The 72089-nt window shown below is 32.5% G+C and overlaps 4 protein-coding genes, 1 long non-coding RNA gene and 1 other non-coding gene across 7 annotated transcripts; 3 read left to right on the top strand and 3 right to left on the bottom strand.

Moving 5' to 3' along the window:
• Window positions 1-5484: 5484 nt before the first annotated feature.
• On the bottom strand, window positions 5485-6326 carry LOC133032543 (uncharacterized). Its single transcript, XR_009685166.1, has 2 exons — window positions 5789-6326; window positions 5485-5667 (listed from the first exon to the last, which is right to left on the bottom strand). It is a non-coding gene; the product is annotated as an uncharacterized LOC133032543 (long non-coding RNA).
• Window positions 6327-6418: 92 nt separating this feature from the next.
• On the top strand, window positions 6419-9113 carry LOC133032194 (uncharacterized). The gene is made up of 5 exons (XM_061106065.1): window positions 6419-6437; window positions 6809-7630; window positions 7749-7990; window positions 8038-8886; window positions 8973-9113. Exons 1-5 carry the CDS (start codon window positions 6419-6421, stop codon window positions 9111-9113), a joined length of 2073 nt encoding a protein of 690 aa, XP_060962048.1.
• A 17292-nt stretch (window positions 9114-26405) lies between these two features.
• Window positions 26406-31933, top strand: LOC115702304 (uncharacterized). The gene is made up of 4 exons (XM_061106064.1): window positions 26406-26702; window positions 26784-27378; window positions 27426-27835; window positions 27966-31933. The coding sequence occupies exons 1-4, from the start codon at window positions 26406-26408 to the stop codon at window positions 31830-31832; spliced, it is 5169 nt and encodes a 1722-aa protein (XP_060962047.1). The 3' UTR covers window positions 31833-31933.
• Window positions 26949-27055, bottom strand: LOC115702308 (small nucleolar RNA R71). The gene has a single exon (XR_004008844.2). It is a non-coding gene; the product is annotated as a small nucleolar RNA R71 (small nucleolar RNA).
• A 10142-nt stretch (window positions 31934-42075) lies between the features above and the next one.
• LOC115719393 (uncharacterized) lies at window positions 42076-52295 on the top strand. 2 transcript variants are annotated; one of them, XM_061106187.1, is made up of 15 exons: window positions 42076-42481; window positions 42565-44956; window positions 45034-45144; window positions 45248-46372; window positions 46467-46544; window positions 46633-47046; window positions 47161-48339; window positions 48479-48586; window positions 48695-49027; window positions 49112-49303; window positions 49418-49666; window positions 49751-50035; window positions 50126-50557; window positions 50653-50967; window positions 51052-52295. In XM_061106187.1, the coding sequence occupies exons 1-15, from the start codon at window positions 42368-42370 to the stop codon at window positions 51294-51296; spliced, it is 7572 nt and encodes a 2523-aa protein (XP_060962170.1). In that variant the 5' UTR covers window positions 42076-42367; the 3' UTR covers window positions 51297-52295. The 2 variants fall into 2 exon arrangements, with proteins under 2 accessions (XP_060962170.1, XP_060962169.1); XM_061106186.1 differs by having other exon boundaries at window positions 42080-42481; window positions 49382-49666.
• LOC115708936 (cellulose synthase A catalytic subunit 2 [UDP-forming]) lies at window positions 51570-58193 on the bottom strand. Its single transcript, XM_030636965.2, has 14 exons — window positions 57601-58193; window positions 56876-57071; window positions 56495-56730; window positions 56306-56402; window positions 56033-56213; window positions 55152-55418; window positions 54698-55043; window positions 54481-54618; window positions 54267-54392; window positions 53970-54182; window positions 53600-53864; window positions 53283-53479; window positions 52845-53195; window positions 51570-52732 (listed from the first exon to the last, which is right to left on the bottom strand). Exons 1-14 carry the CDS (start codon window positions 57679-57681, stop codon window positions 52151-52153), a joined length of 3276 nt encoding a protein of 1091 aa, XP_030492825.1. The 5' UTR covers window positions 57682-58193; the 3' UTR covers window positions 51570-52150.
• Between the last annotated feature and the right edge of the window lie 13896 nt (window positions 58194-72089).

Raw genomic sequence — 72089 nt, 5'->3', positions numbered from 1 at the left:
TTTCTATGGAGGAGCTTTAATTGCAGCAGGAAGTACAACAAAGAAGAAAGAAGAGGGGACCAAGCCTAGTGTTTGAATTTTCTTTTACCCTTTCTTGATAGTCTTCTTTATTTTTCTCTTTGTTATTGTTGTTTGTACTTAGTATTCAAAACTTCTTGAGATTGTAAATTTGGGCAGCAGCCATGGATGAAGTATTTTTAGCTTGGATTTTATCTTTTTATTTGAATATGAGCTAAGCTTTTGAGGCTTGAATGACTATGAACTTCTAAGTTGGGTATGATTAAATTTTAAGCTTACTTTAGTATTTGTTTGCCTTTGTTCATTCAAGTGAGTTTCATTTTAATTGATTGCTGTTTTTTGGCCATGAATAACAATTTGCTAAGCTAGATCTTGTACTGGAAGGGCTAGATCTAGTAGTTCAACTTGAATGAAGCAAGTGAAAACCTAGATTTAGGTTTTTCTTTGTAAGTGGAATAGGAATATTTCATTTACCTTGCATAACTTACCAAATGAATGTTTGAATGGTGTTCTGCTTACTGGTTTGATATAGGAATATATTGAGCTCAATGGTAGAATTAAAGTTGTGAGTGTTGGAAAATTCTCACAAGCCTAGAGGAATTTGTTGTTATCTCTGTGCAGAATGCTAGAGTAATGCTGAACCAATGCTGTACTGACTGTAAAAAACCTGACTAGAAGGAATTAGTTATTCAAGCCATTTTTACCATATTACAACTTTTATCTTGCAACCATTTTTTTTTCTTAGCAGCAGTAGTTTAATTCTAACAAGATTAATTCATGTCATTTCTAATTTTGAACCATTACTCAACCATTTGCATATTATTTCTTTTTATTTTAAGTTGTAATTAGTTGGTTTTACAAGATATTTTTGTTTGCAATCCCTGTGGAGACGATCTTACTTATCACTTTATTACTTGTTTGACTGCGTATACTTGCGTATATAATTTTCACAACAGTCTTCTCCGCGACCGGCGCCCTCACATTGGGACAGATAACCCGGGAAAGGTTAGAGTCCTCCACGGATTGGTGCGGAAGGATGAGTTTTGCCTTCCTGCAGTTCTCCGTAGTGACCAGGCCCCCAACGTCAAGATCAGCCCGGTCATAAGAGGCAAAGGCCTGGGCTCTCCGAAGAAAGACCTGAGTAGGTGCAGTCCGTTCGTAAGGGGGGATCCTGACCCACTCAGTGAGGAGCTCCGGATGGTCCACTGCCCGGAACCCGGAGGAGAAGAAAAAACGATGGCGATACTCCTTAACGTGAGTTTGCCTGTTATACGGGACCACCCCTTCATTGGCAGGGTGGGCCCGGAACCCGTAAAAACCATTCTTAAGTTTGTCCCCCTTCTTGGGGACAGAAACAAGTTCGTAAAAATACAATATTTCTGCCGGGCGGGGAGAGCCCCATCCCCGGGCAGAATAAAAAATAAATAAGCCTGAAAGCAGGCGGTATGCTTGGGGAATAAGTTGGTATGGCGTAAGGCCGACAAAAACTAAGAAATTAACAAAATAATCTTGAAGAGGAAGCATGGCCCCGGCCATCAAATGCGCCTGGCTCCAGGCTCAAAAGCCGCCGTAGGTATGATTGGGCGTCTCCGCGTCGCGAGGTGGCCGGTGGTAGGTCCCTGATGTGGATGGCTTGATTCCAGCTACCTCCACTATGTTCTCCAACTGATGGGGACAGGTTAAAGTGGAGTGAAGCTCAGCTGCCTCCCATCCAGTCGCCCGAGACTTGTACCCCTCCTGGGCAACAGGACCCAGGGAGACCTCCTCGAGGGTAGCCAGGCGCTTACCACTCTTCTTAGACGATTTTGAGCCAGAAGCAGACATTTTTCGATTCTGTAAAAAGAGTAAAGATTCCAGCAGTTAGGCCCCATACCAAACCCTAAACCAAGAAAAAGAGAATGGGGGTCCCCTAACCGCTGGAAAGAGGCCCCCTCCAGACACCTGTCATACAGGAAACCCTAGGAGGATTCCCTGAACAAGAGTTGGGTGCAATAAATTCACAGAAGACGGCATCGCGCACTAAAGAAAAAGAAAAGGCCGAAAATTAAAAGAAAACAGTCTATCCTATGCCCTAAGTGACCACTATACGACGAACGTATGGTCTTCTACAAAAAATAACAGCGAATGCGTGACAACAGTAATCCTATCACTAGAGCAGTAAACTCAAACCGATTGTATGAAGGATCTAAACACTTGCATTCCCAGAAACTTCGAATACGAACCCAGAAAAGAACAAACAGATAAAGCATGCCATGCATATTAATAATGAAGCAAAGGGTGCAAAGAACTTACAATGAAGTGTTGAGACTGGGGGTCCTGCTGTGAATCGAATGAAAACACGAAGGACTGACAGTAGCAAAACGAAGAAGAACTAGAGAAAACTGCAAAGTACTTAAAGGTGTTCTTCTGGGTCTGAGAATTTTTCTCTCTGGGAAATTTGAGCAAAGTTGGCAAGAAATGGGAAGTAACCAAAATGAAGGAAAGATGGTGGCTTTTATAGGTAAAGCTGCATGCGGAACAGGCGTCATCACCTACCAATCGAACGGTGGGGGAAGTGCACGATTCGAATTCTCAGAAATCAACGAACAAGATTGATTTGCAATTAAGGCGGTGGAAACGTTTGAGTATCGTCTGACACCATTAATGCGCCGTATCAATCAATGAGCGTGAAACGAATCGACCTCTGCAAAAAGTGAATCGCTGCATTAAAGGCCATCATTAAATACACCCTCACGCGCTCAAAGCTCGTGTCAGGAAACCGAGGAGTCAACCGGAAGCACTTGAGCAAGCCTTGTCTTATTTTTTCAAATAAGCAAGGCTTGGGGGTAAATGTTGCCCCTGATTTTTCCCAATATACGTGGACCAACCGAATAAGGACGAGTGGATCAAGCAATGTACAATCCAAAATATTTGCTAAGTCTTTATGCTATAAGGTAGCTTCCAGGACGTAGCTCCCGGAGAAAGCATATGGAACCCCATATGCTCCCGAAAGCTCGAAATAACGTTAAGGCATCTCCAGGCCGTGTCAGGTTTCTCCTGAGCAATCAAGTCGCATTTAATGCCGCATGGGAGGAAGCCTGTTGGGACTGCTACACGCAATAAAGTCTGACAGCACAACCTCCAACCAGCAGCTACAAAGTAATGATCATTTAAGTCTAGCGACGGCTACACTGTGAAGAGTCACATCAGTCAAAAGACAATAAGGACATTCCACATAAAAACCCTACAACACCTAGGGATTTGAGCATGCATCACCCATGGTATATTCATTGGGAAAGCCCAACTTTATGGATACTTACAGATACACTTGTAAGGATAATTCTGGGGATCCCCCACCAAAAACACTATAAATACCCCCTCAAAGCTCATTAAATGGGATCGAGAATTTTGGGCTGCATATGAGCAAGTAGAGTAAGTACTCACCAAGAACATTCTCTGTATTTATAAGAGTAAAACACTCCCCAAATACATTCTCTGTATTAAAGACATCCATAAATAACAGAGACTCGTGGACTAAGGCTCATTAACGCCCCAACCACGTAAAAAATCCTTCTCTAAATTTCTTACAGCTCTATAACTTTATAATATTTTATTAGTTGCCGAAAACCTCGGTCAACACTAAGAAGATCGACATTTTGACAGAGTTACAAAGTTGGAGAGGAAGGTAAATATGATTAGTTTTTCTTCTTGTTTTATTTAATAATGGTGGATTGAATTATTCTAAACCACTCACATTGTTTCTCTCTTGCTTGTAGATTTGTAAACAGAAGACGAAGATGATTCGAAGAACGACTTTTGCAAAGTTCATGATGGAATAAGAAAATTTTAAAAGAGCAATGAAGAAGTCAACTTTAGTTTAAAATTTTGAATTTATTGTTCCAAATTTTAGTTGCACATTTAAAGTTTGTTTTATTTAAATAATTTTATTTTGAACACTTTATGATTTTCAATAAAATTTATTTAATATTAATCTTAAGTGTGAAAAATTAACTAAAGACTTTAATGCTTGTAGTATAATTCTAAAATAAAATTTAAATGTATTAATTATTTATTTCAACTAAATAATAAATAAGTAACTATTTTCTATAGTCACTTATCAATGTTTCTAGAGTTAGGTTTAGAAACAAAAAAACTCTAATTTCATTTTTGAATGGATACAAATTCATGTTTTTTTAAAGATAATCGAATAAGGTTTTACATTCCTTAAATAGTAAAAATAATATAATAAGTCTCTTGTGTGATTATCTAAAGTAAAGATTTGAAACACGATCGTTTCAAGCTTTAAGGGGGTTTAAGACAAAATTTTGGAGCCTTAAAAAATATATTTTATACAATTAATTATATATACAATAGGCAACTATGAATATTTATCAAAATAAAAAAAAAATACTAAATTAGACTATTTTTTTAAAGATACATTTGGGTTGAGCCTTTTGAAACTCTAAATTTCAATACAATTCATTAAAAATTTGGCCTAAAAATGTGTGAGCTTTCATAGTTTTTTTTATATAAAAATAAATAAATAAATAATTGGGCCTCTTTGGGCTGGGGCCCGAGGCAGTGACTCTTGTTGTCCTACCATTCAATCGACAGTAATAAAGATTTATTTTTTTATAATTCTAAAAATATTTTTTTTAAAAAAAATAAAATTATAAATTAACCAAATATTTGATGTGAGGCTCATATCTTAAAGTTTTCAAAATAATTAAATTATTTTTAAATTGTATAGATTCAAGTTCTAATATTTAAGTCACCTCCCAAAATATCTATACTTCCAAAGATTGTTTGAGTAATACTAACAAGGGGTGGACAACATCCAATCCAATTGAACCGAATCGATCTAATCGAATTCAATTACGAAAAATTAGATATCCAATTATAACTGGATTGGATTAGATGCTAAAAGTTGGATTCTAATTGGATTGGATCAGTTATTGGATGTCAATCTCGAAATTCAATTAAAAACCGATCCAATTCAATTATATTTAGGGTGCGTTTGGAAAGCCACAGTATAATTGAATTTGTGTGTAATTAGAGGTAATTACACAATTTGGCATGTTTGTCTGACCATGTAATTACACTGTAACAGTGTAATTAGAAGTAATTGAGGGGTTCCAATTACACTCTCCAATTCTCATGGTCCCCCATGAGAATTGAATGTAATTACATTGTGTAATTACTAAACTTTCCATATTAAACATTAGCTATTAAAAAATATTATTTTCCCATGTAATTACTAACTATTTTGCCAAACAAGATATTAAGAATTCATATATAATTACCACCTCATATCCAAACACACCTTGCATTTTAAAATATAGTGTAATTACTAAACTATGTAATTACTACCCTAATAATTACCCTACCTAGTAATTACACAGTTACTTCCAAAAACACTCTTATATATATTAAAAAATTATTTATATTGATTTATATAATAAAAACTAATAAAAATAAAAATATATATTAGGGAAATTTGCGGCATAAATACTCATTTGTTGATTTTGTTGCTAATAAGTATCCAATTTTTAAAAATTGCGGCATTAATACTCAAAATCTCACTTCTTAAACTCTGCTGTTGGTACCACTTAACAGACTTACTACTAAGGACACGTGTAGTGTCCTGATAATTCTTCCTTTTCTTTTTACCTAATTAATCAAGTAAATACATAAAACTAATTAAAATAAAAATAAACAAATTAGTAATCGTTTAAAACATATATTATCAAAAAAAAAAAAAACCTAAATTAGTAAATCTAAAAGCACTGACCTAGCCACCCATCCACGCACTCCTTCACCACCACGACATGAGAGATCAGGATTGCATTTCACACCTTCTTTCTTCTTAAACCCAGTTTCCAAGCGAACACCTTCCAATCGCCCATCACTATCACACCACACGAAAGACCTTGGGAGAGCCATCAATGGAGGAGGACGATTACTGCGGTATGGGTTCTTACTTTTTCCTTAACATGGTTTCTTTTTCTATTTTGTTTTTGTTTTTGTTTTCTTGTGGGTTGTCTTGGAGAAATGAGCTGATTAAATTTGGAGGATTTTTATTGTGTAAATGTAGTGCTTTTCTTCTCAAAATCTGTGTTAAATATATATATATTTTGTGTTGAGTGATGGTATCGCTAGACATTTATTTTGTTTTATTATGATGGGGTAATTTTTGTGGTAAACAAAATTGGGTATTTTTGTTTTGTTTGACTATACAATTAGAATCTTTGCATTTTTTATTTGGCAGGTCTTTATTGGACTATTTGACTTTTTACAAAAGTTCTTTTTACTTACACTAGAATATGACTTTTCTCTTATAGGTTCACACATAATTGTAGATAGAATTCATGTGCTTATGTAATAACATATTACTATTTTATCATAATCAATAAATGTACTTATGGTCCTATCGCAGAGAAGTATTATAAAGAAATAAAGTTTACCAATATCACTTTATTTTTCTACTTTCTATCAAAAACTTTTGGAAGATAAAAATAGCTCTTAAAAATTTATGATCATTATTGTGTAATGTTCAATTATAATATGATACAGTGATAAAATTTATTGAGCTATACAACAACAACCAAAATATATGGCACTAGTAATAACTAACACGATGAACTAACATGCTTTATTATAGCTTCCTTGCCTTTCTTTCTCGTATTTATTGAGCTAAAAACCACATCTTATTATCAGAGTGTTTCTTGCTACCCTTCACTGTATATGCTATATATATTTATACATTATTGACATGTTTTTAATTGTTTCAATTAATTTTTTTTTTTTTCAGATTGTGAGGCCCAAGAAAAGACTATTTTTGAAGGTTCAATTGGATCTAAAACTCAAACAAGTGAGCATGCTGCTCAAGACCAAACCGAAGCCCAGCTAGATGATGTATTTAAGGAAGCAGAATATGCTCCTGAGGCTAAAGACTTAGAGGAAGAGGGCATTGCAGATCCAAGTAAATGGTGGGGTTCTGTCAATAATTTTTGCAGCCAAATTAACCAAGAAGACTCTGAGGGGGGCTATGAAGAGGAAGATGAATTAAGAAGCTTGCCTAGTGATGATGAAGATGTGCATCGGTCAAAAAAGTCTAACATGGAGTTTGATCCAAGGACTAAGCCTGAGGAGATCAAGTTTGAAGAGGGTATGTTGTTCCCTACTAATGAGCATTTAAGAAAAGCTTTGAAAGAGTATTTTGTTACTAGTGATAGAGAATTCAAGTATGTATCCAACGATAGTTTAAGGATTCGAGCTAAATGCAAGGGCAATCGGTGTACATGGCTTCTTTATGCTAGAAGAATGAGAGATGATGGCACAACATTCAGGATCAATAAAATGAAAGGCAAGCATAATTGTGGGATTGTATTCGAGAACAGCTTAGTAGATGCAGACTGGATTGCAAAACATTACTTGGAGAAGTTCAGACAAAACCCAAACATGAACTTCAAGTCTTACAGACAGATGACATCTGATAGTAAGTACTCTAAAGTTTCCTTTTGGACTTTTTATCGGGCTAAAAATAAAGCTAGACACATTATTAATGGTACAGTGAAAGACCAATACGCAATTCTTCACGACTATTGTACACAAATATTAAAACTCAATCCAGGTAGCACAGCTTTGATCAAAACCAACTTGGTCAATGAGAAAAGAGTTTTTGAAAGGGTGTACATATGTCTTCGTTAAAAGATGTAAAGTTGGTTTCAAGTATTGTAGACTCATCATAGGATTAGATGGATGCTTCTTGAAAGGTTATTGCAAAGGTATGTTACTTGCTGCAATTGGGATAGATGCAAATAATAGTATGTTTCCTCTTGCATATGCTATTGTTGAGAAAGAAAATACTGACAGTTGGACATGGTTTGTCGGGCTGGTTAAAGAGGACATAAATGTAGTAGACACAAGAAGTTCACTTTCATATCTGATAGACAGAAAGGCCTCGAGAAAGCTTTGGGTACAACTTTTGAAGGTTCTGAAATTAGATTCTGTGTGAGACATCTTTATGAAAACTTCAAGAAGGAGTTTCCTGGATTATTGTTGAAACAAGCACTATGGGCATGTGCTAGATCGACTACCTCTGAAGAGTTCAAAAGAAAAATGAATGACTTGAAGGAGATTTCTGAACCAGCATATAATTGGTTGATGAAAAAGGCACCCACAGAATGGTCAAAATCACACTTTAGGACTTCAGTGAAGTGTGATATGCTCCTTAACAATCTGTGTGAGAGCTTCAATTCAGCAATCTTAGATAGCAGAGACAAAATGATAATCACTCTTTTAGAGTCAATACGTTTCTGGTTGATGGAAAGGATGTGCAAGCAAAGAGATAGTGTCTCTAAATGGAATTTTTCTGTTGGAAAGAGGATCTTTGATATCATTGAGAAGAACAAAAAGGTAGCACAACAATGCATTTGCACAAAGTCAATTGGTGGATCATTTCAAGTTACTTACATAACAGGCCAAGTATTATCTGTTGATTTGGAGACAAGAACATGTACATGTAGATCATTTGATCTAACAGGTATACCATGTGGTCATGGCATAGCTTGTATATGGTTTTCTAATCTTGATGAATACCAATTTGTGGATCCTTGCTACAAGAAGGAAGCCTTCAAAGCTATCTATGCAAAGGGTATTGCACCAATGCCTAGTCCTGATGAATGGGAGAACAAAGGGAAAAGTCCAATCCTTCCTCCACCTGAAATTATATTGCCTGGGAGGCCAAAAAAATCAAGGAATAGAGAAAGGGATGAACCTCCAGCAGGTGCAATTAAATTGAAGAAAACGCCACAAACCAACCAGTGTTCAAACTGCAAACAACGAGGGCATATTAAAACTAGTTGTAAGAACCAAAAAGTCAATCAGGTATATTTCTTCAAATTAAACTTCTATTTGAATTGTAATTTCTTGAATTGTAACTATAACCTGTCCCTTTAAATTACTTGTCTCAGGATCCTCCTACTGAGAAGAAAAGGAAGGGTCGTCCCCCCAAGAAGAATCCAGACCCTGAAACTGTGAAGAGGAACAAGCGGAGAATGAAGCAAAAGGCAAGAGATGCTAGTTCATCCCAACAACTACCTAATGCCCAGTAGTGGTCTTTTTAATACGTGTTTTATGGTAGTTATGATTGCTTAAGTTTTATTTTGGTGAAGTAGTGTTAAGTTAGGTATGGTTTTGTTGGCTAAAGGGCCTTTGCCTTTGCCTTGGACCTTTTCTATTTTGAAGTAAAAAAAATGACAGATGATATATCATGTGATTCTATTTGTTGTACATGATGTTATGGTGGATGTTTAGACATGATAAAGAATATATGAATTTTGTTTGTTAAAAAGTTTGTTTATTATTGATCTCAGAATTGAGCATTGAAATGTTGTTCTTTGAACAAGTTAAATAATTGTGAAATTGTCCCTTTTTACTTGCTTGGATCAGTAAATTTTTTGTTCTTTAACTGGTTTTTGAACAATTAAAATCCTTATAGCAACGTAGTTCAAATAGAATGTAAACCAGTAGTTAATTTGGTTTTTCAACAGTATCTTTACTAGTTTTTGAATTCTCAATAGCTACTCTTTTTAGTCACACATATTCAGTAGTATTTTTATTAGTTTTCAAATTCTTTTCTACTAGTTTTTGAGCTCTCAATTGCTACCCTTTTTAGTCACACTTTCAGCAGTGTTTTTACTGGGGTTTTTTTTAGCTATTTCTACTGGTTTTGAGCTCTCAATTCTACCCTTTTTAGTCACACTTTCAGCAGTGTTTTTAGTTATTATTCTTTTCTACTGGTTTTTTCAGCAGGTATATTCTTAGTGTTACAATACTAAAACTATTATTTTCTCAATTATGATGCCAACAGATTTTGAAATGCAAGAAAAGTTTTCACAACATGCATCTACTATATATAGCAAACGGCACAAGCATATTCTAGTTTGTAAAACCATATTCTGTGTACAACATGTATCTTTCACAACATTCAGTACTCAATATCAATATTGTGTATCTCTAGTTTCTAAAACCATATTCCAATAAATAGGAATTGAGTAACATTCTTTCAAACTTAATCATCAAGCTGTGGAATTCAGAATCAGATAATGTATTTACAAAGATTTAAATAACATAATGTACAATTAAGCAACCTTAAAAAAAATGCAGAGCTAAAGCGATTCAATTGAACTAAAAAAAGATATATATTGTTCACCTCTATCAAACACTAATTTATCATAAATATGACAACAACAAAAATAACAGTTTATCATATTGATTGAACAGGATAGTAGTTACAAGATTTTGATTTCATTATTCATTAACATAAGTCAAATTGGCATTGCAGTTACATAATATAAGAGCATGAAATTAAAATTTCACCTCAGTCAACACTAATTTATCATAAATATGAGAACAACAAACATAACCACAATCAACACATGTTTTTCAAAGTTCTTAACACCCATGAATGAAAACAACACTCATGAACATGACCAATTAACCCTCTTTTATTTTCCAATCCTTCATTTGCTTCATAATCCATCAATTGATGCTCATTCATCAATCATTCTTCTCATAATCCATCAATTAGCTCTCTCTGCACCTCACACAACATTTCATGTCCACCCATTCAAAGAAATCACACACCCCTCAACCTGAAATTAAAACATAAAATCCCAAAAATTAACATAAATGAATTAGTGCAAATCACATCCCCTCCAAAGCCTTAGTTTTAGAAGAAAAAGAAGACAAAACTCCCTTTGTTGCACCATACCACCTCTTCCTTCGACTTTCTTTTTTCTTCAACTTGTAAATGGCGTTTCAAGCTGCTCATCACTCGTTATCGCCGGAAAGGATTACATTTCTGGGTTTAAGGTGCGATTACTTAGGTATAATGGGTTTAGGAGAGAGATGTTGCGATTGGGTTTCTTCTCCTTTTTGGTGGTGCGAATTGCTTGATCGATTCCCATGTGGTGGTGTGATGGTGGAGGATTGTGTAGGTGGGTGGCTAGGTCAAATGCAATTTTTTTTTTTTGATAAAGCTAGGTCAGATGCAATTAGATTTAGTAATTTATGTTTTTTTTTATCATATATGTTTTAAATGATTATTGATTTGTTTAGGTGAAAAAAAAAAGAGGAATTATCAAGACACTACACGTGTCCTTAGTAGTAAGTATGTTAAGTGGTACCAACGGCAGAGTTTAAGAAGTGAGATTTTGAGTATTAATGCCACAATTTTTAAAAATTGGGTACTTATTAGCAACAAAATGAGTATTTATGCCGCAAATTTCCCTATATATTAATTATATTTTTAGTGACTTTTTTTGTGAAATTTGTAACACTTAGTTGTTCTATGTATTTATTTTCATGATATTTTGTTATATTTTATTACTTGGAAATATTATTGTTTTAGTTATTTCAAACGTTTAGTTACATTATACTTGTAACAATGATATTTTTATGAAGTATAAACTTAAAAATTAATGGTGATATTTAATTTTTACGTATTTATCTTCATTTTTAAGTTAATATTAAAAATTAAGTATGTAATTTGATATCTAATTAAAAAACCGATCCAAATTAATTAGTAATTGGATCAGATTGGATTGAATTTTGAGGTCTAACTGGATTGGATCGGATGATGATTTTTTAAATCCAATTACTAATTGGATTGGATTGGATGAGGAAAAAAAAGGTTGGATTGGATCAAATATCCCCTAATTAACATATCGGGTTAAGGTATGTTTGGTAACATTTTTTTATCAATTTTTTGTTTTTTTAATTAAAAAAATGAAAATATTTCTCAAAAACATGTTCTACAAAACTGTTTTCACTTTTTATTTTTTTTAATTGAGTAGAAAAATTTGAATTTCTATACATACATGAAGGAAAAAAAATATACAAATTAGGAGAATGGGTATACATTATATTTAGTACCCAAAATGCCTTTGTATACACTCCTCTCCCTCTCAAACTGCCACTCTTTTTCTCTTTTCACTCTCTTCTCTCAAAACCTTATGTTCTCTCATTCTCCCTAACTAATTCACACTAAAATTTTATTTTTAGTATACAATTAATCTCTCCAAGCTACTACAAAGTACTAGAAGTTATGGAGTTTAGTGTGAGACTCTATTCTTACAGCACCGAATAAACTTGTGGAACAATCAATGGGTAAGTAATTTTTTTTGTTATTGGTTCTTATATTTAGTTTAAAATATTATTTTCATGATTGATCTGTGGGTTGTTGTTGTTTATTTTTGGTTTTGTGTTGAAATGGTTGTTGTCTGGTTTTTTCTAATTTTTTCTGGTTTTTGCATTTTTTTATCCAGTCCGATGGGGCCTGATAAGGGCCCAATGCTAGTCCAATGGGGTTCTTTGATCTAATGACAGAGATGATGGCCTGGTGGGCCTGATTTTGGCTCGATGCTAGTCCGATGATTAACTTAAAGCTAAGGACAGGGCCCGATGGGTCCGATATCGGCCTAATATTTGTCCAATAGAGTGCAGAAGTTGTTTGGGTTCGATACTATGTCCGATATAGTCCGATTTGTGGTCCAATTTTAGTTGATAGTGTTTGTCCAATTGGAATTCAATTTTGAATTATGTTTGCAGAACGATATGGACGATGTTAGGAATACTGTAAAACTTAATTTAGCCCTAATTAATTCATGAGAATTAAACAATATGATTAAGGAATAGCGGAAGCGTACCGGAGTCCATTGAATTGCTTGAAGAAGGGTATGATCTTCCAATTTGCATCAAAAATCTTTCTCTGAAACTTTTTCTCCTGGTGATGGGGATACAAGAGTGAAAAGATACGATGCAAATGGGGACCATTACCTATTATATTACCAACAGACAAAACTGTTGGTAATATTTATTGACTATTTCTATTTGGCCCCTCATCAAAATAGAAATTGTCCTTATGGTATCCACATATTAAAATCATGACAATCATGCCCTTAAGTCATAAACTTTATTCCAAAATAGACCACATAAATTTGACTTATTTATTTGATGACCCAACACACATTTTATATATATATAATTGTGACCCCAACAAATTTCTAACAGACGATTGATGGCTTTTGAGGACTTTTTTTATCACTTTTTTGTTAGATTTTGTTTTGAATTTTTAATTATTTTTTTAATGTATGTGAATGATAGGTTCAATTATTTTTGCATTGGTTATGTATAATGATATTTGGGAGCTTGAGAGTATATATTGGGTTTATAATCAAGCCAAAAATTTGACATTTGAGATTGATATGAACGTAACCTACTCACGTTTGGTTGATCTTTTGTACGAAGAACTTGATGTTGACAAAGTGACTTGAAATTAGAAGTGAATTACAAGTACATAAAAGACTTAATGTATCTCCCTGAAGTTATTGGAAATAATGAGCGTATAAGGTTATTTTTGTTTATGATTGCGAATAAACCAGATGAATTTACTCCATTATTTGTGACTTTGGTGAAGAAAAATGTCTGCATTGATCCTAGTCCCACACCAAAAACTATTAAGGATACTTGTAGTGAGGTTGACAGTTTTGTTCTAAAAACAAATCTATAGGTGTTGGCGGCTGGTATGTTACCTGAATTAAATACTATGATGTCGATGTTGGAAATATTTTACCAAGATCTAGATTTACTACCATGTATGTTTCATTAACATCCTAATATGAATTCTAAAACAATGAAATAAACACATATAAAGTTTAAGAAACCTTACATTGGGTGCAGTATAACGACTCCTTCCTTTCAGATCTCTAGCCCTTGATTCCTTTCTGTAGCAGAACATAATCAAGATCTGAACCTGGATCTCTTTCTCTGTTGGAAATATTTTACCAGTATCTAGATTTACTACCGTGTATATTTCATTAACATCCTAATATGAATTCTAAAACAATGAAAACAAACATATATAAAGTTTAGGAAACCTTACATTGGGTGCAGCGGAATATAATGACTCCTTCTGTTCAGATCTCTAGCCCTTGATTCCTTTCTATAGAAGAGCATCGCCAAGATCTGAACCTGGATCTCTTTCTCTCCTTCCTTTGATGCTGATTCTCCTTCTTGTTGTTTGGATTCTTCACAGTCTTACACACTATGATTGAGATACCACTTGATGTGTGTGGGCACTACTCTATCACTCAAGGTATTTCGAAATTCAAGAGAAGAAGAAGAAGAGAGGGGCGACTATGGCTTTTCTCTGAAAGGAACAATATGCAAGTCATAGTTTCCTGAAGCCAACACTTTCTATTTATAGAATGCCATCTAAGTTTACGTTAGAATTGTATGGCATTAAAATAATGGAAAACTAAATAGTAAACCCTTTGCATAGTGGCCGGTCATATAAGGGAAATGGGCCTCACTTTGCAACTTTCCCATTTTGTCATTTTTCAATCCCATTTTCTCAAAAATACCAATTTTTCAATTTAACCATTTAAATGTCAATTCTAATTATTTAATAACTAAAAATTAATTATTAAATAATATTGTCATTTAATATATTTATTAATTTATACACATAAAGTCTCTTAATTAATAAATAAAACCTAGAATTTCTTTTCTTTACAATTTCGCCATTGCTTAGTGAAAATTCATAAACTAGACATAGTCTAACTTTAGAATTATAATTGATTAATTAAAATCAATTAACTGAGTCTTACAAGCAGTATGGTCTCAACTAGTATGGGGACCATGGGCCTATATAAACCGAACTTTCAATAAATCGAATCGAATTTACCAAGTAAATTCCCTAACTTATTAATTCCTTATTGAATCCACACTTAGAACTTGGAATTGCACTCTTAGTCATATAGAACGCTTTGTATGTTCCACGATATAGATACGCTATTAGTTATCCATTGTTATAATCCTAATTTGATCAATGACCCTCTAATAGATGATCTACATTGAATAAGAACTAAATTACCGTTACACCTTCAATGTATTTTATCTTTAAAACACTTAACTCCGTATAAATGATATTTTAGCGAAGTGAAATGAGATCTCCACCATTTATCTCTGTTTAGCCAAGTTCGAAGGATATTATCGTTTCACTTCTAAATTCCCATAGAAGTTATAGACTCCATGTTTATGTTAGCGCTCCCACTCAATTATACTATCATGTTCCTAAAATGTTCGTATCACCCTGACTGTTCAAAAGTAGGCTTAACTAACAAATCAAAGAACGTGTATAATACTCTTGAGATCGAACCTAACCATATCAAGATTAAGATCATTTGATCTAGGATCAACAGGTGATATTTAATTGAATAGATATTACGGTAAATTTTAATATATCTAATCAAAGTTCAATATCGGTCCCTTCTGATGTATACTCCATACATCCGATGCTGGTAAACTTTGCCAATGCCCTGGAAAGGACATAACACTTATCCAAGGTGTAAGAATACCTATCACTGATTATATCATGCCAGTCTAAATCCAGTGAACTGACAAATCAGGGAATAAACTTTCGAACATATAATTAAGATTATATTCCACTGTGTTGACAACACTATAATCATTAACAAATTCATATGTTCTGGACTTAAATAGAATTTATACATTATATATATAATCATGAAATAAATCATGTGAACCATGCAACATAAAATATTATTTCTGATATTTATTAATAAGTAAATCTGATTATATTGAAATGAGTTTTATTTAGGGCACAAAACCCAACAAAAAGTTGGAAGAATTAAGACAAACATAACTGATTGTAATGGTGTAAAAGATTGTGATAAAACGAACTTGTAGTAAGTATGGTGGTAAGGGGCACAACAAAAAGTCTTGCACATACTGAGGTTAAAAATTGTTGTTGAATTTAGTCGTATTGTTATGTGTTGTACTATTATATTTTGTTATTGAATTCTTATTGGACTTTGTTAATTATTATCATTTGTGGCATGAAAACGTTTTCATTTACTTACTGCAAAATTTCCTTTATAAAATATTACTAGTTCGATGCCATTTAAGAAATCAACTTATATCTTGTGTGGCCCAATCAGACCATACACCCGATGGGGGTCCGATATGTTGCTAGTCCAATGCAGTTTTGATGCAAGTCCGATGTAGGTCTGATGCCATTTTGGGATCAACTTATATCTTGTGTGACCCAATTAAACCCTATATCAGTCCCTCATCGGACCCTATCAAGCCATCTATAAAAGGTTTTTACAAAATTAAGTAATTTTGCCATAACAAACTATTGAGCTATATATCGGGCTAACATTGGACGAGTATCAGACCATTCAAAAATATTTTTGCAAAATTGAGCAAATAGGCTGTCATACCATATATCGGACCCCATCGGCCATCTATCGGGCCATCCATAAAAGGTTTTACCAAAATTAAGTAATTTGGCCATAATAAATTATCGGATCATATATGGGGCCAACATCGAATGAGTATCGGGCCATTCAATTTTTTTAAAAAAAATTGAGTAATTTGAGTGATTAATATATATTTTTTTTTTTAAAATGAAAGCTAATAATTTACGATATAATTTGAATGTGATCCCAAAAAATAACTGACTGTTATTGATAACATATTGTTCAACAAAAAAACCCTAAAAGTAAAGATTCTTTAAGAAATATAATTAAAAAAAACATATAAAGTTCATGATAAGTTATGGAAGATTAAACTTACATTACATCTTTGTCTAAATAGCGGCATATGGTCATCATCTTCTCAAAAAAAATGGTAGATCCAGTATCTTATGCTCTATATGTTATATGACGTACATTTTGCAATCGCAACTGCATCAGTAGTTAAATAAAACAATTTAGTAAATCATATAGAACATTAATAAAAAATTTAATTTAATTTGAAACACACTTTAAAAAATCTAATCTCGTCAAATTACCTCAATTTTGTCTGTGGTACAACTTTGTAATCCATGAGGTCCCAGTCGAACGTTCTGACCTGACTTGCGGAGGCTGTCATTTGAGGGACCATCACCATGTAATGAGTGTCAAACAAACCATATTGGTCTAACAATTTGGTAAATATCTAGCACCAAACGTCCATCAACGTCTTCAATTATTAGGAGTCAATGATCCAATACTCGAATCGAAGAAGAATTCTTTTTTTCTTAATTAATATCTTGGACTTTGACCCCAACCTAAACCTTAAGACACGGACTCTGGCCCTGATCTCAGTCCCGGACTCAAACCACGGCCCTAACTCCAAACCTAAAGCTGACTTAAATAAAATAAAAAATAAAAGTTATAGAATTTATGTTTTAAACAAAAATGGTTTAGACTTATAAAAATACCATTATATTGTTTTTCTCTCAATTAAGAACAAATTGAAATAACAGTTTTAGGCCCAAGCCCAAGCCCAAGATTCACTGGGCTTCCATATAACAATCATTAGGGCAACCAAGTTCGTTTCTTTATATAAATCATTCTTCTTCTCTCCCAAATCAAGGGTTAACTGCTAGGGTTCTTATTTGCTTTCAGTATGTGTTTTGCTTCATATTTCGATTGTTTAATGCATGTTTTGTCTCGATTTTGAATGATGAAAAATTCGCTTACATGCCAAGTGACGCACCGTCTTTCTGGGTGGTGCTATGAATCGGCAATTTCCACACGAGATTTCTGACTCATCAACTCTTCTTTTTGATTTTTGCTTTTTTGATTCGGGTTGTTGTTAATTACTGAGATTTGTATCTTAAGGTTTTTATTTTTTTATAAAAAAAACTTCGATTCGAAATCTTAGATATTGCTCTTTATTTTAATTGATTTCTTGGAGTGTTCATTTACGAACCCTAATTTCCCCAATTTCAATTTCAAAATTGGGCATAATAGCATATCTGATTATATAAATCTCTCTGCTGATACAATTGAATAATAGCAAAGAGAGTGAGATGAGATGCGAAATCGAATCTCAAAGTTGGTACCTTCGGACAGGCAATTTCTCTCTAATCGTTGATTCTTGCCCTTTCTCGTAGGTCCCACATTTTCTCATCGCCCAAACAAATCTCTAATAATAAATTTTGCTCGATGATGATTGATTTTGCTTTAACCACACTGAAAAGAGAGGATTAGGGATAAAGGAAGAAACTTTATTTGGATTAAGACACAGAAAGACTTAAATCCTAAACTTGTTTGTGTTTGGTTTTGCTTTGTGATTCTTTTTGTCTAATAAAAGAGGCAGATTGCTTTAATTTAGTGTTTGCCTCTTTGGTTTAGAGATTGAGAAGAAGGCTTTGCCAAACACTTCTATGTTTGGATTTTCTTTGACTTTTTTTGTCTTAAGTTTGAAGATGGTTTTGACTTCCCTTTTCATTCTCTCAAGTGGAAAAACCTGGCCCTAGTCTGAGAGCATTACTTTTTTTAAGTCTATTGAAATCTCTTCATTTGTATATTTAAATCAGAATTGGTTTGTTTTTACAAGAATTGAGATTTGGAAGTGTTTCAAGAATTGCAGCTAGTTGTAATATTTTATGTCATCTTTTATTGTGCGAATTGAGATTTGGAAGTTATAAGATTATGATGTATTATAACATAAGCAATGGGAATGGGATTGTGATAATGGAATTTATTTCAATTGAACATGTTTTCTTCACCATGGATTTGAGACATAAGACCCTTTTACAAAATCCAGAAAACAAACCAATAGGGACAAAAGGTTTGATGAAAGAGTTTATTGCCATAAACATAATGTGCAAACATATATATATATATCAAGACACTTAAGTGAAGTTAATTAGCCAACCAACCTAACTTGGCATCATTGTACAAGCATGTTTATTTACTTATTTTTGAGAAAAAACAACAAACTTTTACTCTTAATTTTAAAGCTAAATAATAAATAAATAAAATAATTTTGGACCCAAATTTGTGAACGAAATTTTAGACAATTGACCAACTATCATAACTTGAAATCTTCCAAGATGCAGTCAATGGCTCAATACCCATTTAAACATTTCTTACTTATGAAATTACCATTTTGCCTCTGCTTATGAAATTTATTACAGTTCTTTTTTATATTTTCAGACATTCTCACCTACTTTCCAAACTTTACTTCACTCTCCCAAGTCCAAACCCTAACCCAATGACATCAACAAGGACTGGTTCTTCAAAGAGTAAAGAGAAGAGACTTGATGAGCATAATCATCAAGAGAAGAGAGCTAAGAAGAACAATGATGATATCCCACTCATCAAACACCCTAAAATCAAAGAAAGGTATTCCACTACTTTTTGCTCAAGGAATATTATTTTTGGTAAAGTAATAAACTTAACAGAAATGCAAAGCATTCATTTTGAAGATATTTTCTCTAAGTTAGGGTGGAATTCCTTTATCTCTTTGAATCTTCCTATGTACCCTAGATTAGTAAGAGCCTTCTATGCTTCAATTGTTCCAATGGAAGATAAACTAGGGTTAGAGTGTACTTTGAAAAACAAGACCATATCTTTTGATGTTGCTACTTTGAACCACATTCTAGATGTACCCAATAAAGGAATTGTCTTTGATCCTTGTGAACTAGATTTAGAGGATTTTTCACTTTCTAATGCTTGTTCTAGAATTTGCATTAACCAAAGTTTTCACTTAAAACCCCAAAGTAAAGATCTCACCATTCAAGCAAAGGTCATTCACCATTTTCTTACTTTTAATATAGTTCCTAGAGGTGGCAATAGGTGTACACTTACCCAATTTGACCTTTACCTTCTTGATAACATTTTCAAAGGTTGTTTTATCAATTTGGGAGCTCTTATCATTAATCACATGAAACATGCTATCAAAACTTACAAAAAACAAGTGATTACTTTACCATATGGCATGCTCTTAACCAAAATCTTCCAATATTTTAATGTTCATTTAGAAAGTGAAAATGATGTGTATAAGCCAACTCTAAATGACACATATAACCATGTTTCTTTAAACCGGATGGGTTTTCATGTTCAAAATGGAGTGTGGATATCGAAAAACGATCCTATGGCTCCTCCTCGCGATGTTGACCGAGCAATGGAGGTTGGCGGGGGTGATGATCATATGCTTGGAGAGGAAGAGGATACGCCTCTTCGTGCTCATTCCTCTTCCTCCTTCAATATTGAGAAGGCTTTTAATCGCCTTTTCACACTTATGGATCAACGTTTCAACACTATAGATGGACAACTCGCTTCTCTTAATACCAATTTAAACACTATGAATGCCCAACATCAAACCATGTGGGAGTACTTTCAACATTTTGGACCTTCTCCTCCATGAATTTTCATTAACTGCATGTTTGCTTTGAGGGAATGAAGGCTGTAATGGAATCAAAAGTTTCATTTTATTGTTTGTTTTGTCTTTGAATCTTTTGTAATGCTTGTCTATTGTAATCATTATTATTTTACTTATTAGAATAGTTCTTACAATGTTATACTCATTTTTTATTAAGAAAATTATATTTGCACTTAAAAATGATAAGTGCATATTAATATTTTAAAAAATTAAGTTTAATATAATTTTTAAAAATCACTCGTAATATTTTTTTTTTAAAAAAATTTCATATTATTTTATGTTAATTTTAATACTTATTTTAATTTTATTTTTATAATTTTTTTTTTAAATTATGTATATATTTATTTTAATTGTTTTATTATAATATTTGAAATATAATTTATTTTTATTTGATAGGTATATTTTTGAAGAATATGAATTGAAAAAAAAATTATAAAAATCTAATATAATTAAATATATATTATATAAATAAAAATTATTAAAACGAGGTGCATTTAAAAATTTTTAGGGTACAAATAAAATTCTTTTTTGTATTATTGATTTGGGGAAAGGATTGAGTTGATTCTCAAAGGATATTGAGGCAACTTTCTTAAGAGCTTAACTTCCTTTGGAAGAGTGTGGAAGCTATTCTTCTCGGGCATTAGCTTACCATTTATTACTAGTTAGTTTCTAAGATTATTTGTTGTCAGGACCGATCCTGAGCATAAGCGGGTTACGCCCGCGCTTAGGGCCTACTCATTTTAGGGGCTCGAATAAAAAAATTACCTATTTAAAAAATATAAATATTTTTTTAGTAACTTTTAAAAATACCATTTCTCTTTATATTAAGGCCCCGATTTTTTATTTTTTTTTGCCTATGACCATTTCAACTCAAGGTCGGCCCTGTCTGCTGCTTCACTGTTTTAACTTAAATCTCTTGGGCTCTTCTGTGTGAGAGTTCTCGAGTGTGTGGGTAATGGCTGACACCACACTAAATGACTTGTTTGAAGCTCAATTGGGTCTTAACATCTCATGGCCGACCAGCATGCATCCTGCAGGTGAATGGCCGACCAGTTTTTGGCCTTACAAGATTTTGGTGCACAGCTTCACACGTGAATAGCAAGCTTGACTGCGAATTGGGCTTTAACAACCCACGAAAGCAGAGAGAAAATATATATTTTCAAGGGGCATTTTAGTCATTTATATTTTACTAATTTAATATGTAAATAATGGCTTATTTGACCTATTCTTAAGAGAACTGAAGGGTCTAGGCTCTACTATATAAAGTGCCTTAATCAAACCCTAAAATCCTAAGTGTTAAGCTCTAAATTCTATGTGACTAAAACCCTAGCTCTAAGTCCGATAACTCGTCTCTTTCTCACACACCCACTGCTATATTCATATTAAGAATTGCTAACTCTGATTCCTACATTGTAACTTTTAGAGAGCTACTTTAGATCCCATCACTATAGTATTTGAGTAGTATTATCTCTCGGTATCAATACAACTAAAAGGAGAGTAGGTCATTACCCACTAACTAAGGGGGTCGAGCCTCTGTGAATTCTGTGTTCATTTACTTTATTGTTTTGATTGTGTAACACGTGGCAAACATTGGTATTACATTCAACTTTACCATCTTTTCCTCTACTTCAATTAGGGCTACATATTTGGACTTGAAAACTCGGCCGACTCGTACCCAAAAAACTTGAAATTTTGGTTTTACAAATTTTGGATCGGATTTCAGTAAAACGCGGATGCATTTCGACTGGGTACAAGTTTGTTAAAAAAAATTATCCAACCTGATTTTTTTTAATATAAAAGATTTTTTAAAGAAAGCCTAACCTAATTACAGCAGCCGCCCTCACTTTCTTCTTCTACATATTCTTTTTCTTACAATTACATAGTCACACTATGTATTATATTGTGTTAAATTTTTTATTTTTGCTCTTATGGTTATACAATCACACTATATATTATATATGAGGGAGTAATTTAGATTTTTTTTAATTTGTTTGATGATTGAGGGTGAGTATGACTGAGGAGTGTAGTGATTAGATTTAAATTTATAAAAAAAAGGTATTATCTCTTGAAGAAATCATTAGGGCTGAGAATGGAATCCTAGAAATTAAAAAAATTATTTAAACTGACCTGTCGAACACTGTTGGAACCCGAACCGGTGGAACCGAAAACTGAAAAAACCGGTAATGGTTAAAACCGCCATTGAACGGTCAAATTTTTTTTTTTTTTTTTACCAACCAAAAAAATCAAAACCGACTGTTATACATAATAGGGTTGTACATCGGTCGGTTTGGGCGGTTTATCCTATATATTTTCTAACCCAATCTAAAGTTCAGGTTGCTAAAATTTAAGTGCAACCCGCCCAATGTAAAAAAAAAAAATCTATAAACCGACCAACGGTTTGGGCGGTTTGGTCGGGTTAACTCGTCCAAACCGGCCAAACTTTTTTTTTTTTTTTAAAAGTCAAAATCAATAAAAATTAAAAAGATAAATTAAAAAAATCATATTCCACCAAAGTACAACACTATATATATGACTTTAAAACTAATAATTAAGTATATAACTTTATATAATTATATATTTAATCATTTATGTTATATATAATAAAAACTAAAAAGTTAAAAAAAAAAATTAAAGGTGCAAAATCGGGTTGGTCGGGTTGGTTGGTTTAATTGGGCGGGTTGGACTTATTTTCAACCCGCCCAATTAACAGATTGGGCGATTTGTAATTTTTTCGGGTTATTTCGGTTTGTAATTTTTTTCGGTTTTTTCGGTTCGGTTTGGGCGGTTTACAAATTTTTTTGTACAGCCCTAATACATAATATTAATTTATTAAGTTTTTTTTTTTTGCTGTATGTATTATATTTACCAATAATATATAATAATATATTATTATTTTATTAATATTAAAGTTAAAAAAATAAAACAATTAGTTTTTGAACAATTAATTCGTATGGTTATAGTTGTAGGATATAGAATAATGTGCTTATACAATAAATTGGATCATATTTTAAAGAAAAAAAGTTCTGTTTGAGCGTTTTAAACCGTCCAAACCAAGATTCAAAACAGTGATAAGTTCTGGATTGGTCGGACGGTTTTCGAATTATACCAATCTAAATCGAAAATTGAATTTTTGATTTTTATATTAATTAAAACCTACTAAACTGACCATTGCTCAACCCCAAAAATCATATGTTTATATGGATTATTTCTTAATGGGTAATACCCATTAATGGGTACTAAAAAAATTGATGAGGTGGCAATTTAGTGACTTGCTAGAGTAGGTTACCAACAAGTTATTTTTTTTTAAAAAAAAAAAATAGAAAAAAAGTATATTTTCTTTTTTAATTATAGAGAATGATAATTTTGAGAAATTATTTTTAGAAATTAATTTATTTTACTTAATAAAAAATAAAAATATTTAATCACAAATTATAAAATTATAAAATTATTATTACAACAAAAAATCATACTTTTAGTCACAACAAAACTTGTGACTAAAAGTAAAAAAGTTATGACTAATTATAAATTGTCATTTCTACGTTGTGACTAAAAAGTTCATGGCTAAAAGTATTAGTCACAAAAATCACAATATGTTGTGACTATATGTATTTTTAGTCACAATACTTGTTGTGACTAAAACTAAATTAGTGACAACTTATAATTAAATACTATGTTTAGTCACAAGTAACTTTTTAGTTGCGACTAAAAGTCACATTTAGTCACAAATTTTTTTTATTGTGACTAAAAGATTGTTACTAAAGATGGCCTTTTTTTATAGTGATATTGTATTTGTGATTTCGTTGTTGGCTAAAAATTGAGTCAGCAAACATCATATTTTATGAGAGAGAAAAAAGTTAGCTACTAATGTCAAACTCTATGAAACCAAATAAGAAAAGTTAAATAAAAAAGTAAAAGACATTTGTTGCTATTACAAATATCCAATATACGATGATCTAAATTTTATAGCACTACCACTTTTATTTTATTCCTCTCTTTTGTACTTTTTTTTTTATATATAAATTCTCTTTTTTATAGTTTACCTAATGCAATAATTAATATAGATTAACAAATAATGATGTAAGACTAACCACCTCAAAAATTACAAACTCTTAAAATTTTCATTTAATACAAGAATTACTTAATTATAAAAATAAGTAAGAAAAAAAAATTGTTTTCATATCTTATAAAACAAAATTAATTATAATATTATTATAGAAACTTAAATTTCTAAAATTTAAACTAATTAATTATAATTAATATTTTTTTATATTGATAAATTATTATGTGTTTTATAATATATGTTATGCCTTTTTTTTTAAAAAAAATATATATATTTTAGAATGGAAATATTTGTTGTAGTGAGGTTTAAAGGTGTAATTAAGTTTTTAAATTACCATAATTAAATTGTAAAGTATTAATGTATTAATGTATATATGGAATGAGGACAAAAATAGAAAGAATGGATATAAAAAATGACTTCCATGTCATCAGGTAATAGGTTAAAATAAAAAATATTTAATTTAAAATTTTAATTAATAACTATAAATATCAACCATTAGATTTGATCCAATGGCTAATAATAGAATATTCATTCATAGGTAATACCCATTAAGAGCATGTCCATGTTTATATAACCTAAAATTTATTTTCATTTAACTTAAAAAAATCTTCTTTTTTTTTTAAAAAAAAAAAATCATTTTTGTTAATAAAATTACAAAAAAAAAAAGGTAATAAACGAACATTTCATTGAAAAATTAAAACATCATGAAAAAAAAAATGGAGAATTCATCCAAACTAATTTATTATCCACTCTAAATGCATGCATTATTAATTCATAAATACGAACATGAATTAGGGACGTCTCAAAAAAATTGACAAGTAAACTAGTAAAAATCTCTAAAAAAAAATCATAATTAATTCAATAGAAATAAAGAATCTCGTAGAGAATACAAAATTGTGTTGTAATTTTGAGACTAGACGAATTTTTATTTTTAGATATCAATTAATTAAACATATAGTATTTATTTAGGGATAATTACATAAAATATTATTTTTTGTAAATTTTTTACATTTTTACCTTTAAAGATTTTTACAATTTTTTATAAAAACAACATGAAAACAATAAGAAAACTACATAAAAGTAACATGAAAATAACATTCAAATAACATTAAAAGAACAACAAAAAAATAAAATATAGATAACAAAAATCAATAACAAATTAACAAGAGTACAACATAAAAAGACCGTAATTTTTGTAAATAAAATTATAAAAATCGTAAAAATATTCAAAATTCTGTACAACTGTATTTTTGTAATTTTTTTTTTTTTTGTTATTTTTGTGAATTTGTGAAATAATCTCATTTATCTATATATATATATATTAAAATCCAATAAGAGTATCCCAAATAGTTAAATTTTGAATGATGTTTGTGATAACTCTATGTTATAGAGTTAATTTTTATGCTTTTAAACTAGAATATTGTGAGGAGAGTAATGAAAATGTGTCTATTTTGCTTAACTTTAATTAGTTTCAGTGTTATTTTCTATTTAGTAGTCTAACCTTTAAGTTTGTAAATATTGATATTGTTGGGTGTGTTTTTTTCAATTAACTGTGCTTATTTTGTTGAAAAAGGAGGAACTAAATTGACAGGTAAAAGAGAGAGAAGCAAGGAAGGAAAAAAGAATACAAGCTGGAACTGGGTTGATTGCTGAACCAATGCTGTACTGACTGTAAAAAACCTGACTAGAAGGAATTAGTTATTCAAGCCATTTTTGCCATATTATATTTTTTATCTTGCAAACAATTTTTCTAGCAGCAGTAGTTTTAATTTTAGCAAGTTTAATTCTTGTCAATTTTAATTTTGAATCATTACTCAACCATTTACATATTATTTCTTTTTATTTTAAGTTGTAATTAGTTGATTTTATATCAAACTTTGTTTGCAATCCCTGTGGAGACGATCTTACTTATCACTTTATTACTTGTGTGACTGCGTATACTTGCGTATATAATTTTCACAACAAGTTTTTGGCGCCGTTGCCGGGGATTGAAACTAAAAATTGTGTATTATCAACTATTTTGCAATTTATTTTCTGGTTTAAGGTTTTAATCCTATTTGGTGCGCTGAATTTTTATTTTTCAGGTGTAAACTAGTGTATGAACGAGCAAGAAGAAGACCTTGAACTTGCTCCTATTGACCCCGAAATTGAACGCACTTTTAGACAAAGGAGGAAGGAACAAAAGGCTAAAAAACGCTGCAATATGGCCGATGGGTTTGAAATTGGGGGTGCTCATAATGAAGCCAATCCTATTGCTTTGGCCGATGATAGAGCCCGAGCAATAAGAGAGTATGCAGCCCCTATGTTCAATGAGCTAAATCCGGGTATTGTGAGACCCGAAATTCAAGCACCTCACTTTGAGCTCAAGCCCGTGATGTTTCAAATGCTCCAAACGGTTGGTCAATTTGGTGGGTCGCCAACGGAAGATCCTCACCTCCATATTCGCTCATTTTTGGAGGTGAGTGATTCTTTCAAGCTACAAGGAGTAAGTGAAGAGGCTTTAAGATTGAAGTTGTTCCCATTTTCCTTGAGGGATCGGGCTAGAGCATGGCTTAATACTCTTCCTCCCGATTCGGTGACTAATTGGAATGACTTGGCTGAAAAATTCTTGAGAAAGTACTTTCCTCCAACAAGAAATGCAAAGTTTCGAAGCGAGATCATGTCTTTTCAACAATTGGAAGACGAGACTACTAGTGATGCATGGGAAAGATTCAAAGAGTTGTTAAGGAAGTGCCCACACCATGGTATTCCTCATTGTATTCAACTTGAGACATTTTACAATGGTCTCAATGCGGCTTCTAGGATGGTGTTGGACGCTTCGGCTAATGGAGCCATTCTTTCCAAGTCTTACAATGAAGCTTTTGAGATTTTGGAAAGGATAGCTAGCAACAACTATCAATGGTCAACTAATAGAGCTCCTACAAGCCGAAAAGTAGCGGGTGTTCTTGAAGTAGATGCTTTGACCGCTCTAACCGCTCAAATGGCCTCAATGACCAACATTTTGAAGAATATGAATATGGGAGGAAGTGTACAACTGTACTTGCCATTCAAAGGGCAGAAATCTCTTGTGTGTATTGTGGTGATGGGCATACTTTTGAAAATTGCCCCTCAAATCCAGCTTCGGTGTGTTATGTGGGTAATCAAAACTTCAACCGCAACAACAATCCATACTCAAATTCCTACAATCCGGCATGGAAGCATCATCCAAACTTTTCATGGGGAGGTCAAGGGGCAAGTTCAAGTGGAGCACAAGCACAAGGAAAGCAATCATTCCCACCGGGTTTTTCTCAACAACCAAGACCTCAACAACCTCACCAACCTCAAGGCTCTCAAACTAGTTCTTTGGAGAGCTTAATGAGAGATTATATGGCCAAGAATGACGCTGTAATTCAAAGCCAAGCAGCATCTCTTCGGAATCTTGAAGTTCAATTGGGGCAATTGGCCAATGATTTGAAGAATAGACCACAAGGCACCTTGCCTAGTGACACCGAAAATCCAAGAAGAGATGGGAAGGAACATTGCAAAGCGGTAACCTTGAGAAGTGGAAAAATAATTGAGTCAAATGTGGCTGCAAAAGGCAGTAAAGAGCCCTCTTCAATCCCAAAAGATGGGGAAATGAAGAAAAAACCAGCAACTTCAGATGCTGAAATTCCCGCAGTTACAAGATTACGGCATCCGGTCGACGTCAGAAAAGCCTTTGCAAAAGCCACCTCTACCATTTCCTCAACGGTTCAAGAAGCAACAAGATGATGGTCAATTCCGGAGATTTCTTGATGTTCTAAAGCAGCTCCACATCAATATACCTTTAGTGGAAGCTTTGGAGCAAATGCCAACTTATGTGAAGTTTTTGAAGGATATTTTGACAAAGAAAAGGAGGCTTGGGGAGTTTGAAACTGTCGCTTTGACGGAGGGCTGTAGTGCCATGTTGAAAAGTAAAATCCCACCCAAATTGAAAGATCCGGGTAGCTTTACAATTCCAATTTCTATTGGGGGTAGAGATGTTGGAAGAGCTCTTTGTGACTTGGGAGCTAGTATTAATCTCATGCCGATGTCTACTTTTAGGAAGTTGGGAATTGGAGAAGCGAGGCCAACCACCATCACTTTGCAATTAGCGGATCGTTCCATGGCTCATCCGGAAGGGAAAATTGAAGATGTGTTGGTGCAAGTGGATAAATTCATTTTTCCGGCTGATTTTATCATTCTAGACTATGAGGCCGATAGAGAAGTTCCGATTATTTTGGGACGGCCATTTCTTGCTACCGGAAGAACCTTGATTGATGTACAAAATGGGGAACTCACTATGAGAGTGAATGATCAAAAGGTTACTTTTAATGTGTTCAATGCTATGAGATTCCCGGATGAGATTGAAGAATGTTCACGTTTGAGTGTGATTGATTCTATTGTGGCTGAAAGTTTTCACAAGGAAGTGTGGAAGGATGAGAAGGTGATAAGTTCTCTTGAAGATCTTGAAGCTTTGAGTGAAGATGAAGAAACCCAAGTTGCTTGGGTTGAGCCGATGCAACCTTTCCCTAAATTCAAGAGATCTTTTGAGTCTTTAGAGTTGAAAGAAAGCAATTTCAAGCCTCCAAAGCCTTCCATCCAAGAACCACCAAAGTTAGAGCTGAAACCTTTGCCAAGCCACCTCAAATACGCTTATTTGGGGGAGAATGAAACGCTGCCAATAATTATTTCAGCGTGTTTGGAAGCTGAAGCTGAAGGTTTGTTGCTAGAAGTGCTGAAGAAACATAAAAGAGCGATTGGGTGGACTATGGCAGACATAAAAGGGATTAGTCCAGCGATCTGCACGCACAAAATAATCCTAGAAGCTGGCTGTAGTAACTCCATTGAGCATCAACGAAGGTTAAATCCTGTTATGAAGGAAGTAGTGCGAAAAGAAGTGATAAAGTGGCTGGATTATGGTATTGTATACCCGATTTCAGATAGTTCATGGGTTAGTCCTGTCCAATGTGTGCCAAAGAAAGGAGGAATCACGGTGGTGGCTAATGCGAACAATGAGTTGATTCCTACTCGAACTGTGACAGGTTGGAGGGTATGTATGGACTATCGGAAGCTCAACAATGCTACTCGGAAGGATCATTTCCCGCTGCCATTTATTGACCAAATGTTGGATCGTTTGGCGGGAAAAGAGTTTTACTGCTTTCTTGATGGTTATTCGGGTTACAATCAGATTTCTATAGCACCAGAAGATCAAGAGAAAACCACCTTCACTTGTCCATATGGTACCTTTGCCTTTAGGAGGATGCCATTTGGCTTGTGCAATGCTCCCGCGACTTTCCAAAGGTGTATGATGGCTATTTTCTCGGATATGGCTGAAAGTATTTTGGAGATATTCATGGATGATTTCTCTATCTACGGGGAATCATTTGGGATTTGTTTGGAGAATTTGGAGAGAGTGTTAGCAAGATGTGAAGAAACCAACTTGGTGCTTAACTGGGAGAAATGCCACTTCATGGTTCAAGAGGGTATTGTGTTGGGTCACAAAGTGTCTAGAAAGGGGATAGAAGTTGACAAGGCAAAGCTAGAAGTGATTGAGAAGTTACCAGCCCCTACCACGGTGAAAGGCATAAGAAGCTTCCTTGGACACGCGGGTTTCTATAGGCGCTTCATTAAAGACTTTTCTAAGGTGTCCAAACCCTTGTGTAGCTTGCTTGAACAAAATAGGCCATTTGAGTTTACCGCTGAATGTAATGAAGCATTTTCAAAGTTGAAGACAGCTCTTGTTACGGCCCCCGTGATTGTAGCACCCGATTGGTTATTGCCCTTTGAACTCATGTGTGACGCAAGTGATTTTGCCATTGGGGCTGTTCTTGGACAGCGGAAGAATAAGACCTTTCACTCCATTTATTACGCAAGCAAAACTCTTGTTGATGCCCAGATTCACTACACCACTACTGAAAAAGAGTTGCTAGCGGTGGTTTTTGCCTTTGAGAAATTCAGATCTTATCTTGTGGGAACCAAAGTTGTTGTGTATACTGACCATTCGGCAATCAAGTATTTGATAGCCAAGAAAGATTCTAAACCGAGGCTCATTCGTTGGGTTTTGTTGCTACAAGAGTTTGATTTGGAAATTCGAGACAGAAAAGGGACAGAAAACAAAGTGGCGGATCATCTCTCTAGGTTGGAAACTAACAATCACAGCAGCCACTTAGAAGGAGAAATACAAATTCAAGACTCATTCCCAGATGAGCAACTGCTAGTGGTAGAGCAAACACGGGTACCATGGTATGCAGACATTGTCAATTACTTAGTTGGAGGTGCCTATCCACCTGATTTTACCAAGCAGCAGCTCAAAAAGTTCCTTCATGATAGCAAGTTTTATTTTTGGGATGAGCCATACTTGTACAAGCAATGCCCAGATCGTATAATGCGGAGATGTGTGCCAATGAGTGAAGTTAGAAGCATCTTGGAGCATTGTCATTCAGCTCCTTATGGTGGCCATTTTGGTGGACAACGCACGGCTGCCAAAGTCTTTCAATCAGGATATTATTGGCCCTCTATTTTTAAAGATGCTCATGCTTTCGTTCAACAATGTGATCGCTGCCAGCGAGTGGGAAATATCTCCGCTAGGAATGAGATGCCTCTTAATTGTATTTTGGAGGTGGAATTGTTTGATGTGTGGGGTATTGACTTTATGGGGCCTTTCCCACAATCCTTTGGGAATCTCTACATTCTAGTGGCGGTGGATTACGTATCAAAGTGGGTAGAGGCAATTGCTAGTCCGAAGAATGATGCTCGAGTGGTCATGAAATTCCTTCATAAACATGTCTTCACAAGGTTTGGGACCCCTAGAGCTTTGATAAGTGATGAGGGAACACACTTTGTGAACAAAGTGTTGGCTGCACTCTTGGCAAAATATAGTGTAAAACACAAAATTGCCACTGCCTATCACCCACAAACTAATGGGCAAGCTGAAGTATCTAATCGGGAAATCAAAGGCATATTGGAGAAGGTGGTAAATCCCAACAGAAAAGATTGGTCCCAACGCCTAGATGATGCACTTTGGGCGTACCGGACAGCATACAAAACACCTTTGGGCATGTCCCCATATCGATTGGTGTATGGGAAGGCGTGTCACTTGCCGGTAGAGCTTGAACACAAAGCTTTTTGGGCTATAAAGAAGCTGAACTTTGATCTCCAAGCTGCTGGAGAAGCCCGCTTGTTGCAATTAAATGAGCTTGAAGAGATGAGGTTTTTCTCCTATGAAAATGCCAAGTTGTACAAGGAGAAAACTAAGAGATGGCATGATAAGAGAATTCAACACCGAGTATTTGAAGAAGGGCAGCAAGTGTTGTTATTCAATTCAAGGCTGAAGTTGTTTCCAGGAAAGTTAAAGTCTCGTTGGTCGGGACCATTCACCATTGTCAAGGTGTATCCTTTTGGAGCTGTGGATATCAAGAATGAACAGTCCGGAAGAGTATTTCAAGTGAATGGGCAGCGACTTAAACACTACATCGGAGGGGAGGTTGATCGAGCAAAGACCTCCATCACATTGGAAGAGGCTTGAGGAAGAAGGCCTCGGGTTGTCAAGGCTTTAGTTACTCACATTTGGGCAACCCGAGTGCGGAGGAACAAGATTATATGTAGTTATATATACACTATGTAATAAGTTTGGGGTGTGCCACCCCTTAAAAAGAAAAAAGAAAAAAAAAAAGAAAACGAAAAAAAAAGAGAAAAAAAAAAAACAAGAACAAAAAGAAAAAAACAAAAAAAAGAAAGAAAAGAGAAAAAAAATATATATATATATAGCTATACATAGATACTTACCTATATAATTATATATATAATTCTAATTCTCTGGTGTGGTGGTTTTGATTTCAGGTGAAAGCAAAATGGAATGACAGTAAAAGAGTTGCTGCAATCTGGTGTGAGCAAAATTGCTTGATGAAGCAGTAGGTCCCAGTACAGCATTGGATTAGCATTGCTGCAGCTTTCTGAAGCAGGGATGGTTGCAAAATGAAATTGCTGAAGAAATGCTGTAGTGATGCTGTACTGGGAGGTCTGGGTTTCAAAAATACTGGAAGTGAACATACATGCTCACTGATTGAGGGGTTTTCTTCTTTAAAAAAAAAAAAAAAAAAAAAAAAAAAAAAACTTATCATAGGTTTTAGTTTGTAATGATAAATACATTTATATGTCAAAAAAAAAAAAAAAAAAAAAAGGAAGAAGAAAACCCCCCAAATCAGCCTATCCCTTTCTTCTTCCTCTCCTGAAAACCCTAGCCGCACACCACCTTCAACCTCTCCCTAGCCGTCCACCATTGCTACACCCCAGTCAATCTCCAAGCTCGAACCCAGCCGCACCATTCACCCCTGCACAGACCACTCCCATCCGCACACTACTCAACCTCAGTCACAACCCACCATTCGAATCACCAAAGATCGCACCAGTTCACCTTCGCACCACCAAGCTCGCATCCTCCGCCCAACCGCATCGACTCACAGCCCGAACCACCACTCTGCATCCTTCACCATTCCGTGAGTCACCATCACTCGTCCATCCATCCACAGGTTCGAACTCGCCTTCACCACCGAGCCCTAATTTCGCACACCTTCAGCACAACCACGAACCAGCCACCATCACAAGCTCTAGCAAGCACATTCGACCTCAGCAGCAAGAAGTTGACGCCTGCACATCTCAGCCAACTCAAAGTGAATCCGGGTTTGAGAATTTCAATTCAAAATTTATTTGGTTAAACAGTGTTATTTGGTGAGTATTGTGGCCTGTGTAGCTGAGTATTTTTAGAGTGGAGGAGCATTGAATTTGTGTTGTTATTCTGTGATTATACTGTTGCGGATTGGGCTGTTGAGAGAAAAAAATTGTAGCTGAATTCTACTAAGCAGGAGTCAACATGCCGAAAATTAAGAGGTGTGCTCATAAGCCTCCTGAGAGAGATGCTCGGGAAGCTAAGAAATTTGTTTCACCAGCTGCTGAGAAGAAATACCTTGATTCAGTTAGTCACAAAGAATTCTATGTCGAGAGAGGTATGATAATAGGGGATGATGACTTTGGCAGTATGCCGCCATGGCTGATCGAGAACATCAAGAAAAGGAATTGGCTGCAATTGTGCGAAGACCCGGCATCTGCAGTTTGCGAAGTAGTAAAGGAATTCTATGCAAATTTTTTGGCGCATGAACTGCCAGCTGAGATTATAGTGCGAGAAACTAAAGTGAAATTTTCTGACAAAGACATCAACCATTACTACTTGCTTAAAAATGTGACGTGTGAGTTCTCCAAGGATGTCGGTAAGCTCACTGATGAGCTGATGCACAAGATTGTGCCTGAATTGGCCACTCCAGAGGCAGTGTGGGAAATCGATGGGCGTGGTGTATTCCGTTTTAAACGGACGGATCTGAAGCATGATATCAAGTGTCTTTATAATTTCGTGCAAACTACCTTGCTGCCTACGTCACATGACTCCACCGTGAGTCGGGAACGGATGTGGATGCTCTATTGCATCGTGAAAGGCAAAAAGATTAATATTGGCAAGGTGATGGCGAAGGAGATTTTTGACTGTGCACACCGAGTAAAAGGGAAATTGTTTTTCCCGTGCCTCATTACTGAAATGTGCAGATGTGCCAATGTACCAATGTTGAATGATGAAGATCCAGTTCCACGAAAGGGGGTAATTGGTTTCGGGCCTGATCGTGCCCCAAGACGCCCCACTCCATCCACTGCCACAGCTTCCACTTCAAGAGATCCAGTGGAAGAGCGGCTGTCCAAGCATGAGGCCTTACAACAACAAATGTGTGAGCCTGCCGGACTCACTGGAACTATGAAAGGGAACGAGATGCATGGATGATGCAACATCTTCGTCGCAGCCAGTCCAAAACAGCCGCTGCCTTTCCTGCTTTCCCGGAAGAAATCCTTGCACCTTGGGGCTCCGTCGACAACGAAGAGAGGGACTCTGGTGGTGGCGATTCGGATTGTTGAGGGAGTATTTCTTTTCTCCTGAATTAATTACCTTAGTTTAACTGTGATGTGTTAGTTAAGTGTGCTACTGTTTGTGTTTGTTATGTGTTTACTGTGGTTGTTCAATTTAGTAGTGTGTGTAGTAAGCTTTGAATGTGTTGATCATTTCTTTTGTCATGTGTGTTATAATTTGTGTTAGCTTGCAAATGAGAACCATATTGCTTGTATTTTCAGCTTTGGTTTAGGGTAGCGCTCGATGATGAAACATATCCATTTTCCTCCATTTGTGGAGTGCCTTGGTTCGTGTGTTGAAAATGCTAATTTTAAGTGTTATTTTTGTCTAAATGCTAGCTTATGAGGAATCCTTTCAAATATTGTGTGCTTGTGTTATCCCACCTTAACTTGAGTTTTTAGAATAGCGAACACTTTGAGAGAGTTTAAGCGTCTAGAATTAGCTAGTGTAATCCTTGAGGCGAAATCCTAGCGAGCTTTATGACTTAGAAATGATTTAGGCCATCTTTGGACGTTTGAGCCTTTCTAGCCTTTCCTATGAATTCAATTTTTCCCTAGTCACCCAAGTTTGAGCCATGTAGCCTATTATTGTTGTGCAACCCAATCCTACATCTAACGCCAATCTTAATTTGCATTTCCACATATGTCCCAACTTAATTACTCACTTGTCAAGAGCCAAGTTTCACATTAAGTTTGGGGTGAGTGCGGTGAGTGTAACTTGTGGCGAGCTAATTCAAGGTCATACTTTTAGCCACATTGGGGACAATGTTGGGTTGTAAGTTTGGGGTGGGGGAATTAGCTCACAAAGTATATGAGTATGAATTTTCAATTAACCTTCTCTTGCTATTTATTATATAAGTATAATATAGTAATAAATGTTTTTCTAATATATGAAAAAAAAAAAAAAAAGAAAAAAAAAAAGAGAGTAAACTTAGCAAAAGAAGTCAATTTTAATATCAAGTACTTGTGAGTATTGAATTAGGGAAGAGGGTCAAGAAAAAAAAGTTTAAGGAAGAGGCTCGGTTTTTGACAAGTGAAGTGGTTAGGTGTTAAGCTAGTTTAAATACATCCTATACCATACCCTAACCCAAGCCTAACATTCAAGCCTAATCAAGTCCTTTTGATCTAAGTTGTAAAGCTAAGCTACATTAGTGGAGAGGATTACACTAGTTCAACTTATGGAAGCAAACTTTTTAAACTTGAGGATCAAAGGGGGTTGTTGTAGAAATTCAAGTTGTTGGTGGGAAGTATTTGCACACTTATTTGATCAAATTACTCTTGATAAGTTTTAAGGACATAAATAGCATGCAAAATTCTGTTGAAACACACAAATTCGAGGCATATTCACTACTTCCATTTCCATTTCCATTTCATCTAATTCTGAGAGCAAATTTCGTCCCTAGACCAAGTTGTGAAAGAGCAAGATTTTCTCTACTGCAAGCGTGTTAGTGTCGCTGTCATTTTCTGTTCTTATTGTTTAGTTCTTTGTGTTTTTCATTACTCGAGGACGAGCAATACTCTAAGTTTGGGGTGTGATAACTCTATGTTATAGAGTTAATTTTTATGCTTTTAAACTAGAATATTGTGAGGAGAGTAATGAAAATGTGTCTATTTTGCTTAACTTTAATTAGTTTCAGTGTTATTTTCTATTTAGTAGTCTAACCTTTAAGTTTGTAAATATTGATATTGTTGGGTGTGTTTTTTTCAATTAACTGTGCTTATTTTGTTGAAAAAGGAGGAACTAAATTGACAGGTAAAAGAGAGAGAAGCAAGGAAGGAAAAAAGAATACAAGCTGGAACTGGGTTGATTGCTGAACCAATGCTGTACTGACTGTAAAAAACCTGACTAGAAGGAATTAGTTATTCAAGCCATTTTTGCCATATTATATTTTTTATCTTGCAAACAATTTTTCTAGCAGCAGTAGTTTTAATTTTAGCAAGTTTAATTCTTGTCAATTTTAATTTTGAATCATTACTCAACCATTTACATATTATTTCTTTTTATTTTAAGTTGTAATTAGTTGATTTTATATCAAACTTTGTTTGCAATCCCTGTGGAGACGATCTTACTTATCACTTTATTACTTGTGTGACTGCGTATACTTGCGTATATAATTTTCACAACAGTTTGCTTATATGTAGATTGCTTATTTGGTAAAACACAAAGATGATATACCATTAATAGGTACATGACATTGATGCTATCTATATAAGTAGTGTGATAATATTTATAATTAAAATAAGTAATATATTGAATAATAATGTGTAAGATTATAATTATAATATTTTTTTAAAAAAAAAGATTATAATTATAATATTTTTGAATGTGTTATACAATTGGAGTATTTTTAAAATTGAGAGTGTAAAAAAAATATAGAAGAGATATAAAATAAAATAGACCCTTCCACACACTAATAAGACATAATAAATTTGAGCATCTCACATTTTTTAAAAGTGCTAAAATTTTTTATATCATTCAAAAATATAATATTTTATTGAGTAATTTACAGCATAAATAAATAAATTTAACTCCCAATTGTAAATAAATATCTAAGTTTAATTTTTAACGATAATAATATCTAAGTTATATTTCTGAAATCTCTTTAAGTAATGATTTTTTTTTTTTTGACAAAGTGATTAAAATCACTCATGAATGTACGACGCTTATGTCCGCCACCGGCGCTGGAACCTCCTCGAACCAGGATAGCTCATCGTCTAACCGCAGAGCATGCTTTGCCAACCATGAGCCGCGAAAATCTTAGAGCGAGCCCCATGGGACAAAACTGCCCCCGGAAATTTAGACAATAAAGCTATAACATCTTCAAACAATGCTCCTAACTCAATAAAATACTGAAGTTCCACCTGAAAAAAACATAAAAAATAGCATAAAACTTTAATTAGAAAACTATTCAAACTGAAGAGAATCAACCAACCACCAAGACTAAACAACTAGATCTCCCTATAAAATACTAGAACTAGCCGAAGGGATTACCCTTTGGCTAGTTACAACTAAATTATAGCATAAATAAAATATTACTTATTTATAGACTAAAACATGTCAAAATCCTTAATAAGTCAAATTATTTATTATTTTATTTATACCGTAAAACTATAATCTTTATTCAACCTAAATTAAACCAAAATTGTATTAATATCCTTAAAACTTAATATTGCAATTTTCACATTCAAAAGTACCATTTTCCTATTACCACTTCATCATACATTTAATTAATAATATTAAATTAATATTAATTACTCCAATTCGGTATTATGACATAATGCTTCCTTATTTATTATTTAAATAGATAACCTCCTAATTATTTTACCATTCAAATTATTATAAAAACTATTCATATTAGTATTTTCCTATACAACTAATAAGGTAATAATCTCAATACTTCATTAACATTTACTTCCCATTTATTTCAATATCTTCCCAAAATAAAAAGTAAAATAAAACAAAATATTCTCAATTCACAATTAATATCCCTATCTCCAATTTATTACAAAATCCCACATTTATAATTTATATACCAAAATTAATATTATGTTATCTATAATAAACTCATAATATATTTTATATACCCAAAATTAATATTATGTTATCTATAATAAACTAATAAGGCAATAATCTCATATTTATATACCATAATTGTTAGCTATTAAATTTTATAATATTTTTAAAAAATCACGATATCTTGTAATTTTAATCAATTACCCTAAATAATTGGGGGCCAGCCATAAATCATGCGCAAAAACCTTAAAAGGCACCAAAGTCATAAACAATGGCGCAGCTCATCCATCAAATTTGTACTTCCATTTCTTCCATCAAAAAACTAATAACACTCATCCAGAAATTCTTTAAAAATACAAATAATATAATAATTTTGGTACATTCCCATAATATTTAGAACAAACTAAATTTTCATAATAATTTGACTTCCCAAATAAATCTAAACCAATATATTCTCATTACCATTAGTGTTTCCACCTCCCTTTATTACAAAATCCTCAAGATTCTTATTCTTCATTTTACTTAATTAATTATAATATTAAAATCTGAATACTAAAATTCCAAACACTTTCCTTTTATGCTGAAAATTCCTAAAAAATATAAACCAAAACATAACTAATAAGAATTAGCATTTAAAGTAAACCCTCTTAAACCTTATTTCAGTTTAAAATATTCTTTAAATCATACCTTAACCAAAATAATCCTTTTATTCCGACTAATAAATCTGTATAGTGCATAACTTATTAACTTTAAAATATTATTGTGTCAAAATTTTCTTATACATTCAATACCGAAAAACGTGAAAATTTAAACAAACTGCCCTAAATAATTAGGGGTCCAACCATATAATAGGTGCTAAAGCCTTGTAAGGCGCCAAAGCCATAAATAATGGCGCAAAATAGAACAAAATCAATATAAAACAAACCTTTAACAAAAAGAAAAACATTGAAAAAAGAAAGAATATAAAAGAGTTGTGAAACAAAAAAAAAAAGAAAAACATTGAACTCATTTACAACAACAAACGATAGACAAAGAAAATTAAAATAGAAAACTCTTAAGGAACTTGAAGAATGAATATGATCAAGAGGTATTAAATTACAGAAAAATTGCTTCAGAATCGTGATCACTGGCCCTTAAAATAACCAATTCTTTCACGAATCACACAGACATTATATCAAACAGTATATACACCAACTAAAACACTCTCACAATTCACATAATATCGAAATACGGCTATATAAAATCGAATGAATTCAGTCTACGATAAAAGAAAAAAAGAAAATCAGAGAGAGATATTTACCGTGATAGTTTGTTGGAGGATCAGAATGATGGAGAAGCACTTTACAAACATCTTTGATTAATCATAATATAAAGAAATAAATATATGGTGCCAAAAAACAAAACAAAGTTTTGAAAATGATAAAACAAAATCTCTATCTATCATCCCTTACCAAAAATAATTTATTATATACCTCCAAAATCTAATCTAAATAAAAAGAATACAAATCTAAAGTGGAGAGCCAAGAGGAGGACTGCTTCGTTGCTTTGAGAACATGGAGAATCGGATGAACTATGATATAGTGCTACTGAGATTGATTTAATTTAATTGCTTTAACACTGACTGGCTCCTCCTATCCAGTCTATTAAATTAAATTCAAAGATTATCTCTTGTTACAATCGGAACGAAATAAAAGAAAAAATTGATCAAGATCTAAGAAAGCTTTTGACTAGCCATGAAATCAAATCAAACGAAAAATTAATAAAACTTTATATATCGACAAGTGTAATGATTTCTAATTAATCAAAGAACCTCACAGTGGATTTTTAGTATTAATAATTTACTATATTGATTAATTAGAATTTCCTTTCTTATATTAATTAGTATTTTTACTATTGTTTTAATATTTGTTTTTTGAACTTTTGTTATTTATATTTTGTATATTAAACATTATCAATTAAGATTCTTTATTAAGATTTTTTAGCATAAGACATTAATGGTTCATATATTATTTTAATTTTTATAATATTTTCCAGCTTATTTGATGTTCATTAGTATTATTTTATTATTTTTTAGTTTTTCATTTTTAAAGTCTAATCTATTATGTAGTAGTATTATTATTAATTTTGGTAAGTTATATAATCTTTTGTTTTTATACTATATTTTTAAAAATAGTTTATACTGTTTTGAGCCTATTTATGTATATTTATAGTATTTTTACTTTTGTTTTTCTGTAATTATAAATAAAGTCAAATAAAAATATGTAAAGTATATGGATTAATTATCTATTTTATCTTATTTTAAAATTATATATTAAAGTATATTTATTTTATTTATAGTTTCTCATTCAATAATCTTTATAATGATTTATAGTTTTTATGCCTTTTACGGGTATTTTTGTGCCTTTTACGGTTTTCGTGCCATTTTTATGGCTTGCCTTTAATTGTTTAGGGTAGTTTTGTAGTACAGTCAATGGACAAGAGAAGTGATCTATTTTGTGCTCTTGGCTTCTACATCAACGACCTTTCAGTTTTGACAGATAAGTATTTCAAGTCTTTATATTTATGAATTGATTTATATTGTAATATGGATTATTTTATTATCTTTATTTCATTTTAGCTATTTTTTCATTAAATTATGTAGTAATAGAGTTTTATTTATTGTTGTTTTGTAGGTCAATTTTGTGGAGGGCCTACGACTATAGAGACTTTGTCGGGTAAGTTTAATTCAAGGATTGTCATTTCTAATACCTGTTGTTGCTTGGTGTTGTTTGTTTTTTCAGCTATCAACAAAGGAAGGATGGTTATATGAGCTGTGGGTGCTGTTTGAGGATGTTATAGCTTTATTGTCTAAATTTCCGGGGGCAGTTTTGTCCCATGTGGCTTGCGATAAGTAATTCTGCAGCTCATGGTTTGGCAAAGCATGCCCTTCGGTTAGACGATGAGCTATCCTGGTTCGAGGAGGGGTCGCCGCCGATTATGGATTGCCGCTTTGTTAATCATGTGTGATTTTGATCACCGGGTCAAAAAAAAAAAAAAAAAGAACCTCACAGTGATTTTAACGAGTTCATCAGTATAAGCCTCAGCGCGGATCGGGATGGTAACTCGATGCAGATGACTATTGATCGATCCTGAGGCGTTGAGCTTGACGAAGCCGCATGCAGCCATGGCTCCATATACATAAGCGACCCTCTTTAGGTAATGTTAAGTAGGGGTGGACATCCGATCCAATCTAACCTTTTTTTCCTCATTCGATCCAATCTAATTAGTAATTGGATTTGAAAAATCATCATCCGATCCAATCCAATTAGACCTCAAAATCCAATCCAATCCAATCCAATTACTAATTGGATTGGATCGGTTTTTTAATTGGATATCCAATTACGCGCCCAAATTTTAATATTAACATAAAAATATGAAGAAAAACTACGTAAAAATTAAATATTACCTTTTATTTAAGTTTAATTCATTCAAAAAAAGAAGTTTAATACTCCATAAGCATACTATTATTACAATGTAATACAACTAAAAGTTTCAAATAATTAAAACAATAATATTTCTAAGTAATAAAATAAAACAAACATCATGAAAATAAATACATAAAAAAACTAATTGTTATAAATTTAATACAAAAATTAAATCTAATAAAAATATAATTAATACATATTATATTTTTTATTATATAAATACATATAAATAATTTTTAACAAATATGAATGTAATTGGATTGGATCGTTTTTAATTGGATTTTGAGATTGACATCCAATAACCGATCCAATCCAATTAGAATCAAACTTTTAGCATCCAATCCAATCCAATTGTAATTGGATATCCAATTTTTTGTAATTGGATTGGATTGGATTGGTTCGGTTCAATTGGATTGGATTGGATGTTGCCCACTTGTTAAGTGTTAAGGGAATTGTCAAGAGACAATTTCTAATCAGTTTAGGTCATTAAATTTTTATTTTTATTTTTAAAAAATTAATTTAATTATACTAATAAAAAATTGAGACATGAATAATAACTTAATATTTAATGAACATGTACCTATACATGTACTTACAGAATTTTAAAAATATAATTTAAATATTATTATTTTTTATGTAAAAAATTACTTAATAAAATATTATATTTTTAAATAATATAAAATTTTGTAGCACCTTTATGAAAATTGGAGATACTCAAATTTATTACATATTTATTTATTTTTGAAAAAAATAATAATAATAAGAAAAGAAAGCCTTGGTTTATCCATTTTGAACCCAAACTTCTGAACGAAGCTTCCACAATTGACCAACTAACGTAACTTTTCAAATCTAATACTTCCCCAATTTACCATTTAACCCTTCTTATCCTATACCTGTCGTAATATTCACGCGAGTACACTCGCGCGAGTGGGATAAGATTAAAATATAATAGGAAAGGAAGAACCACTAGCCGTTTTATAGGAGGAGCGTGGGAAACCTGTCCAAATTCAAAATTTGAATTTTTTGCCTCTTCAAAATAAAAACCCAATTTCAAAAAAACCCAAAAACGCATGAACAGTAGGAACTCCAAAAAACTGGTCTTGTAAGAGACTTTGGATTTCGTTTCTTTGGTATGTAGAGATGGATTATCATGCAATGAAGAGGAAGGAGCTTCAAGCTTTGTGCAAGACTCATGGGATTCCAGCTAATTTGACTAATCGTGAAATGGCGGATCGGCTAAATTTGCTTCTCAAGGTACCCTTTTCTTGAATTTTGTTTTCTGTTTGTTTCCCTAGAATTTGTATGTAAAATTCCTGTAAATTTTGTTTTGTCAACAGGATGGTGAGGCTTCTGGGTCAAAGGGTTTGTGCGAAATTGATGGTGAAATTCAATCGGTGGATGTTGATAAGAAGGTTAAGAAAGTGACTTTTAGTCCTGATAATGAGACATTTGTTTTTGTGGGTACGGATCTGGATTCAGATTCGGATTACTGTTCAAAATCGAAGAACGGGAATTCGAGGAAGAGGAGGGCTACGAGTAAGAATGTTGTAGTGAAGAAGAATGTTGAGGTAAACCCTGTTAGAGTAACAAGATCTAGAGGGCAGAGTGTTGTTGAAGAGGAATCAAAGGTGGTTTCTTTGGCTGTTGCTGGGAGAAAGAGAGGGAGAAGAGGGAAGGAAACTGTTGATGTTTGTGATAAACCGTCTTCGGTTGTTGATGGTTCTGCTGAGTGTGATGAAGGGAAGAAAGAAGAGGGTGTTAGGCAGTTGAGAGGTAGAAATGTTGTGATTGAAGCTGGTGGGAATGGAGAAGAAGGAGAAGTAGTTCCAAGCAAGAAAATTTCTCTTAGAGGTTCAAGGAAGACGAGGTTTGTTTCGGTGGATGAGACTTTACAGGAGAATCTCGTTGCAGAGGTAAAGTATGAGTCAAAGGATGAAGGTGGCTGTAATACTTTGAGTCAAGATGTGAGCAGAACTGAAGTTGGGGTTAGGACCAGAAGGTCCAAGACGCAGGTGAATGTGGCTAAGGATGATGGCTCTAATGCGTTGAGCCAAGAATTGGGTAAAATTGATGTTGGAGTTGGGTCTAGAAGGTCTAAGACTCAGATGAATGTGGCTAAAGATGAAGGCCCTAGTGCTTTGACTGAGGATTTGGGGAAAACTGTTGTTGAGGGTAGGACCAGAAGGTCTAAGAGGACTCAGATGGATGTGGTGGCTAAAGATGAAGGCTCTAGTGCTTTGACTGAGGATTTGGGAAAAGCTGTTGTTGAGGGTAGGACCAGAAGGTCTAAGACTCAGAAGAATGTGGCTAAAGATGAAGGCTCTAGTGCTTTGACTGAGGATTTGGGGATAGCTGTTGTTGAGGCTAGGACCAGAAGGTCTAAGACTCAGACGAATGTGGCTAAAGATGAAAGCTCTAGTGCTTTGACTGAGGATTTGGGGAAAGCTGTTGTTGAGGGTAGGACCAGAAGGTCTAAGACTCAGATGAATGTGGCCAAGAATGAAGACTCTAATGCCTTGACTAAGGATTTGGGGGAAATTGATGTTGCTGTTAGGACCAGAAGGTCCAGGACTCAGATTAATGAGAATGATTCTGCAGAACCAAAGAATGAATGTCAAAATGTTCTTCAACTTGAAGAACCTTTGAAGGGTTTAGCCAGAAGACCCAAGTCTCAAAAAAAGGTGGCAGTGGATGACAACTCTACTGCTTTGACTGATGATTTGGGGAAAGCTGATGTTGAGGGTGGTGCATATGCTGTTGCAGAAACAAAGAAGGCTTCTCAAGATGTTCTTCAACCTGAAGAATCTTTGAAGGGGTTGGGCAGAAATTTGAGGAGGAAGTCTGTTGCTGGCAAGAAGGGAAGAGTGGCAAGTGAAACTTTTGCTGGTGAATCTATTGAAAATGGACTAGTGTTGAATTTGGAACCCAGTAAAAGATCAAAGATGACAGAAGTGGAATCTGTTTCTAAAACTGGGTCTGATGGTGATACTATGAAGCAATTATTACCTGATGGCCCCTCAAGAAGGACCAGGAGGAATACTAGATTGTTTACTGTTGCTGATAGTTCTATTAACAATGAGCAGTTGACTACTCATGAGACTAGTGAAAGGGTGAATCCATCAAAGGAAGAACCTTTAAAAAGATGTGCTAACATTGCAGCTATGCCTACAAGGAAGTCTACTCTTGATGCTTCTAGTCAGATTTTATCTAAAATATCTGACAAATTGGGAGAAGTTGCTACGAAGTATGAGAAGTTGAACGTACAGAGTTCAGTGATTGCTCATGAACCTGGAAACGCTTTGTCCGTCAAGGAGTCACCTGTGATTGATGAGTTGGCTGAGGTAGAAGCTTCAACAAGCAGAAATGAGCCTGATTTGTTATGTAGCAAAGAAGTTTCACAAGCCACCGTGAATCAACTTGGTTCTGCTGAGGTTTCTACTGTTAATAATGAACTGGTTGATATTTCGCCAAATTTGGTAGTTGATATTTCGCCAGGTTTGGTCAGTGATATTTCACCAAATCTAGTGATTGATCTTGCACCAAGTATGCAGATTCAGGTATTACCATCTGTAGTTGATAATAGTGTTGTAGAAGACAACACAGTAGAAGAAGGCACAGAAAAGTTGCTGGAAAAGAATGCAAGTGGTGATTATAATTTAGTTGAATCAGTGGAATATCCAAATGACGAGCACTATGATTTGTCATCTATCCATGATGAAGATTCTGAAGGTGAAGTTTATATATTTCTGTCAAACAAAGGTCCTATAATACTTAGCGTTTTCTAATAATACGCTTTTAAACTGCAGGTGGATATAAAAACATTAACCAAGGGAGTGATGAGTTAGATAATCAATCAGCTGAGAAATACAAAGTTAGTATTCAAGAGGATCATGTAGAAAATGCAAATAATAGTCAAGGTACCCACCCTTTTATTTTTCTAATTATGCTTTCTTTATGGAAGCTTTATAGTTCATCGATTTTCTTTATATTTTTCTCATTCATGAGGCTATTGATGTGCAGATGAGAAGGCAGGGACACTAATTGGTACAACATGTTTGGAATATAACAATGAAATAGTTGTGTTAAAGGAAGATGTTGAAGCAGAGTCGCGGTCTCATTTTACATTGGAGAAGTTGCAAGAGGGAAGTGAGTGTGAGTCTCCAAGTGCATCAAACAAAGTTATAGCAAGTCAGCATCAATCTTTTGGTGATCACAAAGATGTTGCTTCAGAGTTGAATAGAGACCATTCATTTTCTGCTCATGATTTCATTTCCATGGCTGATCAAGTTAATGTGGAAGAGAAGCTGGAGGAGTTGGAAGGAAAGAAGTGTGAGTCTCCAAGTAACTCAAATGAGATGGCGTCAAACGAAGTTTTGCAAACTGTACAGGAATTTCAACAACCTCATAGTGATCTTGACAATCATGTTCCTTTGGAGGATGAAGGTGCTTCACTAGCTGCTCAAAATCTCATGTTTGAGAATGAAAAAGTTGAGGTAGAAGATAAGTTTGAGGAGTTGGAAGAGGAGCAGGAGAGTGGAGATTTGAAGGAGACATCAAATGAAATTACACAATCTGTGCTAGAAATTCAGCAACCACATTCTAGTGAAATTGACCATCATGTTGCTTCACCAGCTGCTGATAATCTTGTGTTTGGCGATGACCAAGTTGGGTTTGAAGATAAGTCAGAGAAGTTACAAGAGGAGCAAGAGCGCGGGAATTTAGATGCTATTGGACCCTTGTCTTCAGAAGTTACAAAGGAGGCAACAACTGAAGTTATTCCAACTCTACTGCAAATTGAGAACCTTAACAAAGATGATGCTAGAATGGACAATACTTTGGCCAATGAAGCACTTGATATGCATGACAGTGACCGTGGAGCTATAGTTGGGCCTGAAAATGTTGAAGATCCACAAGCTGATGCTGATGTTGAAGTTCCACAAACTGAAGCTGAAGCTGATGCTGATGTTGAATTTCCACAAACTGAAGCTGATGCTGATGTTGAAGTTCCACCAACTTGGACAGATGAAGAAGTTGACTATAAGAATATGGATAGTGCATATAAGTTGGAAGAGGAGTATTCTTCGAAAGTAGAGTTATCTATTGATATCTCCTGTGGCTCAATGCTGAATGTTTCTCCATCCCATGGTTAGTATCTTTGACTGTATTTTGATTTTAAATAATTGTAAATTTGTAATATTTTGAGTTAGACTAACTAACTGGCATAACCACTAAATTGCAGGAGATGAAAATAGATCTCATAATCCCTGTGAGGACGCAGTTTATACAACAGAAGAAGAGGCAAATACAAAGGAAGAAGGTATTCTGTTACTTTCTGTTGCATTGTTTTTAGTTATTAGTTTGAAAATTTACATGTTCTTGATAAGTTTGTAAAATTTTGATTCTAGGAAATGGAGCTGCAAGTGACATAAACCAGGAAATTGATGCAACTACTTTAGAGCTTTCTCAAGTCCAAGCCAATTACAATGATGGTGCAGCAAAGGATTCTGCTTTAGTAACAGACGTTGATTGTAGTATTGAGGAAGCTCTTGAAAACAATCCTGTTGGAATTGATGATGTAAATGATGGTGCAGCAGAGGATTCTGCTTTAGTGACAGACATTGATTATAGCATTGAGGAAACACTCGAAAGGATTCCTGTTGGAAGTGAGGACGTAAATGATGTTGCAGCAGATTATTCTGCTTTAGTGACAGACATTGATTGTAGTATTGAGGAAGCGCTTGAAAGCAATCCTGTTGGAAGTGATGACGTAAATGATGTTGCAGTACCACAAAGTGTTGAGTGCTTTGTTCCTTCACCAGGTAGTTTAACTCTACAATTTGGCAATTCAGCGATGAATGTTTACTGACTTTTTTATTTGATTAATTTGAGTTTTTATTTCAAGTCCTCATTTTTTTTGAACTTTTTGAAAACAGGTAATAGAACCTCAGAGCTTCCTGCTTCAGAAACAAATATGGATTTAGCTGATGGTGACAAAGAGAGAGCTGAACAATCTTATGATAATGGGAAGCACATGGAGGTTGAGGAAAATTTGACAATGAATGAACAGCTTAATGAAACATCAGAGCTTCATGTTCCTTCTTCAGAGATTGCTTGTTTTGAAAAAGTTGTGGATTTAGGAGATGGTGAAAAAGAGGGAGTTGAAAACTCTAATGAAGTCCTTGTAGAAGCCAATTTAGAAGACAAGGAGGTTGAGGAAAATCTGACAATGGATGATCAAGTTGAAGAAGTTTCTGAAAGACAACTTGGAGAGCATGGAGATCATAATACCCCAGCTGTTTCCAAAGAGATGATTTCCGGGGATAGCGGAAGTCCTGATGAGAAGGAGGATGCATGTGCCATCATCCAAGAGTATTTAGAAAATGAGACCCGTATGCATCTTGTGCATGAAGAGAATGGACCAGAATCTGAGGGATGTGAAAGTGATGCTGTAGAAGGTGTAGAGACAAATAGTGTGGCTGAGCATGGTTTTGAGAATATGCTGGAAGATGGTGGAGAAGAAGATGAAGAAGCTTGTGCAATGAACACTGAAAGAACAGAGCTGGAGGAAGAAAATGGTGCTGTCTCTGTCAATGATGAAGATCTGGATGAAAATGTTTCATGGGTATCTGATAACTCTGTGTCAGGGGATGGAGATATTGGTGGAGAGGAGGAAATCTCAAATTCCCAGAGTGTTCAAACCACAGTCAGTGTAGATGTAGTTGTGGGTGCTACTGCAGTTGATGTCAATGATATCTCGGCTGAAGATGAAATTCAAGAACAAACTGACGGTGGTACTGACACTATATTGATTAATTCAAATTCCCAGGCTATTAGTGTTCATGCTGAAACAACACTCAGTGAAGATGAAATTCAAGCACAGAATGACAGTCTCCGTGATTCTGTATTGATTAATTCTCAAGAAACCAAAGTAGTTTCAACTGATGAAGCTGGTGATGGGAGCTTGGATCAAAGAATTGCTTTTGATAGTGTTGAGGACGGTACTGAGTTGGCAGGTACACCACCCATTTCACCACAGAAATTGGAGAATGATTGTGATGAGAAAATCACCTCAGACATTAAGACATTAGCAGAAAACACAATTGGCAGAACAGGTTTGTATAGCATTACTTTTTGTTCTAGAATGATTTCTTTGTCATATAGTATTAGCTGGTTGTCTTTCCTTACTTCGTTCTTTCAAGTTTTGAATTGTATCCTCCATTAACATTCTAATTATGTTATCTTTCTATATAGACAACTCTTCTTCTATGGTGGCAGCAGGAAAGGACTCTCCTTGTCATGTATACAGAAATCTTGTCACAGAAAGTGTTGAAGTTGTGGAGAAGGTTAACACTGACAAAGGTACAGATGCAATTCTGTTTTTAACTTAGCCAAAAAAAAAAAAAAACAATCAATAACATGGACGCACCAACTTAAGTCTTACAAAAATTCTATTTTCTCATTTTGTAGGAACTGATCTAGAAAATGTGGGTTCATCCATAAAAGTAAATAAAGACCTTGGAACTGACGCCTCAAGATACCACAGAATTATGTTGGAAGAAGGGGACAAAACAGGTGATTTCTCTCTGGCTCTCAGCAGTCTTTTTAGCAGCAATAACAGCAAAACGAATTCCAAGGACACTGGAGCCTCAAGATACAACAGAATTATGTTGGAAGAAGGCGACGATACAGGTGATTTCTCCCCGGTTCTCAGCAATCTTTTTAGCAGCAATAACAGCAAACTGAATTCCAAGGACACTGCTGCACGTGTGGAAGAACTCTCACTTATGAAGCCTGAAGAGGGTGTGTTTATGCTCACTAAACTTTACAAATCAAATAAAAAATTGGATTAACCGTAAAGTTAAATATTTACAAACATTCTTGCAGGAACTGACCTTGAAAATGTGGGTTCATCCTTAGAAGCCTCAAGATATTACAGATTTATGTTGCAAAATGGTGACAAAACAGATGATTTCTCTCTGGCTCTCAGCAATCTTTGTGGCAGCAATAACAGCAAAATTAATTCCAAGGACGCTGCTGCATGTGTGGAAGAACTCTCCATACTGAAGTCTGAAAAGGGTGTGTTCTCTAAACTTTACAAATCAAATAAAAATTTGGATTAACCTTAAAGTTAAATATTTACTAACATTCTTGCAGGAACTGATCTTGAAAATGTTGGTTCATCCTTTGAAGCAAATAAAGACCTTGGAACTGACCATAGAGCCTCAAGATGCCACAGAATTATGTTGGAAGAAGGTGACAAGACTGATGATTTCTGTCTGTCTCTCAGCAATCTCTTTAGCAGCAATAACATCAAGATTAATTCCAAAGAAACCCGGGAAATGCATGATTTGCATCATTCAGAAACTGTGCAATTTTCTGGTGCATTTAAGGACACTGCTGCATGTGTGGAAGAACTCTCAATATTGAAGCCTGAAGAGGGTGTGTATTCTTAACTTAACAAATCAAATAAAAAATTTGGTAACCTTAAATATTTACAAACAATTTTTTTAATTTTTACTGTAGGAACCGATCTAAACAATTTAGATTCATTCATTGAAGAAAGTAATGAACTTGGAACTGACCGAAGAGTCAGTGGTATTTGTATGGATCTGCACAATCTATTCAGTAGCAATGACAGCAAGATTAGTTCGGAGAAAGTAGATGCAGAAGTTCTAGAAAAAGTGGTAATATATTCTGATGCATCCAAGGACACTGCAGATGTGGAAGAAATTCTAGAACCTGAAAAGGGTGACCAACAATGCTCAGATATTGCTCTTTCTAGTCAATCAATGCAATTGACACCTCAAGGTTAGTACAACTCATCATCTGTTTTAATACACTTAATTGTTTGATTAATTGTAGCTACTAACGATCTCTTTTTTGCAAAAATTAAAACAGATGACAAGGCAGTGGAGTGTGATGCTGAAGAGTCTTTAAGTACTGGTTTTGAGCTAAATTTGGGTTTCGAAGATAGCAAAACATTTGAACCTGAGAGTGAGGAGATGAAAAATGAGGAAGATACTGTAGTTAGTATTTCAACAGTTTCTGCTTCAGTTGTGGAAGTTCAGATTCAGCATGAAAATCACTTTACTTCTTTAGATGAGCTCATCTATGAAAACGAGGGATCGAAGGAGTCTGTCTGTCATGAATCCGAGGCACTCGAGTTTAAGGAATCTACAGAGATTATTGGCAGCATAACAGCTCCTACAAACACTAGTGATATTGTAGAGACAAGGGAGTTGAATGAAAATATTTCAGAAGGAAACACTACTAATATTACTGCTGATTCAGATGAGCCCAGCAGTGAAAATGGAGGTTCAGCAGAGAAAGGTAATGTATATTTAATCATCACCTACCCCTAGACAAGTATGTCTCAGTTAAATATTTCCTTAAAAAATATTGAGTTATTGTTATTCTGTTCTCAGGTATTTCCTCAGCGGAATTGTGTAATGTTGTTGAAGGCATGGTTGGGACAGCAGAAGTTAGCAATGATCTGTCAGAAGCACAGGTAACAAGTTCCTATGCCGCTGCTTTGGATGAGTCCATCATTGAAAATAACGTCACAGAAGAGAAATGTAATGTTGGCGGTTGCTTTGAGCACAATAAAGATGTATCTGCTGGGTTTGAGAGTTCTATAGATGCTGCTGAGGATTCAAAGCAAGAAGAAATTTTTGTGAACAAAGATGATTCAGAACTGAAAGGAACAAATGTGGACCAGTTTTCTTCAACTCCATGGACCGGTAAGCTTAATATACTTCAGTATCTTTTACTTCAGTTTCAGAAATATAAGGTCTAACTCTTTGGCCCTTGATCTCATTTTGCAGTTTCTTCTAAATCAAGGCTCCTGAAGTTGGAATCACATCAAGATTATAGTAAGGAGTGCATAATTGATTCTACTATTATACCAAAGAATAACATTTTCTCAGTCCCAGCAACTCCAAAGAATCTCAAGATTTCTCATGATATGAAAGAGAACATGCCAAGCACCAAGAGGGAACATTTCAGCAGCTTTACAGCCTCGAAAAAATCACAGAAGAGACGCCCTCTGGAGAATTTGCCGAATATTTAGGCATTCATTGAAACCTAACTGAAATCTTAATTAATATTAGATGATGCATAGAGATTTGAAATTAATTCTGGCATATCTCATGCAGAATTTAGATAGTGTTAGATTGATGTGTATGCTAATTTAGATTAGTATTCTTCTGTTGTGTAATAATTACAAATTTAAATGCTTCGATTTGTGCTTTGTAGAAACAATGAGTTCCATAAGGTATAAAATATTGAACTTTCATTATTTTAACAAAATAAATAAATAAACATCCAAACAAGAGATATAAAATGAATATTCTGAAAATTACATCACTTGGATTGCAGTTTATTTTTCTGTCAAAAATACAAAAATACAAATGAAAGAGAGCAACATATAAATAATTCCATGTTTAGGGGAACTCATGAACTTTTTCAAACACAATCTCTCCCCTTTTGTAGACAGACATACAATTTTGAGTTCCCTTATTAGGAAAAGGTATAATAATAAGATTAAGAAAATGGGGACTAAATGCTCTCTCCTGAGATTACAGACAAGACCTGAGTACAATCTCCCTTTCAACCATGTATAATAAAGAATCAAAATGAAAAACTTTGCAAAACAAATCTCAATGTGTCAGATTCCAGTTCCTTTTATATCTACATGCATCCCCAACCAACTAACTCTTCTGCACTTCCATCTTTTACCAAGATGACATTTTTCTTTCGGTACGGTGTCCAGGGATGCCTTCATCTTCAACCCGAAAAGAGAAAAAATAAAAAGAAAAAGGAAAAAATCTTACACTTGTGCATATTTCTACACAGTTTTTTTTTTCTACATAAAAATCAAACCTTTTTGATGAACCCTTCTGTTCTGTTGTTGTATATCTTTTTCTAGTCACAGTCCAAACCACAAACTTCCAATACAATATCACCTTTAGCCACAAATGGGTTGATTCTAACCCACAAAAGTGAGAAAATTGATGCTAGAAGAATTGACCACACCACAATAATGGTTGGAAGTCTGTTCTGTTTGCCCATGAAACCTTTGAGGAAAGGATAGAGATGAAGAATAACCCAGATGGCGAAAAAGAGCCTACCGAAGAGTGGACCCCATGAATCGTAACCATTGCTGATGGCATCTGAAATTCCAACAATGACTCCAATAATGTTTATTATAAGCAAAGTCATTGGAGGGATCAATAAAGTTGTCCACTTGAACAGGTAGAGCTCTGAGAATTCTCCATCATCTGCGGCTTTTGATGTAACGGTAAAGTTTGTGTTAACACCAGCTAAAACCTTAAGCAGACCCTGGAAGAGAGCAAAAAGATGAGAGGAAACACCACCAATGACCCAAAATTGCTCGTTCCTCCACCAATCGTGTATGCCAACACCTCCCCATTGCATCTCGAGAATACTTGTTACAGCAATGGAAATAAAGAGAGCCATGAAAAGGATACTGGCATAGTTGCTAATCTGTAGAAGACCAAATCAAAAAGCTTGTGTAATTAGCACAAACCGAAAATGCAACTAAGAAAGGACATTATAAAAACATCACTATAAAAAATAGACTTGATGAGATGATTACCTCAGGGACAATAAACCTCCCGGTAACAAGACATATAGCTGGCAAGGTACAGTAGGCGAGCAACGGGATAGATGTCAAAGGATAAACAACCGAGTTTATGTACGAAAAGCGCTCTAAGTGCTTTAAGCCACACCCGTACCCATACCATATAGGACAATGCCTGCTCAACAATATCTCAACAGATCCAAGAGCCCACCGAAGAACCTGGTGCAACCTATCAGAAAGATTGATAGGAGCAGAACCTTTAAATGCAGGCCTTTTAGGAATGCAATATACTGATCTCCATCCATGGCAGTGCATCTTGAAGCCAGTCAAAATATCCTCTGTAACAGAACCGTAAATCCAACCAACCTGGAACAGAATTAGATGTCAAATTTCTGTTAAAAGAAATGCTTGCAGACCCTTCAAAATTTTAATTATAGATACACAACTGCATACCTCTTTTCCCCATTCGGTTTTATCTTCATATCCGCAACTAATAACATGAATGGCTTCTTTCAACAGTGAAGCGGAAGATGCACCCTTGGGAACACCACCATTTTCCATTAGCGACGAAGCAATAAATACACTTGACTGACCGAATTTCTTTTCCATTTTCGTCTGGGGCATCAGCGATGATTTTTCGTTGTCTATTGCTGAAAAGACAGTTCAAATAACAGATTAATGTTATGTTATGTCATCAACAAAATATATCATGAATAAAGAAAACTAATGGAAATAATGTGGTCTTGAAATAGGATGTTATTGCCCCTTACCTTCTACTCGCTCAATATTTTCTAGCGCATAAACCTGCTTTGTATCATCCTTGCTTTTCGACTTCTTTTTGTCAGTCTTCGGCTTCTTGGTTTTCTTCCTAGACCCACAACACATGCAGCACCATCTCGGCCAACAATTACAGGTTCTCATTGGGGACTTCTTCTTGGCAGGAGCATCATATCCATAGAGTGCTTGCCTTCTAAACACACACCCAGTTCCAACATAAATTGGTCCTTGAATCCCATCTAAACCTTTCATGTTGATCTGTATTTAATTATGAAAAAGAATAAGCTTTTCCTCCCACCAACATAAAAATTAAGGCATTTTAAGGAAATGTATGTATCAATAGATGAATGTCGAGACACTTACATCAAAGAAAACAACATTGCGATTTGAGTATCTATCGTGACGATCAATACCATCAAATCTTTGAGGAAATTGCACATAACAGATCTTCTTCCCCGAAGTAGGGTCCATCATGAAGCACATGGATTCACGAAGTGCTTTGCTGTTGTTTATGTAGTGATCACAATCGACATTGAGTATATAGGGAGCATTTGAGATGATTGCTGAGACTCTTATCTGTATTCATTAACAAAAGTAATTATAAATACATAATCAAATAAAAAAGATGATTAATAACCAAATTGAGAGAGAGAGGCTCACCAATGAATTCATGGCACCGGCCTTCTTGTGATGATCAAAACCTGGCCTCTTCTCACGAGACACATAAACCAAACGAGGTAAATCGTTTCCATCCAAATCACGAACACCATTTTGACCAAGGAAAACCTGAACAATATGGTAAATGTAAGTAACACTTTTACACACTTAATTCTTGAGAAGCTTATAACTTGTTGATGAAGCAAGGATGACTAACCTGAATCATTCCAGGGTGATCCCTAACATTGTTTCCGGGCCATGGAGTTCCATCTTGCATTGTCCAGCCATCCTCTGGGACCTTCTTTGCTGTGGCAACTAATCCATTTATCCGAACTTTGAACTCCTCATAATCTCTCTGTACCAACACATTGACAACATCAGATAAAGATACCATTTTTGTCATCAACTATATCACAAGTAAAAGAAATGCATACCTTCATTGCTCGGCGCTCCCTAACAAAAGTTGGATCTACTTTGTCTTTGAGATAATCAACTTTTTGGGCAAAATACCACTCCGGTGCTCGGGGTTCTAATTTATATTTCTTAGCGAAAGGGACCCACTTTCTTGCAAACTCGGATGTTTCTGAGAGGGCTTCAAAAGTCAGCATGGCAGCACCATCATCTGAGACGTAGCATGCAACCTTGTCGACTGGATAATCTACAGCAAGGATGGACAAAACCGTGTTTGCTGTAATGAGAGGAGGCTCTTTCATAGGATCGACTGTACTGACAAATACGTCTACACATGCCAAATCAGATGGCTTCCCTTCTTTCTCATACCTATACAGAATTTCATATCAACAAAGGCCCAACATAACACATACATATACATTTTCACATTATAAATATCAAAGGGAGGGAAAGAAAATGAGGGAGAAAAGTTGGCACCTCAACGATAATCGGTCAAGATATGTTTCACGTTCAATTGGATTCCATTTAGGAAATTGATCAAATACCCATGATACAGCAAACCAAATTTCGCATATAACTGAGGTTAACCATAATCCATATGCATCGTTGACAGGGTGAAGAATTCGATAGTGAAAAAAGAGGCAAACAACCGCAATACGAAGAAGGATAACCATTCTATATGGATTTATCTTGCTTGATCTAATTGGCAACTTTCTTGAAAGTGGCTGCCTACCTTCATCCATCCTATAAAATTGAAATGAACATTAATATAAAATGTTACCAAAATGAACAAAGGAAAATAGCTAAAGAGACAGTTAAATGAAGGAGTATTAAGTGATGCATGAACTAAAAAAAGAAAGTTTCATTATCAAATTTTGGAAAATTGATTTTGTAATTTAGTCAAACAGCTTCTTAAACTTCATTATGATCATCCAACAAGTTCTGAAAAGTGTGATGAAATCAATAAACTATAAACTATAAATATATATATTTAAGTAACAACCGAAAAATGAATAAGAACAGAAACAAAAAGGGCCCCTCTAAGAAGAAATTGGACAACATTAGCAACTCTTTACTCATCTTTTTTGTTAAGTTATTCTCCACACTAAATGCCAAAATTAAATACGGACATTATTGAAAATACCCTTCATCTAACAAGAAAAAGCAATGTTATGAACTTCCATGAACTTTTTTTATGAAATAGGAAAGAAAACTCCACTTGTAAGAGTTAGTTATTTTTGTCTTCTAGTCTTTTATAAGTTACCATGAAATGGAGGCTAACTTTCCAAGATTACAGATGTGTTGCTTTCAACACCTAAACTCAATAATTCACTTGGATTGAAAAATCAAACACTTACTTAGGTAAATCAGCATCATCTGGATCACTCCCATCATCACCGCCATTTCCACCTTCATGCTTCACCACCTGAAGTCTCTCATTCTGCTTCTTCCTCCATTCCTCCATACGATCCTTCCACGCAATGGAACCATAACCATATACAGCCAAATCCTTCTTAGGATCCATTGGCCTTGGTTGAACTGCATAATCAAATAAAAGCCTAACCGTCAAGCCTCATACCAAGAAACTATAACAGCTGCAAATCAATTCAAATTTTACGAGAAAAACTTACATCCAGACTCGCTATATGGCACTGAATGAACCCTTTTCCCTCGACTCATAAACGGGGGTATGATAAGAGCATGCTTATCAGAAGAAATGCCAGTATCCTACACAGCAATATTAACCATAATCATCAGTCATTTCGGTTCATAAGAAACGTATTCATGAAAAGAAAAGAGAAAAGCAACAATCAATTCACCTCTTGTCCATAAGTCAAGAGAGGGATATCAGCAGCAACAGAAGCTGAATCCACCTCTGATGGTGTGGTGATCCCAGAACCATTGACATGAGAACCACCACGGCCAACATTGAGGCGAGCAGCGAGCATGGCCTCAGCAATGTTGTTTGGATCTCCACCACCATTAGCAATATGAAACTCATTCTCCAAATCATCAATATCATCCTCCTCTTCATCACCTTCAACTCTAGGACTCCCTAATTTCAAAGTCAAAACCACAATTCAGTAACAGTAAACCAATCCAAACTTACACACACTGATCTGGGATTAACTTAAGAAACAAAAACAGATCAACTGAAATGGGATTTCTCTAAAAAGGAAGAAATGGTCAAAAAATTGTACCTTTGAGACGTTTGTATCTGGTTTTACACTGAGGGCAGGCTTGATTTCCTTCTCTTCTTTCATACTCATAGCAAGGTCTGCAAACTGGAAATGCACATTCATTGCAAGCAACAAATGGCTCACCATCTACAGTGAACTCTATCTCATCTCCACAGATCTGGCAAATCTGTCCACTTAGTTCTTTCACAGAAGTCACCTGAAAATCACAGTAATCATATCAATATCAATCTGGATACTTTTCAGCTTCATTATGCAAAAACAAAATTAGTGGAAAAGGGAAAGAAAGGAAGAAAAGAAAACAGTCTTTTAGAGCCCAAAAGATAGAAGAAGTAGAAATTTTCTTGGAAACATTTCAATAATTGACCAGCTCTGAAATCAAGAGAAAAAAACAGCAACACTACTTAATAAAGCCGCATAAGAGTCCACAAAAAGTGATAACAAAGTCACACAAGAGTATAAAAAACAAAATCTAATCAAACTTCTATCGAAAAACCAGTAATGACAGAGATTCAACCGAAGCTACGAAAAATAAGGAGAAGATAAGATATTGAAGGTAAGAAATAATTGGGGGAAAAAAACAGTTACAAAGTTGTTTTTCACTTGGTGAATTTCAGGATCTAAGCACAAAAAATCATCAGAAAGGCCAAAAGGGTACTCATTTTGGAGGACTTGTTGAAGCTCCATTGCCATTAGAGCAAGGTGTTAAGAAAGATGAGAAGACTTACTCTTGAAACCTCATCGGCATTGATAATAACAAACTCATTCCTATTATGAGAACCCGCAATGAGTGTTCCTTTGGTCTCCATAGCAACCGAAAAAACTTGAGCCAAATCAAAAAAGCTACCAAAATCCAAAGCCTAAAACTTTCAGCCTTGAAATTGAAACCAAACGAAAACCCACTTCAGAAAACCAGTTTCTCAACCTCTCCCATCACTGGGGAAAAACCAAACCCAAAAAGAACAAAGCTTTCCTCTTCTTCTTCTTCTTCTGGTTCTTCTTACAAGAAGAAGCACCAACCCAACATTATAGAACCAATAAAAAACAGAGCTTTATACAGAGTGTAATGAAAGAGAGAGAGAAAGAGAAATAAATAAATAAATTAATTAATTAAATAAAAAGAAAAAAGGAAATATATTAAGTGTAGAAGGGTAAATGATTCTTTGCTTGAGAGAACCCAAGTTTCAATTTTTATTTATTTTCTCACAAATGGGTTCTCTGAAAACTTGGTTAACTTTCGATCTGTAACACGGGTTGATGCCAAATTATAGAGAGAGAGAATCTAAGAAGAGAGAGAGAGAGTTGAAAATTCAACGGCCCACCAGTACGAGAGACAAAGACAGAAACACAGGAAATCAAGATTCATTTTTTATATATTATTATAGATCAAAGAACAAATTGTTAGCTGTATAATTATTATTATTATATATTAATATAACAAAAATTAACAGAATCCAAATATTTTATTTTAATAATTATTGGTAATTACAGCTTTGTTGGGTCTTTCACTAGTGGGACCCATAACTTTTCAGCTGATTGAGACGGTGGTGCCGCCGGTCGTCGCGGTGGCCGGCAATATTGGAGCTGTTCTTCATAAGGGCATTTTCGTGATTTCATAATTTGTTAATTAATTAATTAATTATTTATTTCTCTCTGTGTCGGTCGGTCTTTTAGTTTTTTGTCTGATTGAATTGTCAAATGAGAGAGAAACTGAGTTGGGGTTAGCGAGTTGAGACCGAGTTGAGTTGGGTGAGTTAATTAAATGTCACGTGCCAGTCACGTGGGGAGAGAACCGACAGTTTTGGCGGGCGCTCTTCTCATTATTGGTCTTTTTTTGTTGGATTTTACTAAATTACCCTTTCTTAAACGTTTTTCATTTTTTTTTTATATTTTTTAGTGTAAATTATTTTAAATTTTATATTATTTTTGGGTTGTTGAAAGTGAGTTAATATATAGTGACATTTACAAATAATAATAATAATTAAAAGAAATAAATTAAAATTTAGAACGGAAATAGAGAAATTAATCTCACATGTGAGTACACATACACTCATACCCACTATTTTTGTCTCATTGACTTTGTGAAAACCATGCCTATAAGCTATAATAATTTAGTATATTAATAAAAAAAATTACCACAATAAAAAAATTACCAAAATAAAAAAATTATAATCTAACCTTTTCTCTTTGGTAGTATACATAGAAAACTACAATATATATACATGTATATTTTTTTATTGGTTTAGTAACATAATTTTATGTTTTATTTAATTAAATGCTTGTAACATGTGGTCATAATCAACTTGTAATAATAAAAAGTGGAAATTAGAACTGAATAAAAAAGGTTTAAATTAGGTCAATTAAAGTATACCTATATAATTAACTTTTTTAAAAGAAAAAAAATATGGTAAAAAAAGCTATATATATATATATAACCTAACCTAAAAGAAAAGAATGTAAACTTTAGACACGTGAGCTTCTATAATGGAGATAAAGTTAATTAATGCATGATTAAAATTAAATTACTGGATAATATTAATCATAGCTATAATAAGGTAGGTGAATTAAGCTCAAATCCACACTATTATTTTTAATAAATTTATTTTTGAATAAGGATTATTTTTATTAAATAGCACTATATATATTGCTTGAGTCATCAACCATTTTTTTTATTTTAAATGCTACAATTGTTGTTATATATGATTTTATTATACATTTCTAATTTCATTTTTGAGGAATTATTTTATATATTATTTTTTAATTTTTTTTTAAAAAAAAAAATTACGATTTGGATTTTTCCAGTAGTTTCTATGTGAGTTGTTGAACCGATTTTGATTACAACTTAAGTTGCTTCGTTAATTACTATAGGAGTTTCTGTGTGGAATTCCGTAAAGATACAAAAAAAAAAAACTTTTTTGAAGTATAAAATTAAAAAAATACCTTAATTTTTTTTAACCAATTCAATATTTTTATCTTTCTAATTTAGTAAATTATGACACTTCACTATGTTTTTATATTATGTAACAAAAAAAAGTTGTTTTAGGGTTTGCTGCTAAATAAGGCTCTCTAGTTATATTAAACAAATAAATGCAAAACTAATTATAATTAATTAAATTTGATAACCATAAATTCTTAGTGCATTAAAGTTTTATATTGTTAAATTTTAGACTATTAGAATCCCATAATAATAAATTGATAATTAATAATTATAATAATTCCTTTGAATGTAGATTAGTTGATGTATTATTAATTAATTAAATATGTTTTTGAATTCTGCAGTATTAATTATTATTATTTTTTTAAAAAAAAAAAAATATTTGTAAAAATTGAATTGAAACATACACACAAACAAACATATAAATAAATATATTGGTCAGAATATACGATCTTCTTTTTCTTCCCACAGTCTATTATTGTATGTCACTTGCCTAGCATTTAATGCTTATTTTCACTATTTATAATAAATAGTAACACATTTAATACACTACTATGATAAATATTAATTATTGAAAAATTATTAAAAATTTCTACAATACACTTCTTAAAAAGAGATCTACCAATATATTTTTTGGGAGCCGATTTTGTGTCCAAAAATACAAAACACGGAATGTATTCCATTGTACGGCTGATGGGTCTCAAGGTAAGTAATAATGTGTGTGAATTTATTTATGGGTCCCAGGGTACGTTGTAATGGGTTACAGGGTACGTTACCATTTTTTTAACCCTAATTACCTCTAGATCAACCCCAGCCATCAGATCAAATAACTACCCCATCTAACGGTTGTCGTACATCATGGAATACATCCCCTTAAAATACACTAACGGAACAAAATCGTCCCTATATTTTTCATAATCTGCATCTTAAAAGAATACCTAATCCAACTAAATATATATTAGTTTGTTTAAGCGTAATTGGATATTTTTACAATACATTCCTTTAAAAATAATTTATTGATGTATTCCTATTTGTTTCAACATATTGTAAAATTTTTTAGTTTAAACTTTTTTATGGCAGTCTATATTATAGTTATTTAAGATATTTTTTTTAAATTTTTGATAAATTTAGAAAAATTTAACACGTCAAAAATAGGGTTCAAACAATCTATTTAACAGGCATGTAAAATAAAAGAGTCTCGCGTGCAATAGACTGTTTGAACCTTATTTTCAACATGTTTAATTTTTCCGAATCTTTTAAAATTTTACAAAATGTCTTAAATAACTACAATATATACGACTATAAAGAAATTAAACTAAAAAAATCTCTCAAATACCGAAATAAATAAGGTGTATCGGTAAATCTCTTTTTAAAATTTGTATTGTAAAAATATCCAATCATATAAAGTAAAAACTATAATACATGTTACCCTTAAAAAAAGACACTAATACACACATATATATATATATATATATACTAGCAAAAATTACGTGCGAGGCACGTATACTAAATTTTATGCTAGTTTTTTTTTATGTTATTTGAAAATGATACAATTAAAAATTAAAGAAAAAATATTATTAGTTATTAGGTGAGATTATTATTATGTGTATTTAAATATTATAGTTTATAATGTTGTCAATTAAAAGCGAATACCGAATGTAATATATTTAGTGTTTAAGAAAGCTTGATGATTTAAATATGTTCTTAAGTTAATCCAAAAATAAATTAAAAGGTGATGTTCTAATACTTAAAGAAACATTACTTAAATGGGTGTAAGATAGAAAGAAAATTAAAAATCAATCTCTAAATTGTTGATAATTGAAGATAGCATTTGTCTAAAAATTGTAGATAAGAAAACTAATGATAGTCATTGGTGGATTTCAATCTTCATTTGCTTCGATAGAGACAATAGTGTAATTTTTGTATTTTGTACTTTTCATTCTAGCCGGGTCCGCATATATCTGGATTGTCTATTTTTTCATTGATAAATTAAATATGGTAGTGTCGACAAAGCGGCGGTGTTCCTACAAATCGTGATGTATTTTCATTTAAAATGATTAGACATGGTGTGCATAGCTTATTTAATTAAAAAAATCAACTTATGAAAGGCATGTAAAACTATTTTATTTTTTTAAAATTACACCTTTGCGGTATATTTCATTAGTTGGGCAGCAGTACACGAAAATATTTTTTCCACAATATCTGCGAACATGACAGCAGATAGGCTCTTTGTATTGTCATCAAGTTCAACATATGCTATAGCACTGTAAAATGCATAATAAGATTGTTAGTATCTTTTTTTTATTATTATTTTAACTTAATTTCAATAAAATCATATGTTTTTTGTAATATACCGTGGTGTAAGAAATCCTTCCTGGCTGCATGATGGCTTGTCACATATAATTTTTTCATTGCGATTGTATAAATCTATTTTTTATGACATGCGTCACATAACATGTAATAAAAACTCTGGACAGTATCAATTATTTTTATTGCCGCCTCAATCCAAAAATATTTTTTCTACATCCAAATTAAATGGTGTTAATAATAGTAAGATATTGAAACAAAAGTTTTATAAAGTAAATATAAAACTTTAATTGTGCTTCTAAAGTTCTACATCAACTCTGAAATTTGGATGTTAGTCACTATTTCGCTAATATATTTAATTGTGCTTCTAATTTATGAGCACGTGATCAAAAACGATCTTTGTAATGTACTCCGATTTGTTTTTTTTTGTTTTTTTTTTTTTTGCATCTAATGCCTCAAGTTTAATTATGATAAGTTTTGGTGGGTTTTAGTAAATGTTTTTCTTTTTCTAATTTGCATTAATAGCTAGAACATGGAGAAATTAATAAGATTGGCATTCCTTTTTGTCGCAGCATGTACAAAGCAGCATAATTATAATAATACTTCAAGTTGCTATTATTTTTATTTAACAGAAGACAAAATTATAAATTTTATGACTTCTTAGTTATACTGTATGTGCTAAAATATAACTTTTTCTTTTAGTGAGTGTTTTTATAGGAAAATGGTAATTCTAGAAGAGAAGAAGAGAAGAAGAAGAGAAAAATCATAAATGTACAACAACAAAAACCCAATCCTATTTTTTTTTTAGATTTAATGGGATTTATTTATTTATTTTATTATATATAAATAAAAAGTGACCCATGAATTTCTCATAAACTATTTATTTTTAATAATAAATTATTTTATTTTTAATATAAATAAAAAGTGACCCATGAATTTCTCCTAAATTATTTTATTTTTAATAATAAATCATTTTATTTTTAATATAAATAAAAAGTCTCCCACAAATTTCTCATAAACCAAGAATTCGGTTATAAAGGCACACTTTATATAGAATAGATATGCATATGGTTGACCTAGTTAGTTTAAATCGTTAGGTATTCTTTTTAATTAATTATTTACTTAACCTACAATTTTTTTCACTTCATTTCATTCCCTATTTGAATCTCTCCCATAATTAAATAATAATTAATTAAGTGAGTATGATATAGATCTGTAAATTATATATATATATATGTACATTTTATTTAGTTAGGCTGTTCAAATCTTGCTTCATATACATAATTATAAATTTATAATATAAATATATTACTAATTTATTATCTACTCCCTTGAATATTATATTAATTTATTCCTTTTGTCAGCATTATATACATTTTTTATATATATTAAAAAATACAAGATGCAATTTTAATAAAATGGGTATATATTTTTATTCAAAAAAAAAAAATGGTATATATTTACATAACATTTAGTAATAATTTTCCAAATAAAATCCATTATTAATTTTGTATAATATATTTATATGTCGTTTTATTACATCATTAATTTCTTTTAACAAAGTCAATATATATGTCTTATATGCTTGGTTCTTATACATATATCGTGTATATCAAAGCTATGAAAATGATCTAATAACTACCAAATTAATATAATATATGTATACACATATGTCCATATTATATATAATTATCAAATCACAATTAATATATTTCTCCTATAAAATATTATATTTATAGAAAATAATATTCAAATAACTCTTACTAATAAGTTAATTCAAATGGGTAGTTGTGTGATATTAATTAATTTAGATCATGATAACTCCCTTCAACAGAAGATTTATGCATATATATAAATAAAAATAATAATCTCAATGTATATTTTTATAGTATAAATATATAGAGAAAATAAATATCGTATTTGTCGTTACTATTTAATATTGCATATGAAGAGATCCATAAATTGTTACATTGTGCCATATATGAGAAATTTATAAAAATACTAAAATTTAGGTTAACTTTTACAAAAATACTGTTACACGGAAATCTTTTCAAAAATATTGTGTTTTTATAAAACAATAGAACACAAAACATAACAATTCAAAACAACAGTAGAACAACTAAAAAATACTAGTAGAACAACATTGAAAACTTAACACAATATACTGCAGTATGAAACTTATAAAAAAATACAGTAAAAAATACCGTCTGACAGTATTTTTGTAAAAAAATAACAAAAATTAATATACTAAGTAAATTTATCATATATATAATTAAACCAAAATAATAATGTCAAAAATATTTAACACAAAAATCTGTGCCAAAAATATCACATATTTTATATATAAAATTGGTAATTATAAAGCTGTCTTTTTCATGTTCTCTTTGTACTATTTTTTAATGACTAATTTTAGGTTTTGTTTTTTTTTTCTTACAAAAATACCCTTTACATGACTAAGGTAGGTAAATGTAAGCTTAAAAAAAATGTAAAAAAATAATATTTTATTTCATAAAGATTTAACTAAGTTTTGAATTGATGCCATGCGACAACGTGTGATAATTAATGTTAAAAGTACTTAAAAATGTCAAAAATTGTAACGAAAATTATTTTAGCCAAAAAAATAGTAATTTTTTCTTGAAGTGTAATAAACTAAAAATTTTAATTTTTTTTGTCACTAATATTACTATATTTTTAGTCTTTTCAAAAAAAAATTATTATATTTTTAATAACTGAATTATATTTATTTTGTTGATTTTATTTATATATGTTCTAACTAGAGGTAAAGTAGCTAACACAAGCCTTCTAAATTAAATTAAAGTCGATATAATTTTTTTACAAGAGAGTGAAACAAACAAACCAATCAATATTATTGAAAAACTTTTAATATTTAATGAGAGATAATATAAAAATTTATTACTAATTAATTAATAACCAATTCTATTAGGGCTCGTTTGGAACGCCGTATTAGGTCGTATTGTATTGTATTGTATTATATTGAATTGTATTTTATAAAATATTTTTATGTAAAACTATATGTGGTAATAACTTTTATGGACACCCAAATACATAATATTTTAGTATAAATTAAAGTTTAACATAGTATTATATAAAAATATGATATATAATCCAATTCAATATAATACAATATAATACAATACGACCTAATACAGCGTTCCAAACGAGCCCTTAATAGTTAATTTTATTATTATTATAGGGGATAAAAAAATAACCATAATTAAGGACATCCTACAAAAGTACAAGTAAGTTAATTAAGTTAATCAATAGATATAGTGTTTTTTACTAGCTAATTTTGAGCATTTTCATATATACATAACATGATAGATATATACACACTTATATGTATATATAGAGTGAGAGGGAGAGGAATAATTGAAAGCATGTGTTAATAAGAATCAAAAGGAGAATTTTATGTGTAAAATGCAAATACATGTGTAGAAGGAAGGTCCACATGGGGACCTATATGTAAAATAAAAATAATCATAATTATTATATAATTATATATAAATATATATAATATGGTATAGTATAATATATATACAAGTGGAAGTGAAAGTGGGTCATGTCTGTCATTTATGGATGCTTCTTTTTCAGGTATGCTGTCTATTTATTCTTGCTGTTTATTTTGTCACCAAATGCTCACATTACATTACCTTTCTTCAAATTTTACTTCCTTTTTTTTTTTAATTATACACAAAAAAAAAAAACTTTTTTTATTATTTATATCCCCTTTTTCTAACTAATCATTGAAACCAATAAAAATTTTCACAACTTTTTTTTAAGAGATCATGTTTGCTTGGGTCAATGTTAAATTTAAATTTTTTTAGGTGACTTATTAATATTGTATTATTGTTTCCATTGTTGTTGCCGACACTAGCTAGCTAATTAATTATATAAATAAATATATTTAATTATCATATTTTTATTAGTTGTAAATTATTTCATTTCAACATGATAGAGAGACTAAGTCCTTTGTACTTGGCTATAATTCACCTATATTAAAAGTTAATTAATTAATATCTTTGAAAATAGCAAGCCTATAATAAGATTTATTGTTGAAGTAGTTAAAATAATAATTCGTAAAAAAAGAATAGTAATAATAATAATAGTGACATTGTACCTAGTATATAGTAGTACTACTATGACCTTTATGAACTTAATTGTATTTAGTCAATATTTTACAATAATTTATAATTTGTTAGAGCATTAATTAATAATAATTAGATATATATATATTAATTTACATAAGTGTAAATTAAATGAACTAAAATGCAAGATTATATATATAAGCAAGTTTAGGACTGGCAATTGCTTATAGGACTGGCAATAGGCCAAATACGGTAACACAATTCGAAACTTGCACGAAAGTTAACAGGTTTATGTTTGCCTTAAATAAGTTCAGTTTGTATTCAGGTTGATTCGTTTAACCTATTTAATAAGCAGATCATGTTCGGATTGATACGACTAATACGAAATTGACCTGTTAATAACTCATTTAAAGTTATTTAGTACTTTAACAAATTATAAATGGCTCACAAACGTATTAAATATGTCATTAATATATTAATGGTTTAATATGCTTAAACAAAATCTATTTATAAATAAGTTACACATATTGTGTTGTGTTAACCCATTTATAAATGAGTTGTGTTTGTGTTTTATTTTTTAACATGATTATTAAATAGGTCATATTTAGATTAAGCATATACTCAAGGTCAGCCTTAGCATAGGCGGGCTAGGCCAGCGCTTAGGGCCTACTCATTTTAGGAGTCTAAATAAAAAAAATATCTTTTAAAATATATATATTTTTTTTAATAATTTTTAAAAATACCATTTACTTTTATAGTAAGGACCCAATTTTTTTTTCCTATATGATCCATTTCAACTCAGGACCAACCTTGTATATACAATTGTAATACACAAGTCTCGAAACGATACGTATACGTACACGCGACCCGCGAAGACAGATTGTGACCCTAAACTATGTTATATGACTTTTATTTGTAGATAGTAGAAGAAACAAGATAAATGATTTATTTTAATTAGTTTTTATTATTTTATATAGCACTTTTTAGTTATTCTTTACATATAGTAGCACTATATATAGTTAAATAGATTTTTTTTTGGAAGTAAGTGTGTAATTACTAGGGTGGTAATTACACATTTTAGTAATTACACTATATTTTAAAATGTAAGGTATGTTTGGATATGAGGTGGTAATTATATATGAATTTCTTATATCTTGCTTGGGAAAATAGTTAGTAATTACATGGAAAAATAATATTTTTTAGTAGCTAATGTTTAATATGGAAAGTTTTTAGTAATTACACAGTGTAATTACATTCAATTCTCATGGGGGCCATGAGAATTGGAGAGTGTAATTGGAACTCCTCAATTACTTCAAATTACACAGTTACAGTGTAATTACATGGTCAGACACACATGTCAAATTGTGTAATTACCTTCAATTACATACAAATCCAATTACATCGTGGCTTTCTAAACGCATCCTAAAACATAAAATAAAAAATATGTTTATAATGATTATTTTCACAATAAATATGAAATATGACTTTATATTATTAGAAAATTTAAAAATGTAGTACAATTTAAAATAGTTTTTCTAATAATTACCTTAAATGAGTTTCATATTTATTTCTCAAGAAAGAGTACATTTGATAACCATACATGCAAGTAATTAACTTCTAAAATTTACCCAAATATTTTTTTTGAATAGAAAAAAATTTACCCAAATATTACTTTAATTTCAAAGTAATTTTCAGGCTGTAAAAAGTTACCTTTTTTAAGCATACAAAATTATAAATCAATATTATTTTAAAGTTATTATAATTTAATTTCCATGCCAAAGTGATGCATTATTTTTTTTTTCCCATTATCATTATTATTTTATATAAAAGTTAAAACAAGTAGGGACCTCAAAGCTCAAAAAGGGTATTTATAAGTGAAGACTTACTTTTGATGTTGAATTAATTTGTTGAATATGTTTTATCTTTATTAAGCTAAGTGTGTGTGTATATATATATATAAATTATTTTATTTAATTTATTTTGTGTTATTAATTAATTAATTAGTTATAGTCTCAAGGGTTAGGTCCACCACTCTTTGAAATTATATATCAAAGCCAAATGTGACACATTCTGATGAGGTGTGTTGTAATGTACACCCAACCAATGCATTTTTATCCTTTGTTGCACCGACACATATATTTTATATATAAATTATATTTATATATATAAATATACATATATATTAATTATATATATAGTGTAGTAGTGGCAAGCAAATTGCATAACCAAACAAAACAAAAAGCTTAGGCCGAACAATATTTTGGCCTAATGTATTTTTTATATATATATGCATAATGCATATATATTAGTGTATTTATATATTTAATTATATTTTATATATTTATATAGATAGCTTTATTGGATGCTCTCAAATCGATCAATATCTAATCAGTTAGAATTATTATTATAATAAAAATAATCAATCTCTCGAATGAAAATGAGACTTAATCTGATGATATAATTATATATAATTATGTGATATATATATATAACACAGTTGTGAATTGTGATGAGTCTATTATTAAATTTGGATTATTTATGTATTAATTCAGAAAAGTGTACTACGTACGTATTTTTCAAAATATTATCACGTGCCCATTTTATTTTGTTTTACCATGCAGTAAATTTCATGAAAAGTACTACGTAACTTGATTTTTGTATTATTTTGTTGGCTGAAGATTAATTATTTATTTCTATATTTTTGTCCTATCACTATTAATTACAAATTACAATATTCTGAATTTGTAGATTAAACAATAGTTAAATATATTATAATATTTAGTATAATAAATTGTGCTTCAACATTGAAGTAAAATTTAATTTACAACTATATTTTAATAAATGACATGATATTGTTTTAAAAAAAATAATACTACAAAATTTTACTTTTAGTCACAACAAAATTTTTAACAAAAAATAAAAAAATTGTAACTAATTATAAATAAAAAATTTGTGGCTAAAGGTATTAGTTACAAATATCACAGTTTGTTGTGACTAAATGTGCTTTTAGTCACAATACTGGTTGTGACTAAATTAAATAAATTAGTAACAGCTTATATCTAAATACTTTAGTCACAAGTAATTTTTTGTTATGACTAATTAAAGTTATTAGAGGTGCTCAAAATAGCCGATCAATCCAATCTAATTCGTAAAGTGCAGATATCTACACTTGTGCATAATCCAATCCAATATTAAAAAGTAACCGATCTAAAATAATCAATCCAATCTGCACTTTTGCGACTCGGTTTGAATTGGATTTGAGTCATTGTACGGATTGGATTAGATCTAAAAAATAAAATCCACACTTAGTGCAGATCTGATACACTATGAGCAAAATAATGCGAATTAGATTGGATGAACACTCCTACTAAAAATTATATTTAATCACAAAAAACTTATGTTGTAATTAAAAAATTGTCACTAAAAATAACTATATTTATAGTGTAATAATAATAAAAATTAATGGCATACTACTTTTTTGTTTTGAAATATTTAATGTTAAATAAATTAATAATATATAAGAGGATGAGAAAGAAAATTCTCATATCCTCACCAATTTGGTTAGTTAGCAACAAACATCCAAAGAAAAATGAGAAAACTCAATCTGTAAACAAAGTTTTTTCAATGAATGAGTCACCTTATTCCTTTCACAGAGAACAAATTAAACAACAACATAAACTAATTTGGCAATTAAAGAGACATAAAAGTTTGCATCTACAAAATTATCTCACACACCAACCATTAATAACAACCATTAATAACATTAACAATACTAAGACAATAGCCACTTCTCCCTATAGCACCAATATTATTGAAGAGCAACCAAAATAGCTGTGAGCTCCACCCGTTAGTGGTTGCTAATGGAAAGAGATTTGCTGCGTGAAGCAGTAATCTTTCGCCCGGTCTTGTTTTGAACAATAGCCCCAAAACCTTTAACCCCGACTTAACAAAAACGGTTGCATCAACGTTCAATTAAAAAATCGTTCCTAATATGTAAACTATTGGTACATTTCAAATTTAATATTTTATAAACATTTAAAGTTGTCATTAGGGTAAGTCTGAGTAGGTGGGTTAGGTTCGTGTTTAGGATTCCTACATAATAAGGTTCTCGCTAATTTTTGAAATTGTAATTTTCTTTTACATGCAAAAAAGTTCTAATTTGTTTAAAAATACTATTTTATATACAAAAAATTAATAAAAACAAATTTTATATTGGATCTCACTCATATTACAGAGCATACTGGCCCTGGTCATGATAAGAGTACATTAATAATGTTATAAGAAGATCATAAAGATAAATAAAACAATCTTGTTAGAGAGTACTCTCACATTTGGTACTGTTTGAAAAGATAATAGAATATATAAGATCTATAAACTATTCTTTTCTTTTTCAATTAGTTTGGAAATGGAACGTACCACATGTATTTTATAGTTTGAACATGATACCAGAGTAAAAAAAAAACATCTAACGAATATCTTAGTCAAAAACAAAAAGTCGATAGAAAAAAAAAAGTACAACTAAGAAAAAGAGCCACAAAAAAAAAATGATCCAAAAAGAATCACCTGTAATTTGAGGGACAGTGAGCCAAAAAGAACCACCAATAATCTAAAAAATTGATCCAAAAATTAGAGTCAATAGAGTCACTTGTAATTCGAAAATAATGAATCAAAAAGAGTCACTAAAAGTAAAAAAAAAACAATCTAAAAGTATAGCCAAAAGAGTTACTTGTGATGATTTGGGGATAGTGAACTAAAAAGAAAAAGAGTAAGTTGTTACCGAGCTATCCAAAATGGTGAAAAAGAATAATTTTTATTTTAAGAGTTACAGAATCTCATATTGTTAATTGTAAAACATTCATAATAAATCATTTTTTTGGCATACATGTTGATATGTTGATGTTATATTTTATTTAAATATGTATATACATTCATATATATATTTATCTTGTTTGATATATATATGTATTACAGTGTTTTTTTCTTACTCATTTAGTAATATCATCAATATAAAAAAGACAAAGACTCATCATGACCATGCATATATTCATATTTGAGAAAAACAAGACATATGAGAGTGAAAAAGAAAAAAAATAATCATAATAATTATTATTTATAGTTAAAACTTAATTAGTATATATATGGTTTATTTTTATATGGAGGGAAAAAAAATTCGAAATGTCCAATATTCGTAGTGCTTCTCGAATCTCATGTGGACACAGTTTCACACGTTGTAATAATTATAACAACTTTTCACCAATAATATATACAAAATATATGTATATATACACAGTATATACATACATATTCCAAATTTGCAATAGTGGAAATACATGGTGGAATTATTATTACTTAAGTTTTCTTTTCTGTAACTCAAGAAACATCAATTTTGGGTAATTTTCACTTCAAGAAAGAAGAAATATATAACACCTATTTATGTATATATATTTATATATAATATAATGTAAGTATATATTCAGCTTTTACTACTGACCAATGAGTATAAGCCATATAGAACTATATTGTCATTTAAGGGAAAAATAAAATAAAATAAAATTTCACTTTAATTGCTTGTTTTTTTAGTTTTCTTATTATGTACTTTGATCAATTAATATTATTCCCATGAATCATTGTTATTTGTTATTATTACTAATGAACAATGCTGCATATGCAAGTAGTTCCCATTATGGTATATATTTTTAATTAGTATTTGTTAAATTAGTAATAATTAGCTAATCCTTAATTTAGAAAAGAGATTTAAGTGTATGTGTACTTATATATATATTATTATATAATTAAATATTTTGATTTTGATGAGTACATCATGAGATTGCCACATGGTGGAGTGTGAGATGTGAATTGTTAAAATATA

Source organism: Cannabis sativa, chromosome X, assembly GCF_029168945.1.
Source record: "Cannabis sativa cultivar Pink pepper isolate KNU-18-1 chromosome X, ASM2916894v1, whole genome shotgun sequence".
In the NCBI taxonomy this organism is placed as follows: domain Eukaryota; kingdom Viridiplantae; phylum Streptophyta; class Magnoliopsida; order Rosales; family Cannabaceae; genus Cannabis; species Cannabis sativa.
This window is presented reverse-complemented; position numbering and strand designations above follow the sequence as displayed.

What these genes read in the sequence shown, in the direction of transcription:
- LOC133032194 (XM_061106065.1), top strand. An exon ending in TTTGGGTACAACTTTTGAAG is followed by an intron (nt 7,991 to 8,037) that starts GTTCTGAAATTA and finishes GAAAACTTCAAG; the next exon opens with AAGGAGTTTCCTGGATTATT. An exon ending in AGAACCAAAAAGTCAATCAG is followed by an intron (nt 8,887 to 8,972) that starts GTATATTTCTTC and finishes TACTTGTCTCAG; the next exon opens with GATCCTCCTACTGAGAAGAA.
- LOC115702304 (XM_061106064.1), top strand. Translation starts at nt 26,406, where the DNA reads ATGAACGAGCAAGAAGAAGACCTTGAACTTGCTCCTATTGACCCCGAA. An exon ending in TGTTTCAAATGCTCCAAACG is followed by an intron (nt 26,703 to 26,783) that starts GTTGGTCAATTT and finishes GATTCTTTCAAG; the next exon opens with CTACAAGGAGTAAGTGAAGA. An exon ending in GGAAGGAACATTGCAAAGCG is followed by an intron (nt 27,836 to 27,965) that starts GTAACCTTGAGA and finishes AAATTCCCGCAG; the next exon opens with TTACAAGATTACGGCATCCG.
- LOC115719393 (XM_061106186.1), top strand. Translation starts at nt 42,368, where the DNA reads ATGGATTATCATGCAATGAAGAGGAAGGAGCTTCAAGCTTTGTGCAAG. An exon ending in AAACACAATTGGCAGAACAG is followed by an intron (nt 48,340 to 48,478) that starts GTTTGTATAGCA and finishes CTTTCTATATAG; the next exon opens with ACAACTCTTCTTCTATGGTG. An exon ending in GAAGGTTAACACTGACAAAG is followed by an intron (nt 48,587 to 48,694) that starts GTACAGATGCAA and finishes CTCATTTTGTAG; the next exon opens with GAACTGATCTAGAAAATGTG.
- LOC115708936 (XM_030636965.2), bottom strand. Translation starts at nt 57,681, where the DNA reads ATGGAGACCAAAGGAACACTCATTGCGGGTTCTCATAATAGGAATGAG. An exon ending in CAGATACAAACGTCTCAAAG is followed by an intron (nt 56,731 to 56,875) that starts GTACAATTTTTT and finishes CTTTGAAATTAG; the next exon opens with GGAGTCCTAGAGTTGAAGGT. An exon ending in GGAGGTTTATTGTCCCTGAG is followed by an intron (nt 52,733 to 52,844) that starts GTAATCATCTCA and finishes GGTCTTCTACAG; the next exon opens with ATTAGCAACTATGCCAGTAT.